This window comes from Plecotus auritus, assembly GCF_963455305.1.
Source record: "Plecotus auritus genome assembly, chromosome: 10".
In the NCBI taxonomy this organism is placed as follows: domain Eukaryota; kingdom Metazoa; phylum Chordata; class Mammalia; order Chiroptera; family Vespertilionidae; genus Plecotus; species Plecotus auritus.
Genome location: NC_137785.1, coordinates 27,467,045 through 27,528,454, shown reverse-complemented (window position 1 = coordinate 27,528,454; position 61,410 = coordinate 27,467,045). Strand labels below are relative to the sequence as shown.

Here is a 61,410-nt window from a genome sequence, read left to right as displayed (position 1 = left end):
AGGGTGCCCTCAAGCCATCTACAAAAGGTTTCCTGGTGTGGTTCTCACATCCAGATCCCATATTCCAAGATGCCACCACTAGCGGGGCTGCAGAAACCTAGCATGAGCGACTGGCCATAGGCCCAAGGGCAGAGCCCTGCGGGCCTAGAGCATCCTTAGGATCAGGGGATGGCAGCAAGGTGGGGTGGGGATTACAGTGAGGAAGCCAGGCCCAGAGTGGGCGGGAGGGTGCTGAGCTGGTGAAGGCTGTGTCAGCCAAGTAGGCAGCTCCTCCTACTCCTCCTGCCCAGGGAGGTGTGAGGAAGGTGCTGGCATCCCCCTTCCATGCTCAGAGAGCTGGTGTTTCTATCTATCGCTGTGCTTAGGCCCTATGTGGCCAAAGACCTCACAACCAAATATGGAATCAATAGCTTGGGGTGGGGGATCAGAGCTTTTGCATTAGGACTTGGACTAGTGACGCTAAACATGAGTGTCCATGTAGCACCTGTATCTGCACCTGGAGCACTGCCTTTCTTGTGCAACGAGGGGATCTAGCCTCCTGCTGTCTGCTCAGGGGCTGTTCTGCCCTGGTACCTCCTGAGCTTTGACCAGGGGTGTGGCTGCCAGGGACTCCTCTCCACAAGCCACCGCCACTCAGGAGACCCAAAAGCTCGGTGAGGTGCAGCTCTCGAAGCGCCTCCTTCCCTCCAAACCAAAATGGCAGCTTTACCTCCTGAGGCCAAAACTATGACAGGAAGGCGGCAGCCAGGGCCCACAGCCCACAGGCAAGGGACAGCAGGATGCGTGCTGACACCAGGCCCCTCTCCTTCACCCCCATGTGGAAAGTACCCTGGTGTGTGACCCTCAACATTTCCCATCCCCTCCTCTCATCTCCTTATTTTCCATCCTGTCCTGGACCCAGGCTGGTCTTTCTCTTAGGATGTGTCACCATCCCAGGTGGTGTCTGGGGGGTATTCGGTTGGCAAAGACCAGCTCCTCCCATTACATGAATGGACAGGCTGGCATACCCCAGAGCTCATCTGAATAGAGAGGGCCCCATCCCCAGGCTCACCAGGACACAGGGAAGCCAGGACCAGGGCAAAGAGAAAAACTGGAGAAAACCTCCAGGGTCCAGGAGGGTTAGAGCTGTGGGATAAGAGAAGCCAGACTCCCAGGAGGGGGCTCTCCTGTGGGCTTGGCAAATGGGGTCACTCATCAAGGCCCCAAGCGGTTCAATGGAAGAGGGAGATGGACAGGGAAGGGACAGGGAGGTGTTGGTTTTGGTTTTATCCCAGCAACGAGGTGGAGAGGGATCAGCTCAGGCCCTAACTTTGTCCTGTTTGCCAGTTTTTCCAAATATATCCTCAAAATGACACCAAAGCCTTGTCTCTGTCGTCCACCCATCTTGCCTATCCCAGCCCACTCTAGCTAGCATGTCCAGCCATCATTCTGCCCATCCCCTCAGCCCATCTACAGTTATTTATTGATTCTCTCTTTTCATCAATTCATCCTTTTGTCCAGTTCAGTCATGTGTCTGGCTATCCATTCATCCATCCACCCACTGACTCACCCATCTATTCATATGACCACCCATCCATCTATTCGCCCATCTATCCATTCATCCATCCATCTACTCATCCATCCATCTATCCATCCATTACTATATCCCAACCATCACTTGATCCCATCCTCCCCCATTCATCCTTTCACCCATCGGCTTGTCTCTCCACCATTCATCCCTATGCATGTTTCTATCCATCCCTCCTCCAATCTAACGCATACAACCATATCTCAATCCATCCACCTCTGCAGCCACTGAACCATTAGTAGCACCACCAACCCCCTTCGTGTTCCAAAGCTCGAGGGTGCTTTGGATCCTCCCATGACCTAAGCTTTCTCACATCTGTGGGGAGGTCCAAACCTGCTCCAGAGATAGATAAGGTTCTGTGACAGGCATATGGGCAGACTGGACCGAAGTCCTAGCAATAGCTCTGGCCAGTCTGGGCCTACCTGGAAAGTATGGTGGCCATGGGCCAAGAGTGTGAGTTGGGAAGTGGCCCATATACCTGCTCAGGGACCCTGTGACCAGAGCCACCAGTCAGGGTGAGCACATTTCCCTGGCAAAACCCTGACATTGTAGCATGAGCTACAATGTCTCCAGGGGCCACTGTCCCAAGGAAAGGAGGGGAAGAAAGAACCCAATGCTGACTTCCCTCAAGACACCAGCTCCTGGAGCCCCTCTTCTCCCGGAGTGCTCATGGTCACACTGCCCCACTCCCATTCCCATCTTCCATCCTGGGGTCCTGGACAGCTGGAAGTTAGCTCTTCAGAGCTCTGAATGATGCAGGAACAGGCCCTGCCCAGGCTGAATTTGGCTGATGGTGGTAGGTATGCCTGGGAACCTAGAGGCCCAGTAGGGGCCCCCTGCCCAGCTCTCCCTAGCCCCATCAGCCCATTTCCACAGGCCTCCATGCCACATGGGGCAGTTTCCAAAAATGTGACTGGGATCAAGGTCCTGGGTTATGGCTCTGCTGGCAGGAGAGGAGGGAGAGTAGGAAAGCAGAAGGGGTGCAGGAGCTGGACTCTGGGGACCTGTCTGCTCTCTGGACACCTCGTGGATAAGGCCTGGGGGAGCTGGATGCCTGTGACAGCAACCTGTACTGGTCGCCCAAAGTTCCAGAAAACACTATCTTGCATGCTTCTCTTCCTTTTGTTTCAATTCGGCTGGCCCCTGGAGTGCTACCCCACAGACCCCTCGTAGCAGTAATGCAATGTTAGGACTCAAACTGGGGCCTGGTATTTAAATATTAGAATGAAGGCATTGGGTGCCCTTGCTCCCAACCTGGACAGGGGGCCCAGCCAGGCCAGCTGTCAGCTCACCCACTGCATCCTTCACAGGCTGAGGGGTTTGGGCGTGGAAATGGGACTAGGGCACAGCCTCACACAACCTCGTGGGGAACACATTGATTTTCCACTTCCTCTTTCTTCTCTTTTTATTTTTTAAATTCCCCAAAAGGAGTTGGACAATGAGTGTTGGGTCGTTTTCCTGTAACGGGTTTTCCTCGCGCTGTGTAGGATCCGTGGCATGCCGTCCCTGTCGCGTGTCCTCTGATGTACTCTATTTGACCTGGACACTGTAAGACGTTATAATTCAGGTCACGTCAGTTACCTCTGTGTCGTGTAATAAAGCCAACATTTGCCATCACGGCTCTGCCTCTCCTTGAGTTCATGGCGACTTGGGCTGTCCTGTTTCACACATTATTCACCAAATGTGTTGGGGACTTTCTAAGTTCCAAGCAAGAGAGACAAGGCCCTGCCCCAAGCAAGTGAACAACCGTATGACATACATTGGAGTGTGTATGGGACGCGGGCAGACCCCTGTTCAGTCCACCCCCAGCCTCCTGTATGGTGAACTTTCAAAGGTTGCGTCCTCAAGGTGATCTGGATGACCTTGGACCCCAAATGACACCCATGGCTTCCTGGGCCCCAAGCCCCACTGCCTGTGGTAGTGCCAGGCACCTCCCATAAGACCCTGAGCATGGACACTAAGGGAAGGGACACCTTGATCCTAAGGAGCCAGGGTGTCAGCCATGGTGCCCCAGTTCCTGGGGCAGGTCCCATCCAGAGTTGGGCGCCCAGTACTCAGCACTCCTGGTTCACAGGCAGCCCCTGAGGGAGGGATGTTATTAATACTCGGGCCCAGGTTTGGAACATGGTGTATTTTGAAAGGCATCATTGGAAAGGCCAGTGTGGAGGCGAGGCTGTCCCCACGCCAGGCGGCTGGCGGGAGCCCCAGCTGGGCTTGGTGTGTCAGCAATCTCGGCATAGAGTGGGATGACAACGTTTTTCCATTGCAGGGGCTGAGCTCAGAGGGAAGCTGCCGGGCCCGGGCCAGAGTCCAGCGGCTCTCGGCTTGGACACAGCACTGCGATGTCCTGCCTCCCACGTGGAAGTAGAGGGAAGGGCTCTGACCAGAGGCCCTCCATGGGGTCTCAGACCCACAAGAGGGAGGGGACCAACTGCCTCGTGTTAGGGAAGAAAGACAGGCTGCGGCTGCACTTCCATCCCTGTCCAGCCAGCCCTGCCCTCAGTGCAGACTTGGACGCTGCCTTGAGGCACTGTGGCCTGTCAGGAGAGACCTGAGCATGTGTCATTTATACGGGACAGACAGCGGGTGAGTCCAGGCACAGTGGCCACAAGAAGGAGGAGGAACAGTCAGGGAGGCTCCCTGGAAGTAGAAGTAGAAGTACAGTGGCAATAGTGCCCCCTGGAGTCGTGCACTTGTAAGTGCGGACACATGTAAGTGTGGAGACGGAAAAAGGGGAGAGTCAAGGACCTGCATTTGAGCTGGGAGGCCTGTGCATACAGGACCACAGCCTGGGGCCATGAGAATCTGCCTGGAGACCACCTTCTTCGGGGACCAAGAGGACACCATGCAGTCTTCAGCTCAGCCTCAATGGCAGTGAGAACAGAACCGGGTAAAGTAAGGGAAAGGGAAGTCAGACAAAGAGGCAGGGGCCCACGCTTTCCAGGGCTGGGGTGGGAGCCACAAGTGTCCCCACTTCCAGGACAATGTCTCATCCCCTCACACCTGCAGCCCCCGCCACCCCCACCGGGTGAGGAATGCTACCCCAGCTCCACTGTGGCCTGCAACTCTCCCCCCAATTCCAAATCCCCAGGGACGGGACCCAAATGAGCCCAACTTGGACCTACCAGTTATGGCCTGTGGTAGGCAAACACACTAGGGGGGCCCCCCATAAAAATGTCAGGAGGACAGAAAAGCCACAACGGGAGCTCCACCAAGGCTGAGCCAGGCGAGGACAGATGGAGGAGACCAGGGCACACAGGGACACGGGCCTGCAGCTGCCCTCCACGGGCAGCAGTGAGGAGCGGTAGAGGCGGAAGAAGCAAGCTTTATAAATTGCCTGCAGGTGCCCAAGACCCATTGCCTGATCTGCACATAATTCAACCATTGTGTCCTGTAGCCAGAGCAGGATTCTGCCTTAGTTTAAGTAGCTCCTACCTAAAAGGTGGTCCAGAACTGGAGTGGGGGAAGGGAGGGTCCATGGGGAATGGATGGATGGATGGATGGATGGATGGATGGATGAAAAGGGACATAGGTAGACCTCTGACCCCTGGGCAACCACCCTGTCCTCACCCCTTCAGGCCTTTGCTCAAGCTGTTCCCTCTGCCCAGGCCGTCCTTGACCCCAGCTCTCTCTGACCCAGTCCATCAAATCGGGCTCAAATGCCACCTCCTCCAGGAAGATTGCTCTGAACCCTATACCATCCTTCCGCCCTCTGTGCACTCGGGTAATTTGTTCATGTCTGTGTCATCTTAACAGTGGCCTATCACTGGAAGTATAACACTGATTGAGGTGTGTGGACTGGCGGCTCCAGTGAGCTTCCTGGGTTGTCATTGCCCGTAGCTCAGGCCTTGAAGCAAGCCTGGCTGAGCTGACGTAGGGGAGGCCCCCCTGGACTCTGCCTCAGCTACACTCCTCTTTCCAGCTTGAGAGTCCTAGAGATTCCTGCCCAGTGAGTAAGAAGCAGACGGGCCAGTAAACTCCACGGCCTTTGACTACTCAGGGCCCAGAAGCCAGGGCTGGAGCTTGGCTGCAGCTGGAGGCCTTTTAAGTGCTTAGTGGGAGGGAACAGCTGGCCTGGAGGGGGCTTAAACCCAAGGAGGGCGCCAGTAGGTGCTGGTGTAGAAGTGAGCATTGGAGGCCTTGCCTGCCTTGCCCTTCACTTCCTCCTCACGCATCTGGCCTTTCTAGACATGCTCTCTTTCCACCCCCCACCAAGGCCTGGCTCCAGAGGGTTTCCTCGGACCCCGGGGCCCAAGGCTGGGGGCTCTGAAGCTGGACTGAGAAGACCCCTCTGGAGCCAGAGGGTGCGGACAGAAAAGAAGAGGAGGGGCCTGGGAAAGTGGAGGACAATGAGGAAGATACAGGCTTCCCTCTGTTTCTACTGGAGAGGGAGGATCTGTCTGAGGACCTGGCCGAGCACCCAGTACCTGACCAGGTAACAGCTTCGTGGAACACAGCTGCTTGGAGCATCAGGTGGAGGCTGGCCGGGGACCTTGGGCACCCTGTGTATGAGGGCAGGTGGTGGGGGCAGGAGATAAACTACTGCAGCTCTGACCTCGGAGGTGAGAGGCCACGGTCCCTTGCCTGGAAGAGGGTAGTGGGAATGCCCATCCCTGCATGGGCTGGAGGGAGCAGGGCAACCTGTCTGGCCTGGAGGGGCCTTTGTCTGTTGGGGGAGGATTATAGGAGCTTCTCTGTGGCCCATTCCTCTTGGAGAAGCCCCTAGCATGTTCCTGATGGCTCACCAACCCTGAGGACCACTGGGATCAGGCCTGCCTCCCTCTGTCCTCCCTCAAGAGGAGCCTGAGGTGTCCTGCCTTGGGGCTCAGCTTGGGCTGTATGCTAGCAGGAGCTGGAGGCCATCAAACTGAAGCTGCGGGCCAAGGAGCAGGCCCAGGGGCCAGAGCTGCCCAGGGCACAGGGCCAGGCCAGAAAAGAGGAGGCAGCTAGGTCTGTGCTGGGTGGGTGGGCAGGCCCCCGAGTCTGTAAATCAGGATGGGCTGTGAGCTGCTGCTGAGAAAGGGCCAGCTCACAAGGAGTGTTGGCCCAGCAGATGATAGTAAGTCCTTCTGGAACAGGCCCAAGGGGGGACCTCTCCCCAGGAGTAAGAAGTGAGCCATAAACATGAGGTGACTGCCCTTAGCAGCTGCCCAGAGCCCGGCCCACCCCTGTCCTGAGGCTGCTCTCTGCAGGCTGCCCCTGCTCTGGGATCCCTGAGAAGGTAGAAATGGACCACAGATCCATCTATGTGGGCAACGTGAGGGCAGAAGGGGAGTGAGATGGGGTCTTTTCAGGGGCCACTTCAGGTCTGCTTCTTCCTCCTGGCTGTGAGGATTAAAGGAAGGGACCCGGCCCAGCCAGTGTTGCTCAGTGGTTGAACATCGACCCATGCACCAAGAGGTTCTATTTCTGGTTAAGGCACACGCCTGGATTGATCCCCAGTAGGAGATGTGCAGGAGGCAGCCAATTGATGTTTCTCTCTCATCGATGTTTCTCTCTCTCTATTCTCTCCCTTCCGCTCTCTCTAAAATCAATAAAAACATATTTTTTTTAAAAAAGGAAGGGACATGTATGGGGGCAAACTCAAAGCCACACAGGCCTAAGGGAAGAAGATAGAGGGTGGGTCTAAAGAGGTGGGAAGGGCTGGTGGGCCTGTATGGTTGTGTTCTGATTCTCCAACTGAGCTGGGAGTCAGGATTTCCACATGAAATCTCCCAGTTGGTCAATCATTGGCAACAAACTCCACTTTATAAAGCCATACACACTCTGCACAGGCCAAATAAACATGGGGTGTTGCCTAACACATGAGGGTGTTCATCTCAGTCCCCAGTCCACCACAGAGGCCTGGGCCAACTCCCCCACCCTGGGCTCCAGTCAACCCCTCTTTACCAAGAAAACATTCTGCAGGGGGGCCAACAGGGGGAGGCTCAGGGAGGAGGCCCCAGAGGGGGAGGCCTCTGCAACAGCGCCCTCATCAGGCCGTGCCTGTGTCAGGTGGACTATGGGGTCACTACTGAGGAGCTGGAGGCCTACTTCAACATCTGTGGGGAGGTCCAGCAGGTCACCACCCTGCGCAACAAGTTTTCTGGACACCCCAAAGGGTCAGTACAGGGCTTTGAGGAGGGGGCTGGGCACCCAGGGAACTGCCCGGCATGGGTGACCTGGGCTGGCCCTTACCAGCCCTTATTTCACCCCAGCTATGCCTACATCAAGTTTGCTACTGAGAGCTCAGCCCAGGCTGCTGTGGGCCTGGACAAGAGCATCTTCCAGGGCCAGGTCATCAAGGTGCGTGAGCCCCATGAGTCACCAGGGCACCTTGAAGTGGGGACGCTGGGGTGCTGGGGTGCGTGGACTTGCTCTGAGCTTCTCTACATTAAGCCATTAACCCCTGAGGTGCCAGGAATGCAGCAGAGGGAGGCTGACACACAGAGGTTGACACACTGCCCAGCCTGACCCTTCTCTATCTCCCAGCATCTCTTGGCACACCTACTGGGCAGCAGGGAAGGGGTGGATGCACCCCACACCCCAAAGGGTTTGTCTTGCATGTGGCACTGGGGAGGCACTCCTCCAAAACTGGATCTCATCTCATGAAGGGAGAGATGTTTGCTCAACAGTGACACATCAAGTGGCCATAGCTGTGCCTGGACAGTTTAGAACTAAGTGGGGATCTTGAGAAGGTGGAGAACAAGATTAGGGTTTGATGCCTTGGGAGGCGCTGTGTCCTGGATGCCACGAGGGTCTGGTGGGCTCTGGGGCCTGTGCAGACCACCTGTGAGCTTCCAGCAAAGAAACCCAGGAAGCCCCAAGGATCACTGGCTGCCACTAGAAGCTGGAGAGGAGCCTGGAATGGATCCTCCCTCAGAAGGGCCAGAAGGACCCACTCTGCTGACACCTTGATTTGACTCGGGCCTCCAGAACTGAGAGTAAATTTCTATTGTGTTAAGTCCCTTCCCCCTCCAGTGAAAAGGTAAGTGGAAAGTCTGAGTGTCAGGAACCTTGCCAAGGTCACCCAGCAGCCCAGGGCAGAGCCAGGCTTGGTCGAGGAATTTCTGAGCGTGGTCAGGACCATGAGCAGTGGGGCTGCAGGTGAGGCATGCCACCAGATGTGGTTACCTGAGCTGCAGATTATGTAGCACCTGGCAGATGACACCACCTCCTGCCAGCTCAGCACCTTAGGCCTCAGCAGGGGGAATCTGCGTTGGTCTTGATATACTCCTCATGTGTGTTGGCTTTTCTGTTAAGGTCCTACTGACAGTCTTTTTTTTTTTTTTTAATTTAATAAATCTTTATTGTTCAGATTATTACAATTGTTCCTCTTTTTTCCCCCATAGATCCCCTCCACCCGGTTCCCACCCCACCCTCTGCCCTTACCGCCCCCCCGCCACTGTCCTCATCCATAGGTGTACGATTTTTGTCTAGTCTCTTCCCGCACCCCTTTCCCCACCGAGGATTGTCAGTCCACTCCCTTTCTATGCCCCTGATTCTATTATATTCACCAGTTTATTCGGTTCATCAGATTTTTATATTCACTTGTTGATAGATACGTATTTGTTGTTCATAATTTTTATCTTTACCTTTTTCTTCTTCTTCCTCTTCTTAAAGAATACCTTTCAGCATTTCATATAATACTGGTTTGGTGGTGGTGAACTCCTTTAGCTTTTTCTTGTCTGTGAAGCTCTTTATCTGCCCTTCAATTCTGAATGATAGCTTTGCTGGGTAATCTTGGTTGTAGGTTCTTGCTATTCATCACTTTGAATATTTCTTGCCACTCCCGTCTGGCCTGCATAGTTTCTGTTGAGAAATCAGCTGACAATCGTATGGGTGCTCCCTTGTAGGTAATTAACTGTTTTTCTCTTGCTGCTTTTAATATTCTTTGTCTTTTGCTCTTGGTATTTTAATTATGATGGTTCTTGGTGTGGTCCTCTTTGGATTCCTTTTGTTTGGGGTTCTGTGTGCTTCCTGGACTTGTAAGTCTATTTCTTTCACCAGGTGGGGGAAGTTTTCGGTCATTATTTCTTCAAATAGGTTTTCAGTATCTTGCTCTCTCTCTTCTTCTGGCACCCCCATAAATCTGATGTTGGTACACTTGAAGTTGTCCCAGAGGCTCCTTACACTATCTTCATATTTTTGGATTCTTTTTTCTTTTCCAATTGAGTGTTTTTTGCTTCTTTGTATTCCAAATCTTTGACTTGATTCTTGTGATCTTCTAGTCTGCTGTTAGATCTCTGTATATTTTTTATTTCAGTCAATGTATGCTTAATTTCTAGTTGGTCCTTTTTCATATCCTCGAGGGTCTTGCTAAATTTATCGGCCTTTTCTAGAAAATTCTTGAAAAACCTTATAACCATGGTTTTGAACTCTATATCCAATTGTTTGCTTTCCTCCATTTCTTTCATTTGTGATCTGTTTCTTTGTCTCCGCATTTTGGTTGCTTCCCTGAGTTGATAGAGTGGCTTTGTGTGCTAGGTGTCCTATAGGGCCCAGTGGCTCAGCCTCCCCAGTTACCTGAGGTGGACACTCTTGGTGCCCCCCTTTGTGGGCTGTGTGCACAGTCTTGTTGTAGTTAAGCCTTGATTGTTGTTGGTATCACTGGGAGGAATTGACCTCCAGGCCAATTGGCTGTGAGGATCAGCTGTGTCTATGCTGGGAGAACTTCTGTGCTGGAGACACCCTTATGAGACAAGACTTGCAAGAGCCTCTGTGCTCAGCTTGTATGGGGCGGAGTCTAAGGGCAGAGCAGACAGCATTGGTTTCCCGTCAGCCCTGCCCTATGAGGCCCCTGTGTCTCAGTGTCCTGTAGTAATCTCTGCAAGCACCTCTGAGAGAAAGCTGCCTTCAAGTTCTGCCCGCTGCCAGACAGTCCAGTTTCTCCCCGAATGAGTCTGGGTCCCCAAAGTCTCGCCCGGAACTGGAGTTCAGTGCAGTCGGGAGCTTTTGTCTCCCTCCCGCTTGAGAAAGCCAGCCGTGTACTCAGTTGCCCACCCACCTCGGTACCTCTTATATGCCATAAAAACTACCTTTCCTTGTGTGCTATGAAAGGTAGGCAGTATCTTTTATCTAGTCAATTGTCCTCAATAACACTGGGGAAGTGAGTAAGGAAGCAAGGAAGAATGGATACTGGGTCGGCAACTTGCAATCCATCAGAGCCACTACTCAGGCAGGAGAGATCACTATCAAAACCTCAACCATGGACTGCAGGGAAGAAATCCTGTGAGAGGGGGCCAACTGCCCACTGGCATTGCAACCAACACCTGCTTGCTACTTCTCAGCCCTACTCTAGGTTTTCCACTTCCACCAGCAGTGAGGCAGGAGAGGGGGACTGGGATATTTTTTTAACACACATTCCTAGCTATGGTTCTTTTCATTTCTGTAACTTAAAAAAGTAATCCTGTGCTTGTTAGAAGGGAAGGAAATCCAAAAGGGTGCAGAGAAAAGTTCATTTCCCAGTTCCAGCCCAGTTCCATAGGCTCACCAATGTTACAACCCATTCTCCCAAGAATCTGAGCCACCTTCCTCCTGGTCAGAGACCTTCTCCCCAGTGACTCAGGGTGGGAGGGAGGGACTCAAGGACTGTCTTGGGCGCTGACTCAAGAAGCTAGCCAACAGCTGTGTGCGCTGAATACAACTTGGAGCAGACTGTGCGGGTGGGGCTCAGACTCAGCAGGTCCCTGTCGCCTCTCCTACTCCACAGGACACAAAAATGGCAAAGAACCTGGCTGCCTGACCCCAGAAGGGGCTGACACGTCAGCCACAGTCAACTATTAGGACTGTGCTCTGGACTTGGCTGAGCAAGCCTCTGGGGACACAGATTGTAGACATCTAATTACATCAGCTCCTCCTCAAATGTAAGCCCCCTGCAGGCAGTTTGCCCTCTAGCCTGAGGCGCAGCAGGGGACTCAGAGCCTAACCCCGGCCAGCCCCCAAGCCACTAGAAACACTGTGCACCAACAGATGGAAGAGGCTCCTTCGTGCTCAGAAAGCAACAGCCACATGTGAGATGCTGCAGTTACATGAAGGGGCCTAGATCTCTTAACAGCTGCCTCTCAAGGTTGGGCCAAGTCCAGACATCAGGCTGATGCAAGACCAGAAAGAGAACTTTTCCCTGTGGAGGGAGTTTTAAATCCCGCCACGGAGGTCTTATACAGAACCCCACCAGGTCAGCCACTGGAGGGCGCCACAAGAGCAGCCGGTGGGACAGAGAGGCTGCCCCATGGCCAAAGCTCTGTGGGCTCCTATCAACCAGCTCCCACTGCCCCTTCGTGCCTGTGGAAACAACAGTTCCCCACTATCTTGTCCCTGACCTCTGTCTGCCCCCATCCCTGAAAAGTCCTGCATTAAACTCTCTCTAGTTAAACCGTCGGCAGAAGGAAAACACCAAATCTGATGTCACAAGACCTTTAGTTGACATGCACCCCACCTGGCCTTGTCTCCATGTGGGGTAAATGATAATAAATACACATCTACACAATACAGTTATGTACAAAGCACTTCTCTTCACTCAACAGGCAGCAATCTTCTCACTCAACAGACCTGTATCATCATAGATGTCACCATGCTATCAAAGGCCCTGCAAAGAGAAACAGTCCAATTGAGAGAAGAGACCTGGCCCTCCACCCGCTGCCCAGAGGCAGGCTCTGTGGCACTGCCTGAGTCCCACGCCTCTCTGGGAGTCTGTCTTTAACATCCAGGTAAGTGAACTTAGCTAAGAGGCCAGGACGTGTGTCCTGCCATACCTGGCAACGAGAATCTAAGTCTCCTGCCTCCCACTTCCCTTCAGGTTTCCCAAGGTCCTGCCCGCTGGATTTCCAGACAGGGAGGAGGAGCTGCAGTGTGGGCGTGCAGGGCTGCAGTGCAGTGAGAACAGTGACTGTCACTGCCCCAAACAGCCCAGGAGACATAGGTTCTACATAACAGCACTGGCTTCTCCCCGCTGGGGCCCAAGATGACCCAAAACACAGTATCACAGGCACCAGAGAAAGGGCCTGGCTCAGGTCACTATAGTGTCCTCTCACCTACAGGCTGCAAGAAGCCCCTTGGGAAGCGTGTCTAGAAATGTACGGAATTCCCAGGAGCAGGCTTGGAGTGTGTGAATGCTTCTTTCTGAAGCAACTTCGTGACATTCCAAAATTAAAAGACTATTTGAAGATATCTGCAATCCAATTTCCTCACCATTCTAGTTCAATATCAAAGACAAAATTAGGCAGCAACAGGAGGATGTTTTCCCAGAAGGCTCCTGTCCATATGCCTGAGCCCTCACTGAGTTCTGTGATGGTGCTCCAGTACCTATTGGGCGCACATGGGAAACCAAATGGGCGAGCTCTGTCCCCCAAGTCCCATCTGTTTTATATGTTGGAGATATGGGTGAGAGTTTGCTTGAAAAAATAGAGTTCTGCTGCTTCAGAATTGCTGCCTTAGGAGAACAGTGTGCATTGCTTAAAAAGACCTTCCCTCCCTTACTTTCAAAATCATTGCCTTTTAGCAAGGCAGGGCCTACAAATGAAGGTAGCAAACATGATAGTAGGCCCACCTGGACTGAATGCGGTCCCCTGGGTTATAGAAGGGGTTACACATCACATCTGTATAGGAGTTGTGCAGCTTCCGGAACATCTGCAATAAGAACCAACATTTTTAATTCACATGTACACATGATTACTGCCATATTTTTTGCCTCTCAACATTTTTAAACAAACAGCCCCAGGCACCGCTTACAGACCCCCTGCACTTACACTGCGAATCTCATTGTCACGAAGCGCTGTGTTGGAAGAATCCACCACCATAACAAACTTCACCTTGGAGTTGGTCACATAGCCATATCTGCACAGCTGGTTAGGGAACAAGCTGTCAACACAGGGACTCTGTGACAAACATGAAACAGCCGCACTAGAGTGTGAAAGCAGAGGGCCATCTGTGCGTGCCCCTGGCTCCAAAGCCCCTTTGGAGAAACATGGCAAACCTTGCATCACAGGAAATGCCCCAGGCTGGGCCTGTCTTGCTGGGTGTGACTAGACACCTCCTGGGGGCAGCTTCTGGTGTTTACTAGAGAAGCAAAGGGCAGGCAGCTAAACCCCATCCTGATTCCAACTCCAAGACTGTCCTGCCCAGGCCTTGCCCTCTTTATGAATCAATGCTTAGCTTGGTAGTGTTAAGTGATAAACTAGAGATTTCACAAAGGACAAATCCTGCCTGCAGTGTCTACACCTCTAAAGGCCACTTCATCTCATAGAACAGTGGTCGGCAAACTCATTAGTCAACAGAGCCAAATATCAACAGTACAACGATTGAAATTTGAGAGCCAAATTTTTTATACTTAAACTATATAGGTAGGTACATTGTTATTAACTTAATTAGGGTACTCCTAAGCTGGCCTTTGCTAAAAACTCAAGGTGCCAAAGAGCCGCATGTGACTCGCGAGCCACAGTTTGCCAACCACTGTCATAGAACACTGGCTCCCGGGCAAGCATCACTGTGGGCAAGCTACATTACTGCTTGTGGGAACATCTTTGAACTCCATGGGTTTCAAGCCATCTGCCCCAAGGGAGTGGTCAAGATTTTATAGTGACTTGTGGGGCTGCACCTGACAATGAAATGAGTGAACCAATCATTCCTTGCTCAGAGCTGGTGGCCCCGCTGAGAAATAAATCCTTGCAGGCATAAAGTAGGAGCTTCCCCAGCTCTTCTATAAACCTGACAAGGTCACAATTCTCTAGGTCAGTGGTCAGCAAACTCATTAGTCAACAGAGCCAAATATCAACAGTACGATTGAAATTTCTTTGGAGAGCCACATTTTTTAAACTTAAACTTCTTCTAACGCCACTTCTTCAAAATAGACTTGCCCAGGCCGTGGTATTTTGTGGAAGAGCCACACTCAAGAGGCCAAAGAGCCGCATGTGGCTCGAAAGCTGCAGTTTGCCGACCACGGCTCTAGGTAATTCAAGCCTGGCTTTTCCCACATTATCCTTCTAATTAAAGGAAAAAAGGGCAAAATCTCAATTAGCCTCAAGCTGCCCTAATTCCCCCTGGGCTGAAAGCCCTCACCTTTTTTCTTTTCAAGTGATGGTACAAAATGCCTTTCAAGGTTATCTGATCCTACAGTACATCACACAACTTCAGGCAGAATCCCTGGATTCCAGCCCTATGGGGAGAAGCCCACTGACAGGCCCCTGCTGGCTGTGAAGGATACACCTTGTAGTCCTCTGTGGGGTACAGCAGGCCCAGGTAAAGCTCCCTCTGGTCCACCAGGGCCTTCCCCATTGCAGAGATCTTCTCGTCCACCACGTCCAGGGAGGTGTGCACCATGTAGTGGAACTTCAGCTCATTCTCCGTGGGGACACTGCGGATGTAAAGAGGGTAATTCTGCAAGAGAGGATGACGGCAACTGAAGTGATGTGAATCCGCTCTGTGTGCACCGATTATGAAAAGGAGGCCAGAGCACTTAGGGGGGAGGACCAGCCAAGTGCCAACTAGCCACAGGAACACACTCATTCTCTAGAACCCGTTTGTTAATTTTCCAGACTGCTGTGGGCACTGCCCTACATATTGTCTGCAAAGGGGCATCTCTAGGGTGGGCAGGAAAAAAAAGATGGTCACAAAAATGGATTTGAGCACAGTCTGTCAACTAACCTGTCACCTGGACAGGTCACTTCCCTCTCCTGTGGGGCCCAGCCACAGCATGCGCTCTCCTCCTGGCCCCCTACTACTGGCCTCTTGCCATCTCTTCACCTTAGCAGAGGCACTGGCCTGCCCTCTCACTAAACTCTTCCAGGCTCGGTTCAAACCTCCCTCCATCTCTTCATATCCATTTCTGACCATCTTAATCTCGGAGTTAACAGCATCTTCCTGGGGGCTTCCTCATGTCACAGTTCACTGCTTCTGTCCCTTGCCTGGCGCTGCCCAGATACAGTGAACACTACACTGTCCCTACTCCAATGAGGCTGACGTTTGGTGGAAGCAGTCACCAAATCCCACCAACAAATAAATACCGTGCTGTAGCTAAGAAGGAAGCCAGCACCCAGGAGCTTCAAGGCAGGAACGCCTTATAAGCCTGGTCTTACGGAGGACACAGAAGGGCACTGTAATAGGAGCATGTGGACAGCTACCCAGCTCAGTGTCAGCACTCAGACACAGCTTTCTAAGGATTTAAATCTATAGTGGCCAGTGAAGCGGGTGGAAGATGGGGAAAGGGGGCTGGGGGAGAGGAGTTCCAGGTGCAAAGGCCAGAGGTGAGAGGGCAGAGCCTGTCACTGAGCTGCAAGTAATTCCGTTGCTTTGGAGTGGAGGGTGTTATATATGGGGGAGGGGAGGAGGCGACCGGGTTATTCAGACAGTAGCAATGAGGAGGCACTGGAGAGACTTTAGGCGGGAGCGAGCGTGACAGGATCTGATTTGTTTTTAAAGCAGCACTGTGACTGCTGTGTATTGTGTCTCGTCTGAGTGGGCGACGGCGTGGCCTGAGCGTGCGGTGGAGCTGGATGGAGAAGTGGGCGGCTGGCTCCGGGGCGAGAAGGGGTACCGGGGCAGGAGGGTTGGGGGTACAGAGGGGGGCGGAGGCCCGGGTCCGAGCGGGAAAAGAGGTCCCGGCTGGTGGGCGCCCGGGGATGACGCTTGCGCAGCTGCAAAAGCGGATGTAGGCGGCGCCTTTCCGGGACCGCCCAGACGCCGTCCGCTCCGCGAAGTCCGCGGGCTGGTCCCTCCGGGGCCCTCAGGGCAGGGAAGTGGGAAGGCGGAGAACGAGGGCGGGACCTGTGCAGGGGTACCGGCGAGCGCCGGAGCACTGCGGGGCCACCCGCCTGCGTACGCACCTCCTTGGCGATCACCGCCACGCACACCGCCATCTTGGGAGGCCCGGTCGGCCACGTCACGTGACCCCACCCAGCCGGTCACGAGGCTGCCCGGGTCCCGCCCCTTCTGTCACTCAGCCAGCCTGGCCCCGCCCCGTCGCCCTGCCGGAAAAGCTGCCCGCCCTGTTCCCGGCGCTCGCCCGGGTTCTGCAGCGCCCGGCGTGGTTGCCATGGCGGCGGTTGCTGCGGCGATGAGGTGGCGGCTGCTGCTGGTGATGAGTGTAGCGGTGCTGGGGTCCAGTGGCACCCCACAGCCACCCAATATCCTACTTCTGCTCATGGACGATGTGAGTTCGGGCTAGGCTCCGGGAGAACGCTGCGCACAGGGTGGCAGGTGGGGGTGGCCGTGGGTAAGGGAGTCCCGTGGGAGGAACCGCCGTGAGGGCCGTCAGACGGTGTAGGGGTAGCGCCTGGCCCTGCGGACTGCAGCCTCGCGGGCGAGTAGGGATGTCCAGACTGGGAGAAGATCCCTCCTGCATTATTCCCTTTCTTGCCCCTCCCGCTCTGGAAGAGTGAAAGGGCAGCCCAGATCAGCTGCCGCCCTGACCCGGTGAGGACCAGTCTCGTAGCAGCCCCTGCTCAACCCTGCCCTCCCACCCAATGCGTCCAGGGGCAGGGAAGGGAGTGACAAGCTGACCAAGACTGAGGCTCTGCCGATTCTCTGCACCTGCCCTGCCTCAGAGCTGCCCCTGTCCACCTGGGCAAGTATCTCTGGCCCTGTTGAGAATTCTAGTCAAAGGTCAGGTCTTTAGCTGAAGTGGAATAATGTCCCCTGTCAGGTGTGTGTGCAGCCCCAGACGCAAGGTCACGCTTGCGGGCCAGCCCTTTGGAGAGTAGCAAGGTAGCAGGATTCCTGCATGGGAACAGAGTGGTTCACTTGTCCCTTTGCAACTCTGCCCCTGTGCACCTTTCCAGACCTGAGTGAAATAGGAATTCTGGTAAAGTAGGGATGCAGACAAACTTGGGTTGGAGATCCTACTCCCCTGAGCTTGGGGAAGTTACTGGAGCTCTTAGAGCCTGTGTCCTCTCCGTCCAGCTCTCCTCACAGTGATGTGAGGACTGAGGCAGGGCAGAGGGCAGGCTGTGATGTCAGGTCCTGTAGTATGATCAAAGACAGTGTCCTAGCATACAGCTCCTAAAGCTCTTGGAGTGAGAGTGGTGTCTGTGGTGTGGTCATGAATTAGATGGCTGGGGCCCTGGGTAGCTTCAGGATGAGGTCCTCAGAAGGCCAAGGCGTGATTAGAGGGTTGAAGCCTTCAGCACAGCCCTGACCTCCAGGGAGGGAAGAGTGAGTGGCTGGAGATTGAGTTCCATCGCCAGAGGTCAATGATTCAATCAATTGTGTAACAAGACCTCCTTTGGGAAAAAAAACCCTAAACAACAGGAACATGTGGAGGAGCGGGAGAGAGTGGGGAGCTCCTTGCACCTTCCCCATACCTCAGTCTAGGCACCTCTTCCTTTATAACAACGTGTAATAGTAAATATAGCACTTTCCTGAGTTCTATGAGCTGTGCTAGCAAATTGTGGAACTTGAGCAGGTCTGTACTCCCAACTTAGAGCAGGTTGGTCAGAAGTTCCGGAGGCCCAGGACTTGTGGCCGACTGAAGGGCGTCAGTCATGTGGGATTGAGCCCTTGACCTGTGGGGTCTGAGGCAAGCTCCGGGTAGATAGAGTCAGAACAGACCTGAATTGTTGGACTCCCAGCTGGTGCCCATGAAGTTGGAGAAGTGGCTGGTGTGGAAATCCCCACAGTTGGTGTCAGAAGTGTTGTGAGTAAATATAGCTCAGAGTTCCCCAAAAGGCCAGCAAAGACGCTCACAGGAGCCTTTGGACGAAGGCCAGGAGCCTCACACGGCTGTTGGACAGCCCTGGCTGGTCTGGATGGAGAGGTGCCGAGTGTGTAAAATATACTCAGATTTTGAAGACTCAGTACAAGAAAAATAATGTTAAAAAAAAACAATCTCACTTTGCCCTGGCTGGTGTTTCTCAGTGATTAGAGCATTGCCACCCTCCCACCCCAATATCGCACTGAAGGGTCGCAGGATCGATTCCCAGTCAAGGGCAGTGTAGGTTTGATCCCCAGTCCGGGCGCATGCGGGAGGCAGCCAATCAATGTGACTCTCTTAAATTGATCGTTCACTCTCTCGCTTTTCCTCCCTCTCCCTTCCTCCCTTCTACTCTCCCTAAAAATCAATGGGGAAAAAATATCCTCAGGTGAGGATTAACAACAACAACAAATCTTACTTAATTTTTTATTATAATAATGATTTTTTATTATGAAGAATTAACAACATTCAGATGAACCTGAAAAGATCATAGAAACCCATCCATAATTCCACCACCCAGAGATAACACTGGACATGCTTATTTTTAGTCTCATTAACTCTTCAAATGATGACTGCTTCTATAGCAAGTTCTGCAGCCCTTCAGCTGGTCCATCCTAACGGCCAGTAGGGAAACTGCTTCCTAATGAACAACACGTTAGTCTTGGAAATGCTTGCTTTTTGTTTCAATATTCAGTCTTCTCAAAGCTGGAGTCCCTGTCAAGGCTTGTTCAAGCAGTCCCTTTTGAATGGTGAGACTCTAGCTGAGTGCTGTGTCTGTGAGGTTTCTGCCCCTACCCCTTCTCCCCAGGGTGGCAGTGGGTATGTGAAGCAAGTCATGTGCCCTCCGGATTATTGAAGGTTTGTTGAAGTAATAACATTTTGGATATACATGCATACTTCAGAGATTTTGCAGGTCTTGTTTCAGACCCCTGCAATAGAGCAAGTCTCGCAATAAAGCAAGTATCACAGTAAAGGGAGTCGTGACATTTTTGCTGGTGGAGAGTCATGCCTTCAGTTTATAAAAACAAAACACCTATGAAGCACAATGAAGCAAAGTGCAGATAAAATGAGGTATGCCTGTATTGAGTTAAATAAAGTAAGTTAGCCCTCATTCGTCTTTCTATTTGCCTTTTTCATGAGGCTACTAGAAAGTGCAAACTTACACAGGTAGCACCTGTGTATTTCTGTTGGAAGTGTCATGTAGGCCGTGGAGGTTCTGAGTAGTGGAGCATGACCAGCACTGGGAGTATTTTTGCTCGAGAGGGGCTAACGTGGGGAGCCTCCCTGCTTGGGTGCCCCCGGGTGGGGTAGCAGGAACCGGAACAGTGGCCAGGAGCCCCAGTGCTGGGCCTCTCCACTGCAGTTTCCTTCTTGTGGCTTTGGGCTTCTCTGGCAGCTGAAACCAAAGAAGTCTGGAAGACGTTTGCCCTGGTCAGCAAACATGGACAAGTCAGGACTTTTTGGTGGGAAATAGCAGAAAATGCATGCAAATTGACTTATGTAAAATAGGAAACTAAACTCTCCTGACTGTACAGCCTGGGGCAGCCTTGACTTTAGGCAGCGGGATCCAGAAGCCCCTTGCTCTGTGCCCTCACCGGCCTTTATAGTCACAGGCCCAGTGAGAGCGCGCACTACCATAAAGACTAGTTCGTACCCCTGAGCCAGGCTCACTGGCTGGGGAGGGGTCTGCCTGCCTAGGTAGCCGAGGCCTCTGGCCAAACACCCCCCTCAACTCCTGCCCCAGAGCCAGTCAGGGAGCAGGATGGAGGAGGCAGGCAGACCCTTTCATCCAGGGTGGCACCTTATATAGTAAATGGGAACATCGCCCCTTCCCATGCTCTAACTCCCCGCTCCCACCCTGTGGGAAATATAGTGAAGGCCATCAGTAAGCCGACTATGAGACCTTGGGAGCCTAGCCAGCTCCTCAGTCAAGAAAACAGTGAGTGTTTTGATCTCATGCAGTACCTCTCCTCCTCCCCCTGCATGCCATTTTTCTGTTATCTTTTTTTTTAATCCTGGCCCGAGGATATTTTTTCCATTGATTTTCAGAGAGAGTGGAAGAGAGGAAGGGAGCGGGAAGAGAGAGAGAGAAGAAACCTCAATGTGAGAGAGACACACTGATTGATTGCTTCCCATATACACCCTGACCCAGGCCGGGGATTGAGCCCCTGACCAGGAATCAAACCTGTGACCCTTTGGTCCGCAGGCTGATGCTCTAACCACTGAGAAACCAGCTAGGACATGTTTTTCTGTTTTCAACACTGTAAAACCTTGTGTTGGGAAAGTCTTGGGTGACAGTGAAACAATAGCACTGGCTGACCAACCCCTAGTGCAGTGGTCGGCAGACCGCAGCTCTGTTGACTAATGAGTTGCCGACCACTGCCCTAGTGCATCTGCAGGCCAGATAGGACTTAGTGATTCAACTTGATGGGTGGCAGCTGGTGCAGCAGTAAATTTCACTGGTCGGCTGCCACCAGTGTACATGTAAGTCCTCATAAACTCATGTCTCTTACAGCCAATCCTCCAGGTTATTTCTTTGGAATCCACAAACAATACACTGAGGTTTTCAGGGACTTCAGCACTTTGCATAACACACCCGATGAGGGTAGGGATAGCATCTGCTCCTTATCCCCAGTGTGTCCTCAGATCCAGGACAGGTCCTGGTAGATATGCATTGAGTGAGTTTAGAAGGCGTGTAGAACCGTTTCTTCAGTGGACCTGACTCAGCTCTGGTCTCCAAGGCTGATGAGGCCAGGGTCAGCGGGGACAGAGCTCCCTCCTGGGATATTCCAGCCCAACTGGGCCAAGACCACTCCTGCTTCTGAGGACCTAGCACTCTGTGTCTCGGTCCCTTATTTGCAAAAACAGTTCTAAGAAGGACCACTCTGACTACTGAGGAAGTTTAAAGTCAAGCTGCATAGAGGCCAGCTTCAATGTGACCATGGTGGGCCCATCAAGCAGGTGCCCCCAACCTCAGTGTGAGAGAGACACATTGATTGATTGCCTCCGGAGCCAGTCAGTGGACCCTGGGAAGACAGTCCTTCAATGCAAGTGTGTCTGTACAACAATCCCTTGTAGCCAGCAGTGACTGATTCTTGCATTGCTCCAAAGTCTAGAGATTCTAAGTGAAAGAAGGGTTGAGAGCATGAAGCGAACTATATGTCCTGTGACTTTCGTTCCCTGTGAACATGGATGGTCATGTATAAGAGAGAAGATACTAAATACTGCTTGTGAGATGATTTCACTTATTCCTTAATAACTACAAGGTGGATGTTAATATTCCTATTTTTGTAGCTAAGGAAGCTAATTAACAAGTAATAATAGAATGGTGTTGAGAAGACCAGTTAAAACAGTGGGCAGTGACTGCTGGCCTCAGAAAGGCCTACCTGTAAGCAGGTTGGCCCTTGCCTGGCATCTGGAACCTGAGATTTGGGGAATATCCCATCATTCCCCAATAAGAAGGCTCCTTGCGCCTACATTGTTTATGCAAACGTGACATATTGAGTACCTGCCTTCCTCCTGGAACTTTGGTGGGTGCCAGGCAAAAGATGCCATGTGACCAGCCCCTTTGCCTCTCTTGATCCTCCAACCCAGGACTTGCTCTGCCTAGAGGGACAGCAGCCCACTTGTGCCTGAGAAGACAAATCCACACTTGGGGTGGCGTGGGGATGGGGGCAGGAAGGAGCCTCAAGCATGCAACCTGGGAGCCTTCTCCAGGCCAGGCCTCAAGCAAGTTGTGCCCTCTCAGCCTGCCCTGGGGCTCCTGGTAAATCAGCAGATGCTACTGAGGTGCTTTTCTGCTCCCACAGCCCCCAACCTGGGCACATAGGCAGTGTCCCTGGGCATGCCAAAATTTCTGTGGGGTTGGTGGACTCAGGCACGTTGTCCCTTCTCCACCCAAGAGCACCCCACCTTCCTTTCTTCTGTTGGCTATACCTCTCTTCCGGTACATATTTCATTTCAGCTCCTATTGTTACCAAATGGAAAAGCCATTTCAATGACTTCAAAATAAACCATCTCCAAAGAAATCCAAAGCTAAAAGTGCCAAAACCAGAACCCTAAAGCCATAAAGGCCTTTGAGAGCAGATAGCAGGTCCAAAGGCCCTGAGTGGGCTGTCAGACCCCCATGTGTCACAGCCAGCCTAAAGCTGTGCCTGGGAGAAGGTGGAGGCAGGATCTCACCTGAGGTAGTGTCACCCCCTGGGCTCACCCTTATGGGAAGGATGGCTGTATAACCTATAATGCAGAGAAGGCGCATTAATAATTACAGTCAGACAATAGACCTAACTGGACCGTCCTGGCAAATCTGCATGGACAGCTGTCCATGTATGACCTAGAGTTGCTAAGCCTCTTCATGAGATGACCTGGCCCAACTCTATACAATGTCTGTAGGATCAATCCAGTGTCTTCCAGATTTTCCAGGTCAGCACACTGCTGTGTCTAAGGCGAGCACTTTCCTCTAAGTTCAGACCCTAGTCCAGGGGTGGGCAAACTTTTTGACTCGAGGGCCACAATGGGTTCTTAAACTGGACCGGAGGGCCGGAACAAAAGCATGGATGGAGTGTTTGTGTGAACTAATATAAATTCAAAGTAAAGGAGCGGAGGGGAGAGCAAGAGAACCGGATAAAACAGCCGGATCCGGCCCGCGGGCCATAGTTTGCCCACGGCTGCCCTAGTCCTTTCATACAGGCCTGAGATTTCTTGTTGGCTGACTCACCAGAGTCCAGTGAGTGAGAAGAGCTTTAAGAGGCCCCTGGAGAAACAGGGAACCACTGGGTCTTACCCGGCCTCAGCAGAACACAGGTGCCTGCACCTTTCTAACTGCTCTGTTGAGTCATAGTTCACAGTACATGCAGTGCACCCAGTTAAAGTGTACAATTCAGTGATTGCTAGGAGAGTCGCAGCATTGTGCAGTCATCATCACAGTCAGCTTCAAATCCTTCTCATCACCCCAAAAAGGTCCCATCCCCACTGGCAGTCACTGCCTGTTCTCCTCCCTTGGCTGCTGGCAACTCATTCTGCTTTCTGCCTCTGTGGATTTGCTTTCTCTGGGCATCTATAATAATAAAAGCGTAATATGCTAATTAGACCAGACAGCTGGACAACCTTCCGGATGAAGCCAGGGCTTCAAGGGCCGAGGCAGCCGCTGCGGCTGCGAGGGCCAAGCCCCTTACACAAATTTCGTGCATGAGGTTCACCCATGTTGTAGCATGTGTTAGTGCTTCACTCCTTTTTGTGGCTGAGGAGTATTCCAGTGTTTGGATGGACAAGGGTGTTCATCCATCATCAGCTGGCACTTGGTTGTCTATACCCTTTGGCAACTGGGAGTAGCATGGCTGTAGACATGGTCTGTACATTCTCATGTAGATACATGTTTTCAACTCTGTTTCGGGGACACCCAGGAGTGGAATCACTAGGTCAGATGGTCATTTCGCTCCAGGTTTGGTGCTCAGAGGGAGTAATGTGTCATTCCTGTGAGGGAAGGCCCGCAGCGTACAGCTGGAGGCTGGAGCCGCCTTGGCCCCCTGGGCCCTGTCCCACAGCTAAAGCTCTTTCCACCTACTGCCCCTTGTCTAGGAGAAGAGAACAGTTAGCCACTGTGAAAGTGACACCTGTGGCTCATACTGAGGGGACATCTAAGGAGACCCAGCTTGAAGGGACCTCATCACAGTTTGCCCAGGCTGTAGTAGTAGTCCGTAGTGTGCGTATTACTTTTCCTGGAGCATAACAAATTACTACAAATTTGGTGCCTTAAAACAACAGAAATCTTTTCTTTCCCAGCTCTGGAGGCCAGAGTCTGAAATCAAGGTATTGGCAGAGCTGGTTTCTCCTGAGATTCTGAGGGAAGATCCTTCCTGCCTCTCCCGCTTGTAGATGCATTGCTCCAGTCTCTACCTTTGTTGTCTCCCCTGTATGTCTGTGTCTCCTCCTCCTATATGGACACCAGTCATTGGACTTAGGGCCCAGTATGACCTCATCTTAGCTAATTACATCTGCACTTCCAAATAAGGTACATTCACAGGTTCTGAGTGGACATAAATTTGGGAGCCGCTATTAACCCAGTGCCAGACAGTTAGACCATGTTGTGTTTATTCATTGCTCACTTGATGGACACTGGGGTGTTCCCTTTGGGCCATCATGCACCATGCTGCTATGCACGTGCATGTGGTTTTGTGTGGAGCAGCTGGGTCACATGGCCACACTCCAGCTTTGTGGGGAGCCTTCCACTTGATGTTCAGTCTCAGTCTGCACAACACACTTATGAGGGCTTCTTCTCTATGTGGAGACTGGGGTGGAGGTGAGCCCCAAAGCTCAGCTGCTGCCCATGTTCCCTGTGCCCAAGCCAGGGGTTGGGTTGTGAGGGAGTTCCTGTCCAAAGGTAGGAGGAAGTTCAATCCACCTCTCCATGCTTTTTCCTGCAGATGGGGTGGGGTGACCTGGGAGTATATGGAGAGCCTTCCAGAGAGACCCCGAATTTGGACCGGATGGCCGCTGAGGGCATGCTTTTCCCAAACTTCTACACGGCCAACCCCTTGTGCTCACCATGTAAGTCAGGGCTGGCCCAAGGGCACAGGGAGTAGGCAGGGGAGGTGGGCACAGCAGGGGAGGTGGGCACAGTGCAGCATGGGGCCAGTGGGGGGAGGGGTCTGGCATGAGGAGCAGGCTGCCCTGACGAAGGCAGTGGCTTCACCACATTTCCTTGAGGGCCAAGGGGTCTGGCAGGTGCGTGGGCCTTTCTTTTGGTTTCCTGGCACATTGGGTCCCAGGCTCCTTGTGTGGGGCATGGGGCCGTAGGCCACTGAGGGCTTGTCCCCTCTAAGGATCGGTGAGGCCAAAGTCGCTGCATGGGGTGGTGCTAATTCCAGGTGCTGAGTGCTGAGGCTTGTTCAGAAGTGCTTGGCTGGGAAGTGGTTCTCCACCTGGGAATGGGGGTGGGGTGCAGGGGTGGGGCAGCCTATTCCTCCTGTCCAGGAGAATCACTGCTGCTGAGGGGCTTCTACATGAATACTGACCTTAAGAAGAAAAGTAATGCTGGGTGGGGAGCACATGAGGGGCCATTGGGACCCGCATCTCAGTGTCATGGGAGCCGGGCAGAGTGATTGCAGGGCTGGAGACGCTGAGCTGTAGGGCCTGGCCAGAACTCCCCTGCGACTGGCCTCTGAGCCCGTCAGTACAGGGGTGGTCTGCCCACCCAGCTCTGGAGGCTGGTGGGGACTTAGAAGCTCCGCAGAGCTGGCCACAGGCCTGATGCATGAGCATTCTCATCATGTTTCTGTTTGTTTTGCCTCCATGCAGCCAGAGCGGCCCTGCTCACTGGACGTCTGCCCATCCGCAATGGCTTCTACACCACCAATGCGCAGGCCAGGAACGGTGCGTGTGCATTTGGGCTGCGCCGAAGGTCTGGGAGGCCGAGGACTAGAGGGGACAAGGGAGGGGCCTGTGTCACCCATTCTCACATATGACCTTCCCTCTCCAGGACAGCACTCATTACCCAAGGTCAGGGGCTTTGTTTGGATTACAACATGCCATTTTAAAACAGATTGTAGCACTTTCATAAAAAAAAAAAAAAACACAACGATGTATTTTAGGCAAGTAGAAAGGAAGGTGAGGTTAATGCGAGGTCTCAGGGATTCAGGGCAGAGCTCCGGTCACTGCTCACTGCTCCTTCCCTGCCGTGTTCTGTCCCAAGGCTGCCCTGCACAGTCTGGTGAGTTGTGCACGCCTCCACCCCACCCCCTCAAGGAGCACTGCCTGAGGAAGCCAGGCACTATGAGGTCAGCAGGGAACAGCCCTTGGAGAAACATAATATAGAAAGCACAGGAGAGCCTGGTGTGAGTGGGGCCCTCATGCTATCAGATGACATGTTCTGGAGACCCCTAGGCAAACCAGCAGCGGGGGCAGGGGCCTGGGGCTCTGCCTGATGGTCCCAACTCCTCTGTAGGTCCATCCCCACCCAGTACTGTGCTTACTTTGGGGAAGTGCTCGGAAGACCCCGAAAGTACTATGTGGTAGGGCCAGCTCCTCACCAAGGCTTTTCCCATTGACACTGAAGGGCCAGTTTTCAGATCCATGGTCTTTGGCAGCACATCGGTGTGTGTGAGTGGCTCACACGCTGTGGTGCTCTTCCAGCCTACACGCCTCAGGAGATCGTGGGTGGCATCCCGGACACAGAGCTCCTCCTGCCCGAGCTGCTGAAGGGGGCCGGCTACATCAGCAAAATCGTGGGCAAGTGGTGAGTCCTGACAGCTGCCTGACTGGGCACATCTACGCACGGTCACTGCTACAATTTCCAAACAGGGAAACCTTCTTGGGTGAGAAGTAGAGTCTTTGACTTCCAGGTCCGTGTAGATGTCTGAAGCATTCCTTCAAAAGCTGGGATGGCCGTGCTGCTGGGACTTCCCGTCTTCTAGGCTGGGGTATTGGCTGTGAGCCCATCATTCTCTTTGCATATTGCACATGCCAGCCACCTGCCCCTTCTCCCTGTTCCTCTCCTGGTGCTGCCTGTTGCCGCAGTGTCACCGAAGGAGCCACATTATTGCACATGCAGTGCTGTCATGGATAACACACTTTGTCAGCAAGCACAAGGGCTCCGTCTGGTGGTGAAATGAAGAAGCAACTAGTTGTCAAGATGGCAGAGTAGGCAAACGCGGTGCTCACCTCCTCCGACAACCATATCAAATTAAAACTAGGCTACAGAACAACCATCACCAAGAACCACCTGAAGTCTAGCTGAACAGAAGTCCTATAAGTAAGGATACACAGAAGCCATGTCAAGATTGGTGGTTACAGAGGTGTTCCTATGTTGTTCAGAAATATTCTATAATATTTTTAAAAACACCCTAGAATAAGAAACATGGAGAAGCAGAAAAAGGAAGAAGGAGAAGCAACCAGGAGGTAGAGAATAGTCATGTAGTCATGCAGTGTGGAGTCATTGGGATCAAATGATCATGATTGTAGAAGCTCACGTTACTACGCATGCTGTTTATGCTGTTTTAAGCATGTTAAGCGATTTCTGTCTCTTACTCCCTGAGGCTGCCTAAGTGGGTTGGTGTAAAGGTCAGGCATCCTCTTTCCTTTTCTGGGTGTTGGGGCCTTTGGAGAAGAGCAAACCTGCTTCCTACACGAAGCCTTCCATGATTTTCCATCCCTAATTTTCTCTCTAACACACTGTGGACCCTGTGTCCTAATGCCTCTGGTACTCACCATCAGTGCTTTCTCAAGGATGAGTGCCTTGTTGGTGCCCCTTTGGAACTGCTGCTCTTTGCATGTTGACAGTCACAGTGATGGGAGATCCACAGAAACTGGGAGAGTAATTGTCAGAAAATCCTAGTGATCTGGAGGCTAATGAATGCTTTCTCCCTCCTGAGACAAGTTGGGAGCTGCCTGCCAAACAGATGAGCTCAGAGGAGGTAGTGGCTGCAGAATAGAGCTGGTGGGGGTGCATTGGGCTGAGGGAGCCCTTGTTGCCTGCACGGTGCAAAGCATTGCTGGGAAGGCCCAGGGAGACTGGCAGAGGCCGGCTGTGAGGCCTGCCAGAACCGTGTCGGGGCTGCACTGGCGGAAGTAAGTGCCCCTGATGACCGGGACTCTGTGCCCAGCCTGGCAACGCTGCCTTGGGTCCAGCAGCCTCCCATTCATAGCCATTTCCTCGGGGCAGCCAGAACTGGAATGGGAGTGTATCTCTGTGAGGAAAAAGATGAATGCAGAAGGAGGAGTCTGACAGGGCCCAGAGAAGCAGCTCTGGCGGAACTCGAGGAGGTGGACACGGTGCTGGTGGATGAGCCAGGGTTAGGGTGGCTGTGGCAGAGCAAGAACTAGCTCTGGGAGGCCTGGGGTAAAGGGCTCGGCCTCTCCTCGACCCAGTGGGGGTCCTGTCACAGGGCTGTAGTGGGGAGATGTTGGCTGGCCTGGTTGTGGCTGCTCTGATGTCCTGCCTCAGGGCCCCAGCACCACAGACTTGGATTCCCCCAGCCCGACCAAGGAACCTGGACTCCTGTGAGAGGGGCTGAGATATGATGCCGATCCAGCTCACCTTTGGGTAGGGCTGGCCCCACTGCTGTTTTGGAATAAGCACTTTGAATTGATACTTCAACATGAGGAGGATGTTGACTGGTGATTCTGTTAAGCAAAGGCCATTTGAGCTAATGGATGTGGGTACACAAGAGAGTCACACACAGCCAGTGTTGGAGTGAGGTATTGAGAAATGATGGGGCATATCGCAGCGGCCCAGAGAAGACACAGGTCACAACAGGAAGTACAAAGCACAGACGTCATGGCAGAGCTGACACGCACCTGGCAGAGAGGCTGGAGAGGCCCAAGGTGGGTGCCAGGCAGCTGTCTGGAGGCAGAGCATTTTACAACCAGCAGTGGGGAACCGAGGCCCCAAGATATGCATTACCGTCGCTCAGGTGCTGGCTGGCTCCATTCTGGCCTGCATCTGCCCAGGCCTCCCTCGCTGCCACACATCGTGTCCTCTGACCGAGTGACTGGGCGGTGCTATGAGCTCACAGTAACTTGGAGTTCGCATGGCCTCTGGGCAGTCAGGATGGGGCCTGCCCAAGTGCAGCAGAGGAACAGGACCCTCCACTCCAGGGACACAGCTTTCCAAAAACACGTCGCTGCGAGAGGCTGCCTGCAAACAAAAACCTAGGAAACCCGTCCGCTTTCCAGGGTGGAGTGGGTCTGCTCCACAGGGGCCGGAACCCAGAACTCCCTCTATTAGCCCTGAATTCCAAGGAACACGTGGGGCTGTGCTCCAGGACCACTGGAACCTGATTCAAATGGGAGTGTGTCAGCCCCTCCCATTGGCAAGAGGACCCAGCATTAAGTGCCCCCAAGGGGAAGGGGCATTTGGGGACAGGGAAGCAGGGCACAGCCTGGCTTTGCATGACACCCACAGTGTGGCAGGAGCTTGCAGACGGCCACTCTACTCCAAGCAGAGCACCTGGGATTCCGAACAGCTTGACAGTTGTCACTGCAGGCAAATTGCTGTGTTCTCTTCTAGTCATACCCATCCCCATTTCTGGCCAGGGCACTAAGTTGGTGAGCAGCACTAGCCGGTCCTGGCACTGTCTCAGTCTGTGGCCCTTAGCTATAGCCTGGCAGTGTCGCTGGGGGAGGGCAGGCAGTCCTGCAGTCTCCTTGGGGGTGAGGTCTTTCTGTGCCCAGGCTTAGCATACTTTGGGTGCTGGAGGGACATTTCTTTCATTCAATGTTCTGTGAGGGTAATGGGCTGTTGCTGCTTGGGACTTCGGGGTGCCCCATGTGGGACCTCCTGAAGTGTCCTGGCTTCCTGTTTCCAGGCATCTGGGCCACAGGCCTCGGTTCCACCCCCTGAAGCATGGATTTGATGAGTGGTTTGGATCCCCCAACTGTCACTTTGGACCTTATGACAACAGGGCCAGGCCCAACATCCCTGTGTACCGGGACTGGGAGATGGTCGGCAGGTAATGGTCCCTTCCCTTCTCGCCCTTAGATGCCGAACCCAGCCCTTGCCCTCTGGGGCTGCCCAGGAGCTGGACGGGGTTTCTGGAAACACCTGCCCACCAGCACTGGAGTCCTGGTGTGCTGGGCCCTGCTTTGGCAGCTGGTTGTCCTGCCCAGAGCGGTATAGGACTCATGGCCTGGGCTACTGCTTGAGCCACACCTAGGGGGCCTCTCACCTTTTTAGAAAATATGATGAGAGCCAAAGATGCTCTCCAGAACAAGGTGTGTTCACATGGTATCCATTCACGTGGTTTCCGGGCTCAGGTCCATGCAGCCCTGTGGCAGGTCCTGGGTTCCAGCTCCAGAGGCCAAGTTGGCATGTTGGCTGCACGCTAGATGTTGAGGAAATGGGGATCATCACAGAGGATCTGATGGGGTGAACCCTACTTAGGAACCTGCCAAGAGCAAATCGCTATCTAAAGGGCAGGTGGCCCTAGGATTGCCCTGATCCTGTCCTGGCAGTGGGGTACCTACAGAGCGGTCACGCCGGGTGGGGCCCTGGTCTTTCTTGAGTTTTTTTGGCTTAATTTTTCTTTCTTCCTTTTTTATTATTAACTAGTAGCCCTGCCCACGAATCCGTGTGCCAGTAGCTCTCTGCCACCCTCCTGTAACTCTCCGCCCACTGCCCCGCCCTCCTGTAGCTCCATGATCTGGTCGTTATGCAGTTGGTCGTTATGCCTCAAGGTGTAACGGGTAATTAGCATATTCCTCTCGTATTATATAGGATTTTTGGTTGGTCCTCATTATATATCAGTGGACCAAGAAGCTGGGCCACCTCCTTGCCTTTTGTTTTTTGGTTTGTTTGTTTTTTAATTTATTTCAGAGAGGGAGAAGGAGAGAGAGAGAGAAACATCAATGATGAGAGAGAATCATTGATTGGCTGCCTCCTGCACATCCCCTACTGGGGATTGAGCCCACAACCCAGGCATGTGCCCTTGACCAGAATTGAACCCAGGACCCTTCAGTCCACAGGTTGATGCTCTATCCACTGAGCCAAACCGGCTAGGGCTTCCTTGCCTTTTTTAATAGTAGCTTTATTAAGAGAATTCACACACAAGACAGTTTACCCATTTATTTAAACTGGAGGCCCAGTGCATGAAATTCGTGCACTGGGGTGGGGGGTCCCTCAGCCCAGCCTGCCCCCTCTCACAGTCCGGGAGCCCTCAGGGGATGTCCTACTGATGGTTTAGGGAGGTGACCAGGCTGATCAGGGGAAGGCACCACCCCCATCACCCCGCTGCTGCTGCCACTGCCAGCCGCTGCAGCCGCCAAGGTGTTTTCATCAACACAGACTCCAGTCCCTTCACCATGAAAAAATGACAAATTTCTTTAGGCATTTTCAAGATGTGTCTTTCATAGGATATGACATTTCTTTCTTTCTTTCTTTTTTTGTTTTTTATCCTCACCTGAGGATATGTTTCCATTGATTTTTAGAGAGCGGGAAAGAGAGAGGGAAAGACAGAGAGAAACATCAATGTGAGAGGGACACTTCAATTGGTTGCCTCCTGCATGAGCCCTGACCTGGGCCCAGCCAGAGCGGAGCCTGCAACCTAGGTACATGCCCTTGATCAGAATTGAACCCAGACCCTGTGGTCTGCAGGCCGAGGCTCTATCCACTGAACCAAACAGGCTAGGTCAGGATATGACATTTCTTAGCTCCTCCAGCAGCAGACCTTCGTTTTTTCCTCCAGGAGTGAGGTGGAAAAACCCTAGATCACCTTCTTGGATTCCTATTACCCAAGTTACCAAGAACACTACAATTGGTGGCATACAGGGAGCTTAGCCAATAAGCCATCAGAAAAGGTGTTTCCTCTGCAGTTCACGCGCAGAGGCCCCCCTGGTGTGTGTCCGCTGGGGTGGGGGTGTGCTCCGAGCCGCGCCACAGCCACTCAGAGCATGCTCCCACCCCTGGTGTGTGTCCGCTTCAGCCTGCCCCCAGCCCCAGCCTCCCCACAGCCACTGGGGCTGTGGGTGGCATGCAGTCCCCTCCCACCCACCTGTACACACAGCTCCTCCTGAGCTAGTCGTGATGCCTTAAGGCATCCCGGCTAATTTGCGTATTACCTCTTTATATATATATTAGAGGCCCGGTATACAAAATTCGTGCGGGGGGGGGGGGGATCCCCCTCAGCCCAGCCCGGACCCTCTCCAATCCGGGACCCCTCGGGGGATGTCCAACTGCCGGTTTCAGCCCGATCCCGGCTGTTGGACATCCCTCTCACAATCCGGGACCGCTGGCTCCTAACTGCTCACCTGCCTGTCTGCCTGATTGCCCTTAACTGCCCCCCCGCCAGCCTGATCACCCCTAATCGCCTCTGCCTGCCAGTCTGATCACCTCCAACTGCCCCTCCACCCCCGCCTGCCAGCCTGGTTGCCCACAACTTCCCCTTCCACCGGCCTGGTTGCCCCCAACTGCCCCACCCCCGCCCACCTGGTCACCCTCAACTGCCCCACTGCTATCCTGGTCGCCCCTCACTGCCCCCCTCTGCTGGCTTGGTTGCCCCTAACTGCCCCCCCACCGGCCTGGTCGCCCCTCACTGCCGCCCCCACCGGCCTGGTTTCCCCTCACTGCCCTCCCTGCCAGCCTGCTCTCCCCCAACTGCCCCTCCCGACGGCCTGGTCACCCCCAACTGCCCCCCTGCCAGCCTGGTCGCCCCACGCGGCCTGCTGGTCAGTCGTCTGATCATCCCTTGCTAACCCCCCTGCCGGCCTGGTCGCCCCACGCAGCCTGCTGTTTGGTTGTTACTGTGAAGGCGTCGTGACCAATTTGCATATTGCCCTTTTATTAGTATAGATAGATATGCAGTTCAGTGCTTTCTAGTACATTCACAGCATTTGCAGCCATCACCAGTTTCAGAAGATTTCTGTTGCCTCAGAAAGAAAACTCACACTCATCAGTGGTCACCCCAGCCCTAAGTAACTAGGATCTGCCTCTTGCCTTCGTCTCTCTCGCTGCCCTCTCTGCCCTTACACAATGCTTCCCATCCTTCTCCTAAATGGTGACCATGGCATCCAGTCTTAGCCCCACTCTGTCTTTGAGGAGACAATGACCTCAGGAGCAGTGTGAGCTTCCAATTTCATTTGTTCATAAATTGAGCATTTCTGTTGTTCTTTTAAATGAGGCTCATGACTTTGCCTGTAGAAATCATGGAGAAGAGGCTTTCTTTACCTGGTATTTAATTTCTCTCTGGATCTGTTCATCAGATTTTATGAAGAGTTTCCAATTAATCATAAAACTGGAGAAGCCAACCTGACCCAGATCTACTTACAGGTAATGGAAGCCGGGCTGGCAGGCTCTGGGGCGGGGAGTTCCGCCTTCAGGCAGGGGCAGATGGTGTGTTCTTCTCCTCAGGAAGCCCTGGATTTCATTAAGAAGCAGCAGGCAGCTCAGCACCCCTTCTTTCTCTACTGGGCCATCGACGCCACACACGCGCCTATTTATGCTTCTAAGCCTTTCCTAGGCACCAGTCAGCGAGGGCGGTGAGTCCCTGGTGGTAGAGACATAGGCCTTTCTTCCCACTTGGAAGGTTCAGCTGTGCTTGATTACGGCCAGGGACAGGGCACTCAATACCATTATGTGGGTTTTGTTTGTGTGTGTGTGTGTGTGTGTGTGTGTGTGTGTTTTAATATATTTTTATTGATTTCAGAGAGGAAGGGAGAGGGAGAGAGAGAGAAACATCAATGATGAGAGAGAATCATTGATCAGCTGCCTCCTGCACACCCCACACTGGGGATTAAGCCTGCAACCCGGGCATGTGCCCTGACCGGGAATCGAACTGTGACCTCCTGGTTCATAGGTCTATGCTCAACCACTGAGCCACGCTGGCCAGGCCATTATGTTTTTAGTTATCGATTGTAGAAAGAGACTGACGCATCTGTGCCTCGGAGCTATCCATCAGCCCAGGCTTGGTGGGAGGAGGGCTGCAGCAGTGTGCTCGGCACTCCTACATTAGCTCTGAGAACCTGAACTTTCCTCCTCCTCTGTGAATTTACAGTCTGTTTCGTTGTCCACCCCTGAAGTCTTTGATCACACCGGTGCCCTTGGCCACCTGCTAAGTGTTCCATCTTTCCCATAGGTATGGCGACGCTGTCCGGGAGATCGATGACAGTGTGGGGAAGATCCTGAACCTGCTTCAGGACCTGAGGATCGCGGAGAACACATTTGTTTTCTTCACATCTGACAATGGTGCTGCCCTCATTTCTGCTCCCAAAGAAGGCAAGTATTTACAGTGTCCCCACACAAGACTACACTCCAGAATACTGTTCCCCTAAGGCTCGCTCAGGTCCCCTCAGCCACCTCTGGGGCAGAGTGTGAAGGGGGCTCTGCCCGGGGGCCCCCGCCATGGGGGGATGTCCATTCTGCCCCGGGAACCTCATCCAGTGAAGGAGATGTCCTGGATTTGTTCCTGGGGCCCCATCCAGTAGGAACAAATATGAGGAGACCCAAAGCTGCCCTATGGGGTTGGCTTGGGCCTGGTCATACACGAGCCTGGTGGGACTGCCCACCAACACCCACATTCTGTGACGCACCCTCCTCCCCTGAAAGGCTGGAGCGCCTCGGCCTTTCCTGGCCCAGGGAGGGGTGTCAGTGTAGGAAAGTGACTGCCCGCCACCCCGCTTCTGAATTGTTGTTGTTTCTGGCTCCCCAGGAGGTATCTGGTCAGGAGCAGGAGCTCGGTGGGGAGGACAGAGACCAAGCCAGGACCTTCGCTCGGTCCTAGCTCTGCCACTGACTGGGCCTGGGAATGTCTCTTCAGCCTCCTGCACCTTTAGGAGCTGAATGAGGTCACTTCTGGGCTTTCCCCTCTAAAGCACTGATGTTCTCCATCAGCGTTTTTATTCTAAACTTAGGCACAACATCATTGTCACATGTCTAACCAGCCACATTTGCACCTTTTTCTGAGTTTAGGGAGCCTGCCTTCATGTTGGTGGCAATGTCCATCCCCCCAGGAGCTAAAAATACAGGAGATACACTTCCCAGCCTCCCTGGCAGCCAAGCCAAGGCCCCTGCCCCCCCACCCCCCAAGCCCCCAAGACTCCCTCACTAAGGCCTGATGAGTAGGGTATCCAGGAAGGAAGGGACCAAGTCCCCTGAGCTGGGCCTGCAGGCCTCCTGAGAGCCGTGACCTCAGGTCCTTCAATACACGCTGATTTCCAGCTTATAGAGTGAGGTGGCTGCATGTACCTTGGCCACGTTTCCTTATCTGTAAGAGGTTCACCCTAGTGGTCGCATATCTTTTGATCTTCTTTTCTTTTCTTTTTTTTAACAAAATTTTAGAAAGAGGAAGGAAGAGATAGAGACAGAAACATCAATGTGAGAAACATTGGTTGCCTCCCACTGTGCCCCGACCAGGAATCAAACCCACAACCTGGGTATGTGCTCTGACTGGGAATTGAACCCACCACCTTTTAGGGCAGGATGACACTCCAACTAACTGAGCCACCAGCCAGGGCTGATCTTGTTCTTCTTTAAAATGCTAGGGCCTCAGCAGGGCCCTGAGTCACCCAGGCAGCTCTGGAAGGAAGGCCACGGACAGCAGTCAACCCCACAGGGACCGGCCTGCACCTGAAGGCCCTGGGGCCCCCATGGTCAGGGAGCTTTGGGGGCTCCGGAATTTCAAGTGATAGGAACAGCATAGCCCCTCAAGCCAAGAAGCAACCCTGTTGGCAACAGAAAGCAATTCCTAGTCCGGGCCTGGCTGGTCCAGGGCAGTCAGGGTCCTGCAGTGCCTGCCGTCCATGGCCCAGCCTCATGTTGGGAGGGGCTTCGTCTTCCTCCTGGAGAAGGGGTGGACCCCTGTCTCGCAGCAAAGGCCCAGAATGGGACACTCAGGAGAGCCCTGCCCTGACAGCCCAGTCTTGCCGGGACCACCAACCTCCCAGCCTGGACTGGAGCTTAATCACCGCAGCCTTTGTTTCTGCTTTATGGAATAGTTCATATGGACAGAACCTCTGTGTGCATCTCTAAAAAGATACAAATGACAAGGAGGTAAAAATCGGTGCACCCACCACCCAGCAGGACATTGGATCAGCCAGAGCTGGGGGTCTGCCCTCTGACACTTCCCCAGCATGGTTTCGGGACCACCTGCTCACGGCAGGGCTTGTCAGAAATGAATCTGCATCCTGTCCATGATGGGACCCACCCCTGGGACCCGGGGACTGATGCATTTTAACTAGACTCCCCAACTTCCCAAACATGCATGGACGCTCCTAGACACTGACGTTTAAGAAAGGTTTTACCTAAAACGCAGCGGACAGTCCCAGTGACCTGCTGTTGGGATATGCTCCATGGCTCTGCTTGAAGAGTGTCTGTGTCTTGTGCTAACAGAGTGATCATGTTCTCTGTTTCTGAGTAGTTGCTCTTCATTTTAGGACCAAAAAAATGGGCACCGTGTTACAACCTCATCCAGGATGGTTGCCCGGGTCAGAGCCATCTCGAGGCATCCCAACCTTGTGCTGGTCCTTTGCCTCCATGATGGTCTCGGTGCCTCAGTGTACCAGCAGTGTTACTTTGAATTGATGGGTGGGCCAGGAGCTGGCAAGGGCCCCAGTAAGGCGTGTGTTGCCAGGGGGACTCAGAAGAGACAGCTGATGGGCAACAACTCTCCCTCCCCAGGAGGCAGTAATGGCCCCTTTCTGTGCGGAAAGCAGACCACATTTGAAGGTGGGATGAGGGAGCCTGCGATTGTGTGGTGGCCCGGGCGCATCCCTGCAGGCCAGGTGAGTCAGAGGTTGGCCACGTGGCCAGGCCTGCAGTCATTCTGGGGTGTGGAGACTCTGCCCCCTAGGGACCTGTTCCCTCCATTCACTGCTCTCCTCCAAACGGGGCCCCTCCTGAGGGAGGCCGCTGGTGAGTGAGGGATGTGTGGGGTGGACTGGAAAGGTCCTCCATGGACGTGGCATGGGGTGTTAGTAGCTGTCAAGGGAGGAGGAGGCATCAGCGGTTAATAAATGTGGCAGTCCTGGGTGCCACTGCGTGGAACCTGTTTCTTCCTTCAGGACTTGCCAGAGCCTTTGGTGTGCAATGTGGACAGTGAACTTCTGGAAGGGGCATAGAGCAAGCCGAGTTTTTAAAATCTTGTTTAGCCATAGAACCTTTTTCCCAAAGTGCATTTCCCAGGCCACTCTTCTGTGGACACGTTCCCACAGACGGCAGCAGCTTGACCGTGTGGTTGGTATCTGTCTGCAGTGCATAGGTGCAAACCACAAGGCTGGGTGGCCCAGTCCTCTTGCTGGACGAGGTGTGTGTCTTGTTCCTCAGAGCCCTCACTCTCAGAGCCCCCCTCATCTGGGCACCTTGGTTGAGACACCTCGAGGGGCCGAGACTACTGTTTGTAGGCATGTGAGTCACTGGCTCAACTGGCCTTTTTTCCCTTCTAATTAGCTTCTTCAGAGAACACTGTTCTCAGTGCTGGTGTCAGCTCAGCCCTCACAGCAGTACCTTCAGGGGCCTAAGTCCTGTGGCTGCCGAAACAATCACCACAATAAAGGGCTGGAACCGCACCTGCACCTTCGCTCTCCCCGTAATCTGGAGGTTGGCAGTCCAGCACCGGGGCTAAGATCAGGTGTCGCAGGGCTGGTTCCCCCTGGGGGCTCCAGGAGAGAACCAGTTTCCTTGTTTTTTCAGGCTTCTTGGCCCTTGGTCCCTCCCTCCATCATCCAGGCCAGCAAAGGCCGTTCAAGTATCACCCTGACTCTGGCCCCCCTGCCATTTTCCCAGTGTTAGGACCCTGTGATACCCTGGCGCACATGGGGAGCCAGAATCAGCCCTTGCTTTAAGCTCAGCTGATTGACAACCTGATATCCCTTCTCTGTGTAAGGAAAAATATTCACAGGGTCCAGATCGGGGCCTCGCCCAGAGCCCACCCAGTTCTTCCACTCCTGAACTCTGGATCTGGGTGCAAGAGCCAGGTCAGTTGGGAGAACCTGGAGAGCCTGCCATCATTGTCTTCACCCCCATTCTCCATATCAGCAACTGAGGCCAGTGAGAGGCAGTCTCTTGTCAGGACCTCCCAGCTGGCAGGCGGCAGAGTTGGGGCAGAGTCAGAGGTGCCCCCCGACACCTCCCCCCACTGTCTCTTTCTTCTGGGACCCCTTTCCCCACCCGCCTTGCCTGTGGGAAATTCCAGCCTTTGGGACCCTCTGCCCCTTGCCTGCTGGGCTCCATGCCCTCTGGGCCCTGCTCCCTGGAGGAGGAAGAACATCACACAGCTACGCAGCCCCTTCCTCACCGCGTTTCATGGCACACACTGAAATTGAATTAGACGGGGCTGTCAGGCCTGCACCCTGTGATAACTATGAGAGGATTTTACTTTAAAACATCCTGCCATCTGTCCAACCAGCTTCAAATATTTAGCTCTCCCCTTCACGCCTGGCAGGGTGACTTTATTAATTGTAGCCTTTGATTCCGAGTTAAGTCTTGAAAGTGCTGATAACAGCCTCGGTGACTTTCTGCCACGGGCCAATGGCAGACAAATTGCATTTTCTTAAAGGCGTTACGTGCACGTTGAAAGTGTCTATTTTTCAAAAAGAGCATCCTCCATGAGTGTCCCCAGCTGTTCCGTGCTGATATGAGGACTTCAGATATCCACTCCTTCCCACACCACCCCCACCCAGCCCCGCAATCTCTCCTCCTTATTTATTTTTTCCAGAGGGTTAAAGTATCTGGATTTCTTTCTTTCTTTCTTCTCCTAAAAAAAAAAGAAAAAAGCGAGAAGGGAGGGGAGCCATTGGAATGTTTCTCCTCCCCTCCGCTTCACAGAATTTTTGAACCAAACCTTGACCTTCATGCCCCACCTCCCACCCCAGGCTGCAGAACAGATGATACCAGTGGCTGCCATGGGTGTGCTTGGTTCCGTTTCTCCTTTTGTAGAGGAATGGAGACAAGGGTGGCCCGGGGTATGGGAAGTGCTAAGTTGGGCAGTGCTGGAGGTCTTGGCAGGCGGTGGGAATGAGGGGGTGCCTGCCTTGCCAGATCTGCAAACAGTCTCTCGGGTTCTCCCCACTGACCTGGCTCTTGCCCAGATCCAAAGTTCAGGGCTGAAAGAACTAGGTGGGCTCCAGACAAGATGGAGCCATGTGTGGGAAACAGATGTGCGTCCGACACCAGTGGGCAGCCCTTGCCCAGAGCGGTCTGCTCCTTAGGCCTATCCACAGAGACAGCTCCTGGGGACCCGTGGTCAGGGAGCTTTGGGGGCTCCGGAATTTCTGGCCGCAGTCCTCACCCCCTCCCCCGTCCATCTGCTCTCCCCTCCTGTGCTCTCTCCCCTCCCTCTTGCTCTCCACGTGGCTCTGGGCTTCGAGGGTCTTTTTTCTACCTGCACTTGTACCAGAATTGGGAACACACAGTGTCAGTGTTAAAATGATGTGGCAGTCGGGTGCAGAGAGGGCAGGCCTCCTGAGGGGAGGACCCTGCTGTTGGCTCCCTGGGCAGGCAGCATCTTCTCCCTTCTGTCTGGTTCCCATTCGCAGGTACTGGGGATGGGACAGGGTCCTGCCTGCTCTGGGGTCAGACAACCGGTTTGATCCCCACTTAGCCCCTGATCTCCCCAAGGACACTCTCCCTGAGGTGGGAGAGTTGTGTGACGGCCACACTCACCCAGACACTCATGGATGTGAGGAGCTCTCGGAGAGTCGGGTCAGGTGGGATGGGACCAGGCCGGGTGAAGTGGATAGGGGCGGGCATGCCTGAACACATGAACATCATGTTCCTGTGTGTGGACACGTTGTAAAGGATGTGGTTGAGTGTGCAATTATGTGAGCGCACATGTCTCTGTAGACCCAGCTGGACAGCACAGGACACACACCCAGGGACCTGGCCCCTGGTCATCGTCTGGTCATGGCAAGGTGTCCTGAGTAAGTGTCCACCCATGTCCATTTCAGGTGAGCCACCAGCTGGGCAGCATCATGGACCTCTTTACCACCAGCCTGTCCCTCGCAGGCCTGGAGCCACCCAGTGACAGGGTGATCGATGGCCTTGACCTCCTCCCCGCCATGCTGCAGGGCCAGCTGATGGAGAGGTTTGTTCTAGCTGGGTGCTCACCCCTGCCCAGTCTCCCAGCACCAACTAACCAAGTGATGGAGCCAGAGCTAGCTGACAAAGCAGGTTTCCTTGCCCAGCTGGTTTGGGGCAGAGGGTGGCAAGACCTCTGGGACATTCTGGCATGAACTCCATCCTCCCTGTGGGGTTCTTCACTTCTGCCTTGATCTTGGAGCAAGGAGGGAACATCCCTCTGCCGGAGTCACCAGCTACCCCAAACCTCTGTGGACTGGCTATATTCCACTTCCCACCTCTGCACCAGAATGCCTCGTGTCCAGATTCAGTATCTCTTCAGCCTGAGACCAGCTACCCATGTTGGATTTAGGGCAGGGGTAGACAGGCTCGTGTCCTTTTTTTGTATTTAATATCGCTTATTTTTTCTCTCTTGAAACCTGGTGCAAGAGCCTGCTTACCGTGGGGAGGGAGGGTGCCGGAGGCTGCAGCCTCACTGAGCTGTTGGCCCTCAGGGGACCAGAGCACTTGCCCGCCACCTGCTGCTGCTTCATTCTGCGCCCGGCCTCCCAAAGCCAAGAATGACAGAAGCCAAGGCCTCACGCTGCGGCCTCAGGGACCTCTGCAGCTTGTACTCATGGGATTTCAGCTTGGTCGTTTCTGTCAAGTCTCAGCCCTAACCATGCGCCCGCAAGTCTCTCACATCACCGGACCCTTCCCCTTCTTCCCTAACAGGCCAATATTCTATTACCGTGGCAACACACTGATGGCTGTCACCCTGGGCCAGTACAAGGCCCACTTCTGGACCTGGACCAATTCCTGGGAGGAGTTCAGACAGGTAAGGGCGCTCAGGGCTGTGGGCTCTGCACCCCCCATACCCTGTCCTTGAGGGGGACACACCTGGACAGAAGAGGCCGGCAGGAGGCTTCCGTGCAGTGGTGATGGCCACATGATCTCGTGCTTCCTGCCTTCTGTGTTTAACTATGGTAAGAAGGATTTGGGGTGCCATGGTATACTACAAGGATAGCCCCTTAGGGTCCTGGGCACCCCACCCTCTCTTAGGCTGCCCAATGCCTGGGGAAAGGAGGCCTCAGGCCAGGCTCAGACTCAGCAGACACATCAGGGCCCAGGTGAACCCAGGGTGCCTTCCCCTGACCCCCTCTTGCTTGTCCCCCTCCAAGGCCTGGTCAGTGTTCTGTGGCCTCTGAAAGGCTGTCATACTGTCTGCATCATGGTGTCTGCCCCAAGGGCTTGTGGATCAAATGCCACATACATGCTGGGTCTGAGTTCTCAGCACATGGTCTTGGATTCCTGCTGCCTGTGCTGCCTGCCTTTCCCTCCTCCTGAGTCCTCTCTGCTGCCCCTCCTACACACAGCCCCCCCTCCAATGTCTAGGTCTTTAGACACAAGAAAAGCCTGTTAATGTGCCTTAATTGGGAGGAAAAGCAATTTAAGTTAATGAAAAATCTAAGTACTGGAACACTCCGCAGCACTTGGGATGCAAATTGCAGATTTAGTGGATCCCGGGTCTGGTCCTGGGCTGGGTGGGTGGCATGGCCAGGGGCCACCTGTGCAATGCGTGGACCCAGGTGCTGTGCAGACGTAGGCACTTGAGCAGAGCCAAGGACAGTGTGTGCTTCCTCCATGTACCGTGAACATCCCCGCCTTGTGGTCGGCAGCACCCACTGGCATTGGCAGGCTCAGCTGGACCAAGCGGGCCTGTGCATCTCTTGTGCCCTCTGAGCACCTGAATGTCCTATGGGCCTCTCCGACTCTGTCACAGCCCCCAAACTGGTCTCTTCCAGAATTCTCAGAGTGCAGCAGGGCAGAGCCATGTCCCCGGGCCTGCACTCGTCGCCCCAGCCCCCACTTCGCCCTTCTGACTTGTGGCCACCACCTCCTGTCCCTGTCTCCTGATTTGCCCCTTTAGATGCCCAGCGGCTGTGAAGCTGTAGGGGCATCTAAAAGGGGCCCAAAGCTGGCAGTGTGTGGACCCTAGGGGCAACCATGTGGCCTCACATCTGCCTCCCTGCCCCGCCTAATCACACCCACAACTCCCCCCACCCCCAGGCCTCTAGGGTCCCCATTGTTGGCTGCTTGAGAGTCCAGGAGGCCCAGCTGGCAGGTGTGGCTGGTGTTCTGCGAGCTGCCCCCGGCCTCCCTGTGGCTTCCTGCTGTGTGGGCTCTCAGGGCCAGGTCCAATGAGTGCTGACCCAAGTGAGACACAGCCCAGCTTCCTCCCACCCAGAACTCTAAAAATGCTGGAGAGCCCAGCCAGTGTGCTCAGTGGTTGAGCATCAACCTATGAACCAGGGGGTCACGGTTCGATTCCTGTTCAGGGTGCATGCCTGGGTTGCAGGCTCCATGCCCAGTGTGGGGCAGGCAGGAAGCAGCCAATCAATGATTCTCTCCTTATCATTGATGTTTCTATCTCTCTCTCCCTCTCCCTTCTTCTCTGAAATCAATAAAAATATACTTTTTAAAAAAGTCCAGTAACTGCATAACCTGCCTTGACCCAACCATGTTTACAGTGGGGTTAGATACAGCCTTGGGCAAACTACGGCCCGTGGGCCGGATCCGGCTGTTCTATCCGGTTCTCTTGCTCTCCCCTCCGCTCCTTTACTTTGAATTTATATTAGTTCACACAAACACTCCATCCATGCTTTTGTTCCGGCCCTCCGGTCCAGTTTAAGAACCCATTGTGGCCCTCGAGTCAAAAAGTTTGCCCACCCCTGGGTTAGAATGAGTCAGGAGCCCTAGCCAGTTTGGCCCAGTGGATAGAGCGTCGGCCTGTGTACTGAAGGATCCCAGGTTCGATTCTGGCCAAGGGCACATGCCTGGGTTGCGGGCTCGATCCCCAGTAGGGGGCGTGCAGGAGGCAGCCAATCAATGATTCTCTCCCATCGATGTTTCTATCTCTCACTCTTCCTTCCTCTCTGAAATCAATAAAGAAATATATTTTTTAAAAAAGGAATGAGTCAGGAGAGGCCACCTCAGCACAGCCGGTGACACCACCCCCACTCTTGCAGCCTCCCACCAGTGCTCGGCAGGATGCCCTTCTTCCATTTTCTAAGGTGTCTGTGAGAGCACCTGGGTTGGTCTGGTCTGTATGGCTTTGGTCTTCGTGAGCGGTGAAGCACAGAAAACTCCGTCCTCCAGTGTGTGTAGATATTAGGGGGGGCCCAGGGTGGACACAGGATCAGGCTGTGGGTTTACTGCATCAGAGCGCATTGGAGGAGATGGAGAGCTGCATTGCTGTTTTGATGGCCCTTCTCCCTACAGGGGTCTATAAAACTAAGGGGTGCATGAAGTTCTAAAGTACCCCATGGCCATCAACAGCTCCCCTGAGTACCAAGGAGACTCCGATCCTCCTCCAGTCACTTACAGACAATGAACACATTAGGGACAGCTTTGTTCAGAGGCCACCATAGGGCCCAGCTGGGGCCAAACAGCCAGTCTGGGCTGGCTCTGCCCTGAGGGACAGGCTTGAGGTACAACCTAGCTGTGGGTGTTCCAGTCTGTGGTCCCCAGGTTTGGGGGACACCTGAGTGGACCTTGTTAGCTTCCTGGCTGTATGCTTGTCCTGGGGCATCTCGCACCCCCTCTAAGTCCCTTCCCAAGACCTGGGGGGTGCTGTGTGGTGGCCCACCAGGCCAAGCCCCAGGTCTTCCGTCCACTCATGACGGTTGGATGGTGGAGGAGGAGCAAGTGAGCATCTTCCCTGCCGAACCTCATGCCGCTGTCCCAGGCAAACCATGACCTCCCACCATGGGGGCTGCCTGAGGCCCTGCGTGAGAGGCCAGAGGAAGGTGCATGTGTGACCTTCATATCCAGATTCACTCCCATGGGCACATTCATCCCCCTCCTCCCTTCCAACCCTCCAAAAAGCCAGTGCTGTGACCTGCAGGTTCCCTGGCTCTGAGGGGAGGAGGACAGGTGCAGGGGTGGGGGGAGGCTGGCTCAGCTGTGATGCTCCCAGTGTGAGGCCTCCTCACAGATAATAGTTTTAAGAGAAAAATCCTGTACTAATTAGCAGGACCTTAATTAAATAGCTTATTTGATTTGCATCCATATTATAATTTAAGTCTTCTGTCTAGGCTTAGAAAGTTATCCATTAACTGCTCAGCATTTTTATGCTTATTGTGGCTATTTTCTTTTTTTTTTTTTATTTTTTTCCACCTCTAGTGGGAGGACTACCTATTGTGGCTATTTTCCCCACTTTGCTCTCTAGCAGTTCTGCTCCCAGAAGGTCAAAGGGTCACCCCCTTTGGAAGCCCTGTGTGTCCACTGTCGGCTGCCATCGATGATTTAGACTGCTGCCTCTGGCTCGGGAATTGACTGCTTAGTGCAGATAAATGGAATTTCATGGGCTCTAACTTCCCTACTTTATTGAAAAGCAGAATATTAACTGCTCCACTGACCAGCTGTCCATTATAGACACGTGGGGATTAGAGATGGTTTGCCTCTTTACAGAAAGCCTCTCAGTTAGTTACCATACCTGGGTCATGGCCACCTCTCCAGACCTGTCAACAGTGCCCTGTGTTGGCTGGAGACTGGTGCCAAGTCTTGCAGGGCCCAGTGGTCACCAATATCTCAGGACTGGGCCCTTGGCCTCACCCAATTCTCCCTGGATGGCAGGGGCTTCTCTTCCCAAGTTAGAGAGCGCCCCAGGGACAGCCTTCAGGCCTTGGGGACAGAGCTTCAGACTGCAGGCCACAGATTCAAGGGAATCCCTGGCCCAAGGCCACCTAGGGGCCTCAGGGCTGCCCCAGGACCTGGGCAAAGCTCAGGCCATGTACTGGCAGAGGAAGCCCATTCCAGATGCTCATCAGAGGCCGTACCATGACGAAGCCAGGAGGCAGAGAAGACCTTGCACGTGGGTGCCACGCCTGAGCCTTTGGGGAGCCTGGTGTGATCTCTCTCCATCTTTTCCTGCTTTCTTGAACATATTAACTGTTGTCATTTTTGGGTCCCTACCTGTTAAGGGGCATCTGGGTCACCTGTGGGCCATTTCTGGCTCTGTACATCTCTAGCTTTCAGGCCTGCAGTCCCTCCTCACTGGTGAAGGAGTTTTGAGGGAATGCTGAGCCATGAGGCAGATGAAGTGGTAAAAAGCTTTGCTTTAGAGCAGCAACTTTCACCCGGTGTGCTGCAAATTTTAAAACATGTAATACCTGACTATTTAGTCAGGGCTTCTGACCTCTTTTCCCTAAGATTGTCAGATAAAAATGACAACAGCCAACACAACAATAGCCATCAGTGTGAATGAATCAAAATTAAACCCATTTTTTTTGTCAGGTTAGCAAAAAATACATTTTTTGGTGTGCCACTAATTTCAGTTTATGTGTGCCATGAATTGCAAAAGGTTGAAAATAGCTTCTCTAGAAATTAGAGGCAGTCAGGATGTGAGATGGGCTAAAATAATTTAAAGAAATTCACTTCCTTCCCCCCCTCCCCCCCCAAAAAAAGGGGTTCCAAAAAAGTAGGGGATGGTACACAGGATATAATTGCTCAGCATCTCGGGCCAGGGTGGTGGGAAGGCTCCACCCTATAGGATCCACTTCCTGGCCTGCTCCGGCCTTGACCACTCAGACTTGTTCAAGGTGGAGTGGCCAGCCTTGCGACAGGAGCTTCCACACTGAGACGGCGCCCACCTGTTTTACCTGCCTCTTGTTTCAGGGCATTGATTTCTGCCCCGGACAGAATGTCTCAGGAGTCACCACCCACACGCAGGAGGAGCACACGAAGCTGCCCCTCATCTTCCACCTGGGACGAGACCCAGGAGAGAGGTATCCCCTCAGGTGAGCGGGCACAAGGGGGCATTGAAGCTGCCAAGGAAACATTAGCCAGGTGCAGCCAATTCAAGCACATGCCAACGTGCTGCGTTTCCTAGAAGGGACATGCACACTGTGGACAGGTGGAGATGCATACACACAGGAAGGGAAGCGTGGGGCCTCCCTCTGCTGGAGCTCTGGGACCTGAACTGCAGTTTTCCCATGAGGGCGTGTGTGTCGTCGCCTTTCCTCTCCAGGGGCTCCCGTCTCCCCCATTTGTCTCCGTGTGGCCCAGCAAGACATGACCCCTGCTCCAGGATGCCATCGGAGGTGGCCTCTGTGGAGGGTGACAGTCCAGGCGTGGGGTGGACAGGAACCTCTCCAGATGGCCACCGTCTTCCATGATGAGCAGCACTGAGGACACTGGGAGCAGCACCACCAGCCCACTGAGGCCCTTAACCGGGCAGCTGCCTGCTGGGCCTGACTGAGCTCCTCCCAGTGCGGCTCAGATGGGGGCTCTCCATGCCATCGGGGAACCCTGGGGGCTTCCTCAGCAGCCCCTCGCTTTACTGGAGCCAGGGACCATGGGCACATGGAGAGCCAATGCCATGGATGAAATAGTGTCCCCCAAATTATGTCCAGCAGGGCTTTTTTTATAGGCAGTCTGATTAGGACACACACAGGCCTGCCCCACAGCCCCCATGCCTTTAGCCCATCTTGCTGATTCCTCCACGGCTCAGGTGCCCTCGAGGTGGGTCGTATGGACAGAGATGGCGGCTGAGCCTCTGATAATGCCCTCCCCATGGCAACATGCATGGTGTGGCTTCTCAGACTCAAATGTCCACAAAAAGATTGACACAGTGAGCTGGCTGAGGTGGAGGAAACTTGGTACAAATCCTGCCCCTGCCTCCACTGGTTGAATGTGGCCAGATGGCACTACTTCCCCACCTCTGCATTCCCCAAAATTTGAGGTCATGGGGCCTGCTGCTCAGAGCAAAGATATGTGAATACACCCACCAGAGAGTGACCTCCTTAGATCCACGTTGTCATTATTCGGGGGTGCTGCAGTGTTTGGGGTTATTGCCCCAATTGGAGGGCTCCCTGGGCACCCAGCCACACCCCTACTCACAGCCCTACAGCACCCCATGCCTGGGCTCCAAAAGAGGAGGCTGGGAGCTGGGTTGGGACATGACTTGCCCGGGGTCACTTAGGGGCACAGCTCTGGGCAAGAAGATCCTGGAGCCGCTGCCTGGACAGAACTGCTCAGGGCAGAGTGCAGGGCCTCCTGGAGCTTCCCGCCTGTGCTCTCTCACTGTTTCGAGAAGACTTCTCCAAAAACTGCTGAACTTGGTTAAGTCCACCCTTTGCAGTGCATTTGGCCAGAGTCCTGGAAAGACATCAAACACGCCTGAGACCTATTTCAAATAGCTTGGGGGGCTGTGTGTGAAAGGAGTGCAGGGAGCATTGGACTGGTGTGGAGGCCTGAGGAGCAGGGCTGACCTGGGGTGACAGTGTCAGATGGGCCCCAAGACAGTGGCCGTTGCAGCAGGGCCAGCCCTGTCTGAGAGAAACAAGCTGGGCCCCCGGCCCCAGGCCTTTTCCCAGCCCACCTGGTGGCCTACCTGGGTGTCCTCCCCACCTCTGTGACCTGATGCCCTCTCATCTCTAGCTTTGCCAGCACCGAGTACCTGAATGTCCTTAGCAGGATCACCCCAGTTGTTCAGCAGCACCAGGAGGCCTTGGTCCCTGGACAGCCCCAGCTCAATGTGTGCAACCAGGCAGTCATGGTAAGTGGTTTATGTGTACGCCGTTATGGATGCTATACATGGCGATTCCTGTGGGGGGCATCCCCAGGACCCTGACAGTGCTGTGGGGTCTGCATGCTCTGGCTTGTCATTCTGTGAAAGCGATGCTATTCCCACCCCAACACACCATCTCCCATTGGTGACTGCTGTTTGAGAAGAGTTTAGTGACCAGAGGGGAAGGGAGGCAACTGACCTGGCCAAAGCGCTGCCGCCATCTCCTGGACCCCATGGGAACTGCCATAGCCTGGCCACCCCTGGAATGGGAGAAAGTGGGGGACCCTGCACTGAAGACAAGCAGGAACAGTGTAGGTCAGCTTCCGGACTTAAAGTGAGCAGTCACTGGAGAGGTGTGTGGATTTACATATGTGTGAGCACGGGGTATGTGTGAGCGTGTGCAAAGCCTGAGGGGCCCCTTACTTGTCCTCTCCATACCCCTGGCCCTCCTCAACCCTGGATGGAGGAAAGGTTCCATTCTTAGTTCTTGGCCCCTCCTTCACACACACATCCCACCTCAGCCCTGGGTCCCCTGAGCCTTAGCAACCAAGTGCAGACCCCAAGGCCCCTGCCCTGAAGCCATGCGGAGTGGGGTCTTCACACTTACAGCCTCCCAGCTTTGCCCTGGGCCCCACTTACCCAGCTACCCAGTTCAGCCCTAGACCCCTCTTACCCAGCCCCCGAGTTCAGCCCTGGGCCCCCACACTTACACCTCCCAGCTCTACCCTGGGCCCCACACACCCAGTCCCTTAGCTCAGCCCTGGGCCCTGCCCCTGCTTCCAGCCCCCCCAGCTCAGACCCCCCCACACACACACTTCTACCTTCTAGCTCACCTCTGGGCCCCCTGCACTTCCAGGCCAGCCCAGGTGAGGACTCAGTGTGGTGTTCTCTGGTCACTCTGACAAGAAGATCAGTCCCATGCAGCCCATCTGGGACCTTGAACAGCCAGCTCTTCCCTGGAGAAAGGGTTCCTGACAATTAAAGAGCTTTGGGTGGGAAGTCGTGACATGTATGAAGCCTGTCAGCCCTCGCTGGAGTGTGGAGCTTCTTCTCTGTCACAGCGGGGTGTACGCAGGTCCTGGCATTTGCTCTACTTGGAACATGGCCAGGGGATTGAGGCAGTTAGCAGACAGTCCCCTTGGATAACAGAGGGCTCAGGCCAGGGCCTGGGCAGGGGAGGAGTCTAGAAGCCGCTGAGTACATAAGAGTGTAGAATAACTGCCCATTCACTTTCTGAATTTCCGTTTTCCAGAACTGGGCACCCCCAGGCTGTGAAAAGTTAGGGAAGTGCCTGACGCCCCCGGAGTCTGTTCCTGAGAAGTGCTCCTGGCCCCACTAGCTCCTGTGCAGGCTCAGGCAGGCCCAAGCCTCCCACAGGCCCTGCAAGTGCCGGGGGTAGGAAGGGTCTGGTTCCCACACTGGAGGAGCCTCAACTGCCCTCCTCCCCACCTACCTGATTCTGCTGCCTTGAGCCTGAGGCCCTACATCAACCTGAGCTGAATGCTGCGCTGCCTACAGGTCTCAGTATGCCCACCTGTCTCATCCTCCCAGTTGGCTCTTACCACCTTAAGGCTGGCCTTGTTCAGGGCCTGGCCTCCATCCCAGGACCCAGAGGGCATGACTCACCACGGATGCCCTCAGCACTTCAGCCCCAGTGTCAAGAGAGGCTGTGCCAATCCTGTGTTGAACCCCTTGGTGCTGCCCAGAGGGGGCACCCCAGCCCCACCTCTCTGCACCACACCACATGGAGGGGGAGGAGGCAGAGGGCCTCCCTGACCTAGATCCTCCATAGCCAAGGCCTCCTCCCCGGCCAGTGGCGACAGCCGATGCTGGTGCTTCCCTGGACATAATGTCAGCATCATGGATTGTCCACCTTTCTTAAGGATCTAGACCCCTAAACCTCAGCACATTGTGCAGTGTGGCTGTGCCTCACAGCGATCCCAACTGCCCTCCTCCCCTTACCACCTGGTGTGGCAAAGTCTGAAGAGGCCCTTCACCTGCCCGAATCCGAAGAGCCTTAGCAACCAAGTGCAGACCCCAAGGCCCCTGCCCTGAAGCCATGCGGAGTGGGGTCTTCACATCTGCAGTGATTATCTTGCCACAGCTTTATTGCTGGAAGTTGGGGAATTATGAAGAAAATGGTTTTAGAATAAAGTAACATGCATTTTAGCTCTTGTATTTTAAAATGAGTTTATGTTTGGGGGAAGTTGTCCCTCCTGGGTACCCTGATGGGGGGCTGCAGTGTGTCCCCCCTCAGCTTCCTCCACAGACACAAGCGACTGTGCTCTCAGGGGTGGGCTTCCAGCCAGGCCAAGCATTCCAGCCTCCTTCCTCCCCGCTTCCAAGTCCAGAAAGGCTGGGAAGGGCTTCCTCCCACTGCAAGCCAGGCACCAGGCACCATACACCTGAGGCCTCCACATCTGGTTTGGCCCCTCCCCTAGCCAGGTCATCCCAGGCTCCCTCCGAACGCTAGCTCACAGTCCTCAACCCCCTCCCCACCATTAGCCCCAACTCCCCGCAAGCTCTGGGAGGGAAGGCCTGGCTGTCTGTGCACACACGTCCTCTAGTGTGCGCGCCCTCGCACCGCGCAAGAGGAGCTCAAAGAGAACCTCCGGATGTCAGGAAGAGCGGAGCTGCAGCGGCGAGACGGTGTGTGCCGGGAGGGGAGGGGAGGGGAGGGGAGGGCCAGCACCCGCTCACTGCCTGGGAATCCCTGCCAAAGCTTCCCGGAGGACCTGCCAGGCACTCTGGGGCAGGCTGAACGCGCGCGAGGGTTTCCCCGAAAACCCGCGGGGCTGCGGAGACGCTATATTTAATCGACCTTGGCTCGCACCTCGGCCCCACGCGTATGTTCAGGGTACAAGAAATAAGCCGGCGTCTTAAAATCGACGGCACCAAAGATTCGATGAAATCCAGGACTTCCTACAGGAGCCGGCCAGCCCCGCCCCGAGTGCCCCGCCCGTCCTTCCTGCCACCCAGACGCCCCGCCCCGCTCCCGCTAGGCGCCACCGAACTGTCCCGCCTGCGCACACGTGCGGTCGCAGCAATGGCGGACCCCCAGCTGCAGCTGGTGGCCCAGCGCATCCGCAGCTTCCCGGACTTCCCCACCCCGGGCGTGCTGTTCAGGTGCGCGCGGGCGGGTGCGGGCAGACCACCGGGAACCGGGAGACCTGAGGGCCTCGCTGGGCGTTGACCCTGCTGGCCTGGGCCGTTGTCCCGCGCGTAGAGTGGGGCGGTCTGGGTGCCGGTGGGCTCTGCCCCAGGGGACCGCCATCCCCACGCCGATACCCGACCCCGGAGTCACCAGGCCTGTGCTTGCGCGGCAGGGACATCTCGCCCCTCCTGAAAGACCCCAGCTCCTTCCGCGCTGCCATCAGCCTCCTTGCGAACCACCTGAAGAAGACCCACGGCGGCAAGATTGACTACATCGCGGGCAAGTGGAGGGCCCGGGGTGAGGGGGCTCTGGCCGCCTCGGGAGGATCGTAAGTTGGAGGGTTCACTGGGTCTGGGCCAGGGCCCAGGAGGCTGGTAGTGTGGGGTTCGTTTTCCTGAGTCAGGCAGAGAGAGGGAGGGACGGCTCCATCTCTGCTTAGGAGAGTCCTTTAGTGGGAGTCCTTCAGGGGACCTACCTCTAAGGTGCTTGGTTGATCACTCTAGCATGGGCTGTAAGGATAGAACCGCTGCCACCTACTTTGCAGCCCTGAGATGGGTTACTGGCCCCTCCAGCGGCCTGAGGAATGGCTCCTGCCAGGTGGGTACCGCCTTGCAGGCTGTGGGGCTGAGGGCGTCCATTTGAAGACGCCTGCTTATTTCTTGTACCCTGAACATACGCGTGGGGCCGAGGTGCGAGCCAAGGTCGATGGCATATAGCGTCTCCGCAGCCCCAGCAGGTTTTCAGGGAAAACCCCCACCCAGTTCCTGGTCTCCAGCCCTGGGGAATTTCCCCAGAGTATATGACATGACCAGATTCCACTGGATCATAGAGATTTCTTGTTCTCCTTCTACAAGCATGTATTGAGCACCCGCTGTGTGCCAGGCTCTTGACCCAGTATAGGGCTTCGAGAAGGCCTGCAGAGATCAGGGAAGACCCTGGGGTCTCCTCTCCCCGGGAGAGCCCCACCCCCTGACCCTCCCATTGATCCCCACTGCCTGGAGGGCACAGCAGTGCTGTTCCCCTCTTCAGTTGGGTGTGTCCCCCTCACCACACTTCCTGTTCCATCTCAGTGCACTGCAAGAGGTGGCCAGTGCCCTGTCACTACCTCTCCTTCAGAAGCTCCTGAGCAGGCGCTGCTTTCAAAGACATGAGTCTGTGCCGAATATGTTTCATAACTATTACCAGCCCAGTTAGAGATAACAGCTGAGCTTTGGAAAGAGGTTAGGTGACTTCCCCAGGGCCACCCAGTTATTACTCAACCATGTAATGTGGACTCAGTCCCTAGCCCCACCTCCCAACCTCCCACTCTCTAGCAACCAGCAGTCCCTGTGCATGGTAAGTCAACATTCCCTAAATGGATGGACGTCATTGGCCTTTTAGCTGGCGCCAACAAGGCCAGGCATCCTGTGTCATTGTAGTGACTACTTGTCATTATCCATCCTGACCTGTGGGAACCCTCATGCTACTGTGCCACACGGCTGTCTCCCAATAACCCAGCTCTCACCAACAGGCCTGGACTCTCGAGGCTTTCTGTTTGCCCCCTCCCTGGCCCAGGAACTTGGCTTGGGCTGTGTGCTCATCCGAAAACGTGGAAAGCTGCCGGGTCCCACAGTGTCCATCTCATACACACTGGAATACGGGAAGGTGAGAGGGCTGGTGGCTGATCCCATGGACCCGCCTTCCCCCAAAGGGAAAGTTGTAGAATCAAATAGAATTGCCATGGTTGGAGTGGACATGGAAGCTCAGAGAAGCTGAGACACTGGGCCAGGCTCACACAGCCAGGGAACAGCCAGGAGGGTTGAAACCGTGGCCCAGGTGGTATCCCCTTATTAGCTCCTGGGCTCTGCACACCAAGACTGTTCTCAGAGATGTACCAACCATGTGCCTGCTTTCCACCCACAGGCTGACCTGGAAATCCAGAGAGATGCCCTGGAACCAGGGCAGAAAGTGGTAGTCGTGGACGATCTGCTGGCCACTGGTGGTGAGGGTCTCCCTGGAGTGAAGAGGGCTTGGTACTGGCGAGTTTTGGGGGGTGGAAGTGCCTTACTATGTGTGTGAGAAGTGGATTAGGTCCTCGACACTAGTTTACCTGCTTGCCAGATGGAACCCTGTTACATGCCAACTCCTTCCCCTCCCTTCCACCAGGAACCATGCATGCAGCCTGTGAGCTGCTGGGCCAGCTGCGGGCCGAGGTGTTGGAATGCCTGAGTGTGGTGGAGCTCACCTCACTGAAAGGCAGAGAGAAGCTGGGGACCGTGCCCTTTTTCTCCCTCCTGCAGTATGAGTGACCTCGATACCCTGCTCCACACCAGCTAGAAAAAGGAGAGGTCTGGCCTCTGTGGCTATACTGACCTCCACTTGCTGTCCACCTGGACTTTTTATCCATTTCTGTGGTCGAGTTACTATCCAGCACCCAGGTCCTTCCTGCAGGTTCTGAAAGTGCAAAGGCCTGAAGCCGATAGCCCAGGGCGAAGCAAGCCCCAGCTGCTCAGGTTTATTTCCATTGAAATAAGAACATGATTAATCAACTTTGCTAGTGGTGTTTCTTCAGGTGCCCAGGGTGGGATCTGGACCTCAGGACCAAGAGGCAGGGAGGTGCAGGGGACCCCATGGCTGCTTAGTGTATTTATATAAACTATTTACATATAACCTGCACATCCTCCTGTATACTTCAAATTACTTCTAGATAATACCTAATGCTATGTAAGTAGTTGTTATGCTGTATTGTTTAGGAAATTATTCTGTACTCAGTACAGAGTAGCCATCCTGGGCCTAACTACATAGTATACATCAACAGTGTGACTTTTTCCCTTCGCTTAGTTAGCTGACTGGCAGATAGAGGGCCAACTATCCTGAAAACCGAGGTGTAGACAGGGCTGGTTGCCCCATTCCTTGGCTCATGGCCCTACCCTCATCTTCAAAGCCAGTGATATACCATCCACCAACCTCTGCTGTGATGACACTGGGCCCATTAGGATAATACAGGATGAGCTCTCAAGATCCCTACGTTGGGGGACTGCTCTGGGGTGGGAGGGGCGGGAAGTGTTATTCTGCCGACCACACTGCCCGAACCCATGCTGCCAGGAAAGCCACCCTACCGCCACATACCGGCACTCTGTGCAGCGAAGACCAATCCACGAGAAACCAGTTTAATGACAGCATGCAGCATGAGGTGGTTGTACCACCCCAATAGCCAGAGAATTCCATCCCCAGAGCCTAGTACAGCTGCTGACCCTTGTGAGGACTCGGGAATGGGAGAGCAAAGTGCATTCTTAGAGAATAAAACAGGCACAGAGGGCCAAGCCAGGGCCTTGAGCCCATGTTTGCGTGCTGGTGTGCCGCCATCAGGCTCACAGCATCTCCTCAGCACGAGCAAGGCGAGCCAGCTGTGCAGTGACACCCGCCAAGTCAGCAGCCTTGTCCAGCTTGACATAGGTGTCAGTTCGGATGCGGTGGAGGCTAAGCCAATCAGGCAGCAGCTCAGACAGGAGCTGCACGTGTTTCTCCATCTCCCCTGCAGAGAGAGGGGCCTCGTGAGGTGGGGGCCTGTCCCTCCCCCAAACCTCTGGGCCTGCGTGCACATCTGTGAGTACACACAGGTGCTGCTTTCACCTCAGGGTCCTGTCAATAAGCCTTCCGTAGTTTCAGCCCCTGCTTCCTCCCCTCCCTCCGGGCTAGACAAATCTATGTACACAGAAGCAAAGGAGTAGACTGACAGGACAGAAGGACTGGGCCAGGGCAGTGGTCACAGCCTTCCCCAGGAGGTGGCTCTCCCACTGAGCCTGTCACAAGTCCTGAGCCCGAAGCAGAAGTGTCCTGCAGCTCTGTGGGACCAGAAGCCTCGGGGAGGGGGTGGTCTCATAGGACCTCCAGGGCAAATGCCAGGTTTGTGATGGGGAGACAGCCTCAAGAAGCTGCAGGGTTAAAGGGACTCAGGTGATCTCAAGGGTGCTACGCCCATCCAGTGCACACAAGCAGGTGTGGAGAATGGTGCAAATTTATGGTGCCCACCTTCATCTGGGACTTGGGACATGCAGAGTGGCCCTGCCCCTGCACGTACCTGGGCTCATGGCCACGCGGTAGCTGCCTACCATCCTGGCGCAGGCCACCTCCATGGTGAGCGCTGGCTTGCGCTCTGACACAAAGATGCTACGCAATACCCGGGCCAACTCAGGCAGCCGCTCAAGCCGCTGCAACCTCTGCTCCTGCTCTGGGCACCGCGTCATCTGTGCCAGCTGCTTCTGCACCTCCTTGGCCCGGATCTGCATTGGGCATGGAGAGTGGTCAGTGGACAGCTGTCCCCCACTCCACCCCATCCCTGGACCCCAAACACTCACCCGCTCCAGCAGGTCCTGGGACACCCCCTTCAGGGGAGCAGGTGGAGTGGCCGGAGGGGTGGCCGGCAGTACCGGGCTAGACACAGGGCTGCTGGGCACAGCTGTGCGCAGGGCTAAGTCATTCAGGGCCTTCTCCATCTGGAGCAGGTCAGAGAGAAGAGATCAGAAGTCTCTCCTGGCCCAGCCACAGGGGAGGCCCTTCACACCCCATTTGATGGACCCCTGCCCAGGAGGCCCTGTATATCCAGCCCAAGTTCACCCCAGCACATCAAAGACCTGTGCTGGGCACCTCTGGGTAGAGCCTGCCAGTGGGCAGTGTTCTGAACATAGGGAGAGCACATCCCACTACCCCCCAGGCCCACAGCCACACATGGGGTTTGTTGGGTGCCCACATGGGGGTCAGGCTACCCTTCCCAGGGAGAAAGGGGCCAGTCTCACCCTGGGTGACATCAGACTTCGGGCTCGAGCCAGCACCTCCTGAGCAGTGGCCAGCGTCTCTATGGTAGGTGGCTGGGGCAGCTCAGCAGGCTCAATGTCAGGCACTTCATCCACGTTGAATCGAGGGTGCCAGCGTGTCAGCCGGTCCTCAGGCACCACCATGGGGGGATTCAGGGAGGCCAGGAAGACCTATCCAAGAAGGGGATACCTGATGACCCTGCGCACATCTGGCTGGGGTGGAGCGGGGCTGTAGAGGTTCCCATCCCATCTGGCACCTTCGGGCATGAGTAGAGGACCCACCAGCACCCACTGTAGTTACCACAAGCCTCCTAAGTCTTGAGTCTGCATCCCTGAGTTCCCCGATCCTGTGTTCAGATCAGAACCCCTCACTTGAGGGCCAGGGTCCCCACCCAGCCCAGAATCCCCATCCATATGAGACGACGGCCCACTTTGGTGTGTGGTTTAAGAGAACTCTAGAACAGTGGTCGCCAACCGGTGGTCCGCAGACCACTGGTGGTCCGTGAGGTCCGAAAGGTTGGCAACCGCTGCTCTAGAATACAGCCTCTCAACAGGGCCTGTTTCCTGTTGGGTAAGACGCAGCTGTGACAACAACACTGAAGGAGGGGACAGAGCACAGGGACACCTCATACGAGGACTGAGCTGGTCATCTTGGGGTCACTAGCTTACCCTGTGGTGCTCCCGGACACGCCCCACCAGGTTCTGGCTGAAGACCTGTCGCCGCTGCAGGAGGCGTGAGGCTGTGAGCTGGGGGGCCATGTCGCCAACCTCTGCAGAGAGAGTCCAAGCCTGAGCTCCGAGCCCCTGGACTAGAACCACTGGGGCACCAAGCCCCACACCACAGGTGTCAGACGAGGGGCCCAGTGCCCTCACATCCATGTTCAAAACTGCAGTGTCACAGGTGGGGAAACCAAGGCTCAGAGATTAGTGGACTCAGCCACAGCACACTCACCCTGATCCAACAGCGGCTCGATGGTGAGCTGGTAATCAGACTTCTTGACATTGTCCTTGAAGGTGGGGATGTTGCGCTCCTGGCGGAAGCAGTAGGAGGTAGGATACACAGTTTTGATCTGGCCCACATTGCGCTCTTCAAAGCGCCTATGGGAAGAGGGTGTCAGGGGTCAGTCAGTTAGCTTCCACTGTAGAACAAGGCTCCCACCCAATAAGGGACTCCACTCACTTCCTCATCATGTCCTGGACACCCTGCTTGACCTTGGCAAAGGTCACGGTCTCCGAGCGGTTGTAGAGCATGCTGACAATGGTGTCCATGCTGCGGAACATCTCAGCCAACACCTGGTACTTGTAAGGCAGCACGAGGCCAGGAGGCCCTGGCTGGGCCAGGGCATGGAAGCGTTGATAGGCAGGTGCCTTCTCTTCACTGCAGGGAGGAAGCCAGGCCTTGAGAGAAGCATCAGACCCACATCCCCTCCAGGACCCAATGGCTGGCAAAGCAGCCGGGGATACCCCAGAGCTGGGGCTTGCAAAATTGCCCCCACGACACACTGCATACCAGTTTACAAATTCCTTATATGCACAGCTCCCCATCATAAGCACTATCAGGGATGGAGACAGAAAAGGGTGGCTTCAAACCCAGCTCCACCATGCCCCTGGCCACCCTAAGCCCTGGTTTCTGTATCTCTTAAGAGGCACATGACAACCACAGGACCTGGGGAGGACGAACACAATGATAGGAAGCAAATGCCCAATCACCACTGGCTATCATTTGAAATCCATAAGGGTCCACTGAGGCAGGAATTGGCACCCTCTTAGATGAAAGAGGGTGAAGAGCTAGTGACTGGCACTAAGATCTGAGTGTCCTATCCACTGTGCTGGCTCCCTGATGGAGCAGACCCAGACCTGTGCCCAGCCCTATCCCTACCAGGCCTCCCACCAGCCTACCCTTTCCTGGGGTGCCTCCCACCCAAAACTCACCATGGCCCTGCTGGATGCTCCTTGGCCTCCAGCACACTGGGTTGCCCGGCATCATTCCCCTGGGCACTTGCCCTCAGTTCCTGGGCCCGAGCCCCCAGCTCCCGGGCCCGCTGCAGGCATGACTTGAGTTCAGAGAAGGTGACTTTCGAGGGGACCTGTAGACACAGAACGCTGTCAGCCAGCCAGTTACCCCATACCCCCCTCCCCAGCCCTTGGTTCAGCCTCCTCACCTTGTCCTTGTGGGGTGCCAATTTGGGCAGCTGACCTGCTGAGAGGGCAGCCTTCTTTGTCTTCTTGCTCCGAGGGGAGTGCTCTGGGGAGCCAGGGGCAGCTGGGGAGCCAGGGGCAGCTGGGGAGCCAGGGGCAGCTGGGGAGCCAGGGCCAGAGACCTGAAAGAAAGGGCCCCAAAGGTGAACAAATGACAAGACCCTCAGGTGTACTGGCTCTACAGAAAGAAGACGTTCTGCTACCCTCAGTCCAGCCTCTCGGTACCACCCCTGTTAAGAGAGGGGCCTGGCCCACCCACCTGTTCATTCTTCTCAGGACAGTAACCAAGGCTTGACCCCTAATCCAGCCTTGCAGAAGGGCCTGGCATTTACCAGCCCGCCCAGCTCTGGCTCTCCTCCGGTACCAGTCAGACTCCCCGACTCCCTGCTCAAAGTTTCTTCCCCGTCCCTCAATGCAAGTCCTCTCCTTATGGTGGCCACAGGACACCGGCCTGGCAGCTCGGACTTAGCTCCTGCAATGCCTTTCAGCCAGTTCTCTCCGCCCTGGCCACGACTCGGTTCTTCCACTTGGGGGGTCTCTGTGTATCCTCTGCAACCAGCCACCTGGTCTGCGTCCTCCCTCCGAGCCAGGTCTCTGCAGAAGCCCTCCCCTGCCTGCCCCCACTGCGTCTGTTTCTCCCCTCCCCGCACAGCCCCGGCCACCCCACGCCCTTACCACACTGGCGGGCAGCCTCAGCCTCCTGCGCGCAGACGGCGCGGGCTCGTCGCGCGTGGGCTGGTCGCTCGCAGGCTCGGCAGGCGGGCGGGCGCGCTTGCGGCTGCCGCCCGAGGTGGGAACCTGGGCGCGAAGGGCGGACTTGGCGGGGCTGGGGGTGCGCCAGGTCGGCTTGGCCCGCAAAGACGCGGCGCGGGGACCAGGGCGGCGGCGCGCGAAGAAGTCGGTGAGGCGGCGCTGCGCCATGGCGAGGCTGGGAGCCCGGCAGCGGGAATCTGGCAGCAGACGGAAGTGGCGCCACTCTTCGCGCCGATTTTCGCGCCACGCGTGGCCCCGCCCCCTCCTCGGGCGGAACCATCGGCGTGGGGGTGGGAGGGAATGGAAATGGACGCGCCCAGGCGCCTGCGCGCTGGTGCTCTCAGGCTGCGCCGGCCGCGCGCACGCGTCGCAGCGCAGTCCTCGCCGCGGGGTTTGGAGGTGTTTGTTGCATCTGTGGGGTCTTAGGGCTTCCTTGGGGTCTGCGGGGGATACCGCGGTTCCGGTGGACACCAAGCCAGTACAGTACGGGAAAACGATATAGTGTGTTTAACAGAAAAATGTGACGCTGTTTACAGCTTAAATGTAATTACAGTACAATAAACAGTAACTGCGCTTGGCAGGGGCGCTGCGCTAGGTGGTGTGGCTGCGCCGGTCACCCGGCTGTGCACGTGACCTAGCTTCGCACGTGACGGGGTCGGGGCACCCCATACTACAGACAAGGAAACAGGCCCTGGTCGTGGGCGATTTGTCCAAGGCTCCCCACCCCCCAGCTGGGGAGTGACCTGGGGAGAGAGTACACCTCAGAAAGTAAAATATTCTGGAATTAGAGAAATATACAAAAACTACTGAATTATACACTTTTTAAAAGGGTGAAATTTATGTGAATTATATCTCAAGCTATTTTTAAGAGTTGCTTTCAAAGTAGTTGAAGTGTTAGTTCTTAAAACCTGATGCTTAGGTTATCTGGAAAACGTGAGAGCCTGATGCCAGATAAGCAAGGCTCAATGCCTGTGTGATTCCCATCACAGAAAAATGCTGTTCCTCCGGTCCTGAGGTGAGTCTGCAGATCTGGGAGAAAGAGAAACCACAAGGGTTGTCTTTGGGAGGGGGGAAGGGCTGAGAGAGGGGCTTTACTTTCGCAAGTTTTCTGTAAAGAGCATGAATTGTGCCTATAAGAAAAAAGTTAAAGAAACAGAATTGTCAGTTAGGTGATGCCATTGGTGCTTGCAAAATGACAAGAGTGAGAAAGTTGGAGGTTGATGCAACAAGTAAGTGAAGCATCAGGTTTCCCATATGTAAAACGGGAGACAGCAACTAGACCCTTATTTTGCAAACAACCAGTAGCAAATAATTAGCAGGACAAGAACCAATGTGGAAGTTTGTGGCCAGCATTTTTAAAGCTACGTGTTTGTTACAGTTTTGTTTTGGTATGTGTGCTATGGACCACCACTTAAAATGTATTTCTTAACGTGTTTAGGGGTTGGAGGCAGGAATTGACCTGATTCAAAGCTGAGCACTCCAAATTTAAGCCTGCCTTGCATAAAGAGGGAAAGCTTGCAGGATTGCAAAACTGTAATGGGAGCATAAACTTTTGGCTCACAGCTGCTTATCAGGAGAGAGGGGGTTATCTTCTCTCCCAGTGGCCTGGTGGTTCCCCACTCTGTTTCACATTTAGAAAATAAAGAAGCACCTGGTCTTAGACAGGTAGAGGCACCTGGACCTAATCACAAATGACAGAAAATTTTCCCTACCTGGTGAAAAAAATAGACTTACAAGTCCAGGAAGCACACAGAGTCCCAAACAAGAGGAACCCTAAGAGGACCACAGTAAGACACATCATAATTAAAATGCCAAGGACTAAAGACAAAGAGAATCTTAAAAGCAGCAAGAGAAAAGCACTTAGTTACCTGCAAGGGAGCACCCATACAACAGTCAGAAGATTTCTCAACAGAAACTTTGCAGGCCAGAAGGGAGTGGCAAGAAATATTCAAAGTGATGTACAGCAAGGACTTACAACCAAGATTACTCTACCCAGCAAAGCTATCATTTAGAATTGAAGATCAGATAAAGAGCTTCACAGACAAGAAAAAGCTAAAGGAGTTCATCACCACCAAACCAGTATTATATGAAATGTTGAAGGGCATTCTTTAAGAAGAGGAAGAGGAAGGAGAAGGAGAAATATGAACAATAAAATGGCAATAAATACATAACAATTGAATCTAAAAATCAAACTAAATTAACAAGAATCAAAATTAAAAGCTTCTGCACAGCAAAAGAAACCATCAGCAAAACAAAAAGCCCACTGAATGGGAGAACATAGTTGGCAATGATACATCTGATAAAAGGTTAATATCCAAAATATTTAAGAAACTCATACAACTTAAGGAAGACAATCCCATTTAAAAATGGGCAAAGGATCTAAATAGACATTTCTCCAAAGTGGACACTTCTCCAAAGATGGCCAAGAGACATATGAAAAAATACTCAGAGTCACTGATCATCAGAGAGATGCAAATTAAAAGGACAGTGAGGTATCTTCTCACACATGTGGAATCCTCTAGTCTACTGTTGAGTCCCTGTAAATTCTTTATTTCAGGGTTGAGCATTGACCCAGGAACCATTCTTCAAATAGGTTTTTAATATCTTGGTCTCTCTCTTCTCCTTCTGACACCCCCATAATGTGAATGTTGGTACGCTTGAAGTTGTCCCAGAGGCTCCTTACACTATCTTCATACTTTTGGATTTTTTTTTTCTTTTTGCCTTCTGATTGGGTGTTTTTTGATTCCTCATATTCCACGTCATTGATTTGATTCTTGGGATTCTCTATGCTATTGAGTCCCTGTAAATTCTTTATTTCAGGGTTGAGCGTCGACCCAGGAACCAAGAGGTCACCAGTTCCATTCCCAGTCAGAATGTACGCCCGTGTTTCAGGCTCAATCCACAGCAGGAGGTAGCCGATCAATGATTGTCATCATTGATGTTTTTACCTCTCCCTCTCCCTTCCTCTCTGAAATCAAAAATATATATTTTTTAAAAAAATTCAGGAGAGACTCGGCTCAGTGGTTCTCATTCAGGGTCTCATGTTGCTGCAGTCAGATGGTGACGGGGGATGGAGACACCTGGAAGGCTCCCTCCCTCACATGTGTGGCACATGGGAAGAGTTCAGCACCCAGGGCTGGAAGGGTGGGAGCTGTGTGGGCCTCCTCTCTCCCTCTGTGGGTCTTTCCTCCTGGTCTTCAGCATGGCATCCTCAGGGTAGCTCTGGGCTC

At 54.2% G+C, this 61,410-nt stretch overlaps 4 protein-coding genes across 8 annotated transcripts; 2 read left to right on the top strand and 2 right to left on the bottom strand.

The window, feature by feature from the left end:
- Positions 1-9,449: 9,449 nt before the first annotated feature.
- Positions 9,450-16,470, bottom strand: TRAPPC2L (trafficking protein particle complex subunit 2L). Of its 2 annotated transcripts, none has more exons than XM_080643592.1 (5): positions 16,366-16,470; positions 14,748-14,920; positions 13,294-13,381; positions 13,095-13,174; positions 9,450-12,134 (listed from the first exon to the last, which is right to left on the bottom strand). In XM_080643592.1, the coding sequence occupies exons 1-5, from the start codon at positions 16,396-16,398 to the stop codon at positions 12,089-12,091; spliced, it is 420 nt and encodes a 139-aa protein (XP_080499718.1). In that variant the 5' UTR covers positions 16,399-16,470; the 3' UTR covers positions 9,450-12,088. The 2 variants fall into 2 exon arrangements, with proteins under 2 accessions (XP_080499718.1, XP_080499719.1); XM_080643593.1 differs by having other exon boundaries at positions 14,748-14,897; positions 16,366-16,438.
- A 42-nt stretch (positions 16,471-16,512) lies between these two features.
- On the top strand, positions 16,513-49,449 carry GALNS (galactosamine (N-acetyl)-6-sulfatase). Of its 2 annotated transcripts, XM_080643407.1 has the most exons (14): positions 16,513-16,691; positions 24,653-24,776; positions 25,527-25,601; positions 26,361-26,463; positions 29,534-29,677; positions 32,922-32,988; positions 33,070-33,197; positions 33,794-33,933; positions 36,334-36,437; positions 39,600-39,736; positions 40,444-40,546; positions 45,388-45,509; positions 47,152-47,269; positions 48,534-49,449. In XM_080643407.1, exons 1-14 carry the CDS (start codon positions 16,575-16,577, stop codon positions 48,618-48,620), a joined length of 1,569 nt encoding a protein of 522 aa, XP_080499533.1. In that variant the 5' UTR covers positions 16,513-16,574; the 3' UTR covers positions 48,621-49,449. The 2 variants fall into 2 exon arrangements, with proteins under 2 accessions (XP_080499533.1, XP_080499534.1); XM_080643408.1 differs by lacking the exons at positions 45,388-45,509; positions 47,152-47,269; positions 48,534-49,449 and adding an exon at positions 41,514-41,685.
- A 553-nt stretch (positions 49,450-50,002) lies between these two features.
- Positions 50,003-53,089, top strand: APRT (adenine phosphoribosyltransferase). 2 transcript variants are annotated; one of them, XM_080643410.1, is made up of 5 exons: positions 50,003-50,407; positions 50,608-50,763; positions 51,933-52,079; positions 52,338-52,416; positions 52,581-53,089. In XM_080643410.1, exons 1-4 carry the CDS (start codon positions 50,130-50,132, stop codon positions 52,387-52,389), a joined length of 633 nt encoding a protein of 210 aa, XP_080499536.1. In that variant the 5' UTR covers positions 50,003-50,129; the 3' UTR covers positions 52,390-52,416; positions 52,581-53,089. The 2 variants fall into 2 exon arrangements, with proteins under 2 accessions (XP_080499536.1, XP_080499535.1); XM_080643409.1 differs by having other exon boundaries at positions 50,011-50,407; positions 50,608-50,714; positions 51,946-52,079.
- Positions 53,090-53,570: 481 nt separating this feature from the next.
- Positions 53,571-58,429, bottom strand: CDT1 (chromatin licensing and DNA replication factor 1). Of its 2 annotated transcripts, XM_080644971.1 has the most exons (10): positions 58,103-58,429; positions 57,391-57,549; positions 57,161-57,315; positions 56,409-56,606; positions 56,181-56,326; positions 55,898-55,998; positions 55,211-55,399; positions 54,773-54,910; positions 54,496-54,697; positions 53,571-53,949 (listed from the first exon to the last, which is right to left on the bottom strand). In XM_080644971.1, the coding sequence occupies exons 1-10, from the start codon at positions 58,346-58,348 to the stop codon at positions 53,786-53,788; spliced, it is 1,698 nt and encodes a 565-aa protein (XP_080501097.1). In that variant the 5' UTR covers positions 58,349-58,429; the 3' UTR covers positions 53,571-53,785. The 2 variants fall into 2 exon arrangements, with proteins under 2 accessions (XP_080501097.1, XP_080501096.1); XM_080644970.1 differs by having other exon boundaries at positions 54,496-54,910; positions 58,103-58,393.
- Between the last annotated feature and the right edge of the window lie 2,981 nt (positions 58,430-61,410).

What these genes read in the sequence shown, in the direction of transcription:
- CDT1 (XM_080644970.1), bottom strand. Translation starts at nt 58,348, where the DNA reads ATGGCGCAGCGCCGCCTCACCGACTTCTTCGCGCGCCGCCGCCCTGGT. An exon ending in TGAGGCTGCCCGCCAGTGTG is followed by an intron (nt 57,550 to 58,102) that starts GTAAGGGCGTGG and finishes CCTTTCTTTCAG; the next exon opens with GTCTCTGGCCCTGGCTCCCC. An exon ending in GTCCAGGACATGATGAGGAA is followed by an intron (nt 56,327 to 56,408) that starts GTGAGTGGAGTC and finishes CTCTTCCCATAG; the next exon opens with GCGCTTTGAAGAGCGCAATG.
- APRT (XM_080643409.1), top strand. Translation starts at nt 50,130, where the DNA reads ATGTTCAGGGTACAAGAAATAAGCCGGCGTCTTAAAATCGACGGCACC. An exon ending in CAAGATTGACTACATCGCGG is followed by an intron (nt 50,715 to 51,945) that starts GCAAGTGGAGGG and finishes TCTCACCAACAG; the next exon opens with GCCTGGACTCTCGAGGCTTT. An exon ending in CGATCTGCTGGCCACTGGTG is followed by an intron (nt 52,417 to 52,580) that starts GTGAGGGTCTCC and finishes CCCTTCCACCAG; the next exon opens with GAACCATGCATGCAGCCTGT.
- TRAPPC2L (XM_080643592.1), bottom strand. Translation starts at nt 16,398, where the DNA reads ATGGCGGTGTGCGTGGCGGTGATCGCCAAGGAG. An exon ending in CCCACAGAGGACTACAAGGT is followed by an intron (nt 13,382 to 14,747) that starts GTATCCTTCACA and finishes CCAGCTGTGCAG; the next exon opens with ATATGGCTATGTGACCAACT. An exon ending in GTGACAATGAGATTCGCAGT is followed by an intron (nt 13,175 to 13,293) that starts GTAAGTGCAGGG and finishes TTCTTATTGCAG; the next exon opens with ATGTTCCGGAAGCTGCACAA.
- GALNS (XM_080643407.1), top strand. Translation starts at nt 16,575, where the DNA reads ATGGCGGCGGTTGCTGCGGCGATGAGGTGGCGGCTGCTGCTGGTGATG. An exon ending in AGCAAAATCGTGGGCAAGTG is followed by an intron (nt 26,464 to 29,533) that starts GTGAGTCCTGAC and finishes TCCTGTTTCCAG; the next exon opens with GCATCTGGGCCACAGGCCTC. An exon ending in CCTGGGAGGAGTTCAGACAG is followed by an intron (nt 40,547 to 45,387) that starts GTAAGGGCGCTC and finishes CTCTTGTTTCAG; the next exon opens with GGCATTGATTTCTGCCCCGG.